Below are 72,089 nucleotides of genomic sequence, written 5' to 3'. Positions count from 1 at the left end.
TGGTCATCCAAGTAACATAAAGTATTTGATAACTTCAATGTTTTTTCCATTTATCATGATGTTATTTATTGGTCCAGTGGTGAGGATTTCTTTACATTGAGGTTCAACCCATACTGAAGGCTGTGGTCTTTGGTTTTCATCAATAAGTATTGTAAGTCCTCTTCACTTTCAGCAGGCAAAGTTGTAGTATCTACATATAGCAAGTTGTTTGGGAGTCTTCCTCCAATCCTGATGTCAGTTTATTCTTCATATAATCCAACTTCTTGGATTATTTGCTCAGCATATAGATTACATAAGTGTGGTGAAAAAAGTACAGCTCTGGTACACACCTTTCCTGATTTTAAGCCATTTAGAGTTCCTTTGTTCTATTCAAACAACTGCTTCTTGGTCTATGTACAGATTCCTCATGAGCACACTTAAGTGTTCAGGAATACTCATTCTCTACAATGTTGTCCACAGCTTGTCATGATCTACACAGTCAAGAGCCTTTGCATGATCAATTAAACACAGGTAAACATCTTTCTGGTATTCTCTGCTTTCATTCAAGATCCATCTGATGTCAGAAATGGTGTCCGTTTCACTTCCTCATCTGCATCTGGCTTGAATCTCTGGCAATTCCCTGTCAATGTACTGTTGCAGTCACTTTAGAATTATCTTTAACAAAGATAAACTTGCATGTGATATGAGAAATGAATGAATTAATGTGAAGTTGTCAAAGACTTCATTTTGCCTGAATCCACCATCAAAACTCATGAAAGCAGCAGTCAAATCAAACAACATATTGTATTAGGCAAATCTGTTGTACAACGCCTTTTTAAAGCATTAAAAAGTGAAGATGTCAGTTTGAGGACTAAGGTGCACCTCACCCAAGTCATGGTATTTTCAGTAACCTCATATGCATGTGAAAGTTGAATAAGGAACACCAGAGAAGCACTGATGCATTTGAGTTAAGGTGTTGAAGAATATTAAAAGTACCATGAAGTTCCAGAAGGAACAGCAAATCTGTGTTGGAATAAATACAGGTAGAATGCTCCTTAGAAGCCAGGACAGTGAGACTTCATTTCTCATTGTTGTTGTTAAATGCCATCACGTCAGTTCCGACTCTGTACAGGGTTTGCAAGGAGTAACTGGTGAGCTTGAACCACCAACCTTGCAGTTCAATTGACTTTGCAGTCCAGTGCATTAACCCACAGTGCCACAATACTTCAGACATAATATCAGGAAAGACCAGTCCCTGGAGAAGTATATCATCTTTGTTAAAGTGGAGGGTCTGTGAAAAGGAGGGAGACCCCCCCACCCCCACCCCATGAGATGGATTGGTGCAGTGGCAGCAGCAATGGGCTCAAGCGTAGCAACAATTATGATGCTGGCACAGTACTGGGAAGTGTTTCATTGTATTGTGCATGTGCATACGGTCACTGTGAGTCAGAACTGACTTGAAGGCACCTACAACAACAATCATTTTTGTCATTGTCACACACACCGTTTTAGCCACATTGCCTTTACTTTTTAGACTTCATTAAATTTCTTGTTATCCTGTATGTGCTTATCTTTCTCTCTAGAATTCCACTTTTCTAGCATCACTTCTGCTAGGCTCTTAATGTATATTTTCATGCTAGAGATAATAATGGAGTTCTGGTATGGCACTGCAGGATAATGCAGTGGACCTCAAGGTCGCTTTGAATCACAAGGTCGGCGGTTCAAACTCACCAGTTGCTCCTTGGAAACCCTCTATATACAGGGTCGCTATTTGTTGGAATCTACTCAATGGTACCTTTAAGAACAAAATAGATAGTAATATGGAATCAGTATTCTCATAGGGAGTTCTGGTATGGCACTGTAGGATAAAGAAGTGGTATTGGAACGGACTCAATAGCATTCAACAGCAACAAGTACATAATAACAGCTTACCCAACAATCTATAAATTGTCAGAAGAGATAAAATCGACAAAATATTGACATAGCTTCTTGAGGGAAAAGCACACTACTACTGAAGAAATGACAACTACATAGCTAACATATAAAATCCTTATGATAAAATGAAAAAAAACAGGCATCATTATTGTATCTTTTTTTTTACACTTATAATGTAGTAAAGGAGTCCTGGTGTTAATGCACAAGACTGCAATGCTGTTTGAACTGCACGATGTTAATGCGCCAGATTGCAAAGCCATTTGAACTGCAATGTTGGTGGTTCAAGCTCACCAGCTGCTCCTCAGAAACCCTATACAGTGTCACTATGGGTCGGAATTGACTCAACAACAAATCAACTTAACAACAACGTTAATGTAGTAAAAATTATGCATTTATCTATGTAAGGGATAGAAAGAAATACGGAAAATACACTTGATATGCAATCAAAGATTCTGATTTCCACCCCCTTTCCATTATTGTTACACCATTTGTGTTATAATAGGGAAAATATTTTCTTGGGTTGATCTTATGCATAGAGAAGGACAAGTAAAACTTATTTTTCTACATTCTCTTGGAGACTAGAGATGTTCTCCTACTGAACCTAGGGCCATTAGTGTGTTCTCTCTGTAAGTTGTACCTCTCATCTACTCATTGGGTTAAATTCTCCGGAACCAAAGCATCTTCATTATTTTCAGAGTTTTAAGACAAAGTTTAAACTCTTTGTTCTGGAACTACTGGAACTATGTTAGTGACAATAATTCTACCATCTCTATAATTTTGCCAGTGTTAAAATTCTGAAGAAAAACCTCTGGTTTGAGTTTGTCTTATTTTCTGTTTATTGATCCTGTGTGACTAGCTTTTTCCTCACATAGCTGCTCAGACGTCTGAAAGGAAATGGAGGCTAAAAACTTCTGTTCAAACTTCACCTTCTCTCCAGAAATACATTTCCTCTGTGGGCAGAAACAATGAAAAAGTTCAAGGTTCAGTCCCACATTTACTCATTCAGGTATACTTTTGTAAAGGACAATGCTACTGCTGCATGCTATGGAGTCGGTTCCCACTCACGGTGACCCTGTGTAGGGTGTCGGAGGCTGTAAATCTTCACAGGAGCAGAAAGTCTCACCTTTTTCTCATGAAAGACTTGTGGATTCAAACTGATGACCCTGAAGTTAGCAACCTAATACGTAACCCACTATGTTATCAGGATTGTTGTTGTTACGTGCCTTCAAGTCAGTTCTGATTCATAAGACCCTGTCTAGAGTTTCTGAGGAGCAGCTGGTGGGTTTGAACTACCAACATTGTGGTTTGAAATCCAGTGCTGACCCTACAAGGCCAGGGTGGTTGTTGTTGTTGTTAAGCGCCATCAAGTCGGTTCTGACCCATAGCAACCCTGTATAGGGTTTCCAAGGAGCAGCTGGTGCGCTTGAACCACCAACCTTGCAGTTGAAACAGCATTGCAGTCTGGAGCATTAACCCACAGCATCACACCAGGACTCCACAAGGCCAGGGTTAGGCTTCCAAAATTAAAATATGGTACTAAGTGGCGCTGTAGGATAAGCACTGGACAGCAAGGTTGCTTTGAAACGCAAGGTGGAGTTCAAATTCACCAGTCGCTCCTTGGAAATCCTATACAGGGTCACTATGAGATGGAGCTCTGGTAGTGTAGTGGTTACAAATTGGGCTACTAACCTCAAGGTCAGTTCGAAACTACCAGCTGTTCCATGGGAGAAAGATGAAGCTTTCTGCTACCGTAAAGATTTACAACCTCGGAAACCCTGTACAGGGTCACTATGAGTCAGAACCGACTCCACGGCATATCACCACCACCACCATGAGCCGGAACCAACTCACCAGCACTTAACAACAACAGTGAAAAATGAAACAGTCCTGGTAGCATAATGGGTTACAAGTCAGGCTGCTGACCCACAAGATCAGCAGTTTGAATCTACCAGCTGCTCCATGGGAGCAAAATGAGGATTTATGTTCCAGTAACAGGGTCAATATACGTCTGAATCAACTCCATGGCACATAGCCACCACCAGTAAAAAAATGAAAGCCTTGAATGTTATGCTTTTTTAAGAACATATGGGATCAAATTGACAATAGCAACTTGAACGATTAGATAGAAACCTTAGAGGGGCAATGAGTTTATGCTAAAGGGGGAGGAATGACTCAGAAAAGGAGTGAGAATATTGTACAACTCTAAGAATGCAATCAGTCTCAATGAATTGTACATGTAGAAACTGTTACATGTTTTACAGTATATATTCTCAAAAACCGACTGATTACTACAAGAACAAACAAGTGGCTCGCCCAGGAAACATCAAGGCAAGTGGTCAAGTCCCCTCATGGCAAACCTCCATCTAAGACTAAGATTCAATGGGAATACACGCTTTGATTGGTGACCATGTTTGTCACCGATAAGGGGAAGTGAGGGAAAAGCAACAATGAAGATGCAAGATAGAGGTGGGGTCTTTCAGGCTTTTATTGGGTTTCAGAAGGAAAGGCAAAGGGACTTTCACACAAGTGAATGGGAAGTAGGTTTACAACATACTGTAGACTAGTATATCAAGATATTGAGAAGTTATTTAAGATACTGTCCAACTGGATGAGTATCACGAGATATTGGGAGGTGATTAAAGATATTGTCCATTGCTTGGTCTCGGGAAAGTTGTCTACAGCTGCTGAGCAGTTTATTAGTGGGGCCAGCTGTTCTCTATTCCTGAAAAACAAGCTCAGGAAACAGGCTGGGGGTCTTACAGGAACCTAAACACTGCAGTCTTTTAAACTGCAGAAAATTCTCCCAATAATACACTTGTCTTAATCTTCTTAGAGGGTCTTCATAAAAATGTCCAAGTAAAACAGTAGCTTCTGAGGGGATCTGCTGGGCCAGTTAAATTCATGACAGAAACTTGAATTATGGAGACTCTTTTAGGATCTTAAAGGGTAATCTTGATAGATTTTCTTAGGAGTATAAGACAATTACAGGGCTTATTATGAAGAAGTTTAAAGAAAATTGAAAACAGCTTTGGTGAAAAGGGTCAAGCAAGTTGTGCCAGTGAGTATTTTCCATCACAACACTACACCTGCTCATTCTTTAAGAGTAGCAAGGGCTGTTCTATGAGAATTTCATGGGAAACCTTACCCCATCCATCCTACAGCCCTGTTCTTGACCCTTCAGACTTGTTTGTTCTCAAAACTCAGAGAACATTTCAAAGAAAATGATTTATGTTCTTCCAGGAGTCCTGGTGTGATGCTGCAGCATAAGGCACTTGCTGTGAGTCTGAACTAACTGCACTAAAACAAGCACGACACACTGTTGTTCGGATGTGGTGCAAATCTCAGAATACACAATTCTTCAGGGAAAGATTGTTGTTGTGAAGTGCTATCAAATCGGTTCTGACCCACAGTGACCCTGTATAGGATTTCCAAGGAACAGCTGGTGAGCTTGAACCACCGACTTTGTAGTTCAAGCCAACTTTTCAGTCCAGTGCATTAATCAAATAGAGCCACACCAGGAATCCAGGGAAAGATTACAGAGATAGAAACACCACCGTCAGAAGTATATAGACTTAAGATAGAGGATATGTCAAGAAATCGCTTCACATTTTGAGATTTTTGTTTAATTAAAGTTTCTGATTTACCCTTACCCTAAGGTTTTTTGTTTTTTTTTTTTTAATTGTGACTTATGTGATAGTTTACATGGGAGAACATTTGCTTTACATTCATCCTATCGTATATCGTTTCCTTGCCATGGTTACAATCCCCTCCATGCATCATCAACCAAACAAAGGGTATACCCTGCAAGCCTGCCCCCCAGTCGTTAGCACATAGCTCCTCTCCCTCTCTGGGTCTAAAGTCCCCAGCTGCTCCATCTCTCCACATAATCGTCTCTGCCTCCATCTTTGACGTCACTGCTTCTCTGCGTAGGGTTCCCCTCTCGACTCTTCTCCCTTGATGGTCCCAGGGACCTCCACTCCTAGACTGCAAAGTTAATCACTCCCCTCCTTTTGCTATAAAATGTCGTTTGGTTCAGGCTCACCATTTGCTCCTTGGAAACTATCCAAGGCGCCACTAAAGCATAACTACCTTTTAACTACCGCGGGCCCGGGTGCCGGAAAAACGGAGGCTGGCGACGGAAAATGATGCAACAAAGGCGCCGGAGTAGTTTTGGGCGTCAGTTCTGAGGTGGGAACTGAGACGCTGGGTAGAGACGGGGGTGGGAACAGATGAGGGTGGGGACGACGACGACATTTCCATGGTGACCGCTCCAGGGACTGTTTCTCCAATGGGTCCCAAACACTCAAGACCGTTCCACAGTCGAGATCTGGGAACCTTGGGACGCGCTGGGAATGTTGGGAAAATGGCCGCTTTTTACCCAGAGGCGGGTCTATTCCTCCATATTTTCAGTCGTTCCCACCTAGGGTAACGATAACGTTTGACCGAATCGTCTCAAATTCTACTGATGTTATTTAAGAAAATAATCTGGTACCCTCACCCAACATATTTGTAAGCCCCTTAGACTGTGACCACGAGGAGAGATTCCGCTGTCTGTGGCTTGCCTACCCTATAAAACTGTCTATGGCATGTTTTCCCTGCAGGTATTTTCGCTTTAATAAATCTCGTTGATACTATACTTCATGACTGTCTAGTCTTCTGTAGCCGACCTGGTATCGATGCTTCCACTCTTTAAGCTCATTAACTCTTGCACTTGCTAAATTTTCCATTAAATCTTCCCTAAGCCAAATCACTCCAATGTCACTCATCCCAAGGCTTTTCCCTCTCCTTATTTAATTATTAAGCACCTAGATCATGCAAAGAAGCCTCTCATTCCATGAGAGTTGTTGTTGTTGTTGTCAGGTGCCATCGAGTCGGAACCGACTCATAGCGACTCCATGCACAGCAGAACGAAACAATGTTCGATCCTGGGCCAACCTCACCACCGCTGCCACCCCCGAGTCCATCAATGATGCCACCTGGCCGATCCATCTCGTTGGAGGTCTTCCTCTTTTTCTCTGACCCTCCACCCTACCCAGCATGACATCCTTCTCCAACGATTGTTTCCTCCGGACTACATGTCCAAAGTAGGAGAGACGAAGCTTAGCCATCCTGGCCTCCAAGGAGCACTCTGGCTGCACTTCTTCCAAAACAGATCTATTGGTTCTTTTGGCAGTCCATGGCACCCTCAGTAGTAAAACCTAGTAATCTTCTGTTAGGGTACAGCCTGTAGCACAAACACTAAACAGTTTACAGCAAGGTCTTCGCTCAGATCCCCCAGGCACTCTTCGGAAACCCTATAAATAGTTGCTATGAGTCAGAACCTACTGGATGGCACTAACAGCACGATCTTAATTATATGCAAAGGAGTCTTGGTGTGGCGCTAGAGGATAAGCAGTGGATAGAAAGGTTGGCTTGAGTGGCAAAGTTGGCAGCTCAAACTCACCAGCCGCTTCTCGGAAACCCTCTACATTGTCGCTCTGAGTAGGAACCCAATCTGGGGGTGGGGTGGGTTAATGTGGATGTCTGAACTTTCTGCTCCATTTTTCTTTAAACCTAAAGTGGCTCTAAAACAAATTAAGTTTATTTAATTTTTTACAAACCACTGTTGCAAAGCTCATTCTTCAGAATACCTGGCAAATCCACTTTCTTGGGCCATTCACACCAACCGCTCAGCTTTTGTTGTTAAGTGCCGTGAAGTCCATTCCAATTCATAGCGACTCTGTACAGTTGCACACTAAAAACAAACAAACAACCAAATCCACTGCAGTGAAGTTGATTTAGACTCATATCGACAATTTGTTGTAAAACCACCCAATTGAATTTCCAGGTGTTAAATCTTTACAGACCCATACTGCCGTCTGAATACGCAAGTGGTCCAACCTCTCAATTCGATGCCCAGCATTTAAACACTGAACCACCATTTAGTTTGTCGTGCTGTGGTTGGCTTGTGAGTTGCTGTGATTCTGGAAGCTATGCCACCAGTGTAAGGCCCCAACTGATTTTGCCTAACTACTTGACTAAACTCTAGTCAGGCTCAGAAAAGCATTTTAAATAGACAAGGCCTCAGTTTTTAGTTCCCTCTAGAGACGAGGTCAGTCTCCATTCTGTACATTAGCCTGAACACGTCCTCCTGTTCCAGGAATGTGCTAAATCAGCTCATGTTGCCTTAGAATATCCTTTCACCCCTAGCAACAGTGAGCCATAGATAAGTAATAGACAGAACAACCCAAGGCCAGATGCCAGATGTTTTCCTTTGCCCTAGCCTAAGAACAAAAACCACCAGTACTGACCAACTAAACTGTAACAGCTCATACTTTGCCAATTGTTAACCAATCAAAAACTGTATCTATGGTACTGCACAATTATGCCCCGAAAGCCTTATAAAAACTAGCTTGTACTGAAAAGGGGGGTCGCCTTTGTCTCCTGTTTTTAGGAGTGGAGGTGGACCCCAGCGCGTTGGCAAATAAACCTCTTGCTGTTGCATCGAATTCGAGTCCTGATAATCTTTTTGGGGTCTCCTACTAGATTAGGCCACTAGGGAGCCTAACACCGGTATTTTAAATACCAGCAGGGTCACCCATGGTGAACAGGTTTCAGATGAGCTTCCAGACGAAGACAGACTAGGAAGAAGGAGTGAAGAACAACTTCCGAATATTTAGTCACTGAAAACCTTATGAATAGCAAAGAAACACTGTCAGTTATAGTGCCGGAAAATGAGCCCCTCAGGATGGAAGGCACTCAAAATGCAACTGGGGAAGAGCTACCTCCTCAGAGTTGACCGTGATAAGTCTGTGGGGTAAAGCCCTCAGAACCGTCATTTGCTGATGGGGCACAACTCAAAATGAAGAGAAACAGCTGTAAACCCATTAATAACTAGAACATGGAATGTACAAAGAATGAATCTGGTAAAATTGGAAATTGTAAAAAATGAAATGGAATGCATAAACACCATTATCTTAGGCATTAGTGAGTTGAAATGGACTGGTATTGGCCATTTTTAATCTAACAACCACATGGTTTACTATGCTGGGAATGACAAATTGAAGTTGCATTCATTGTCAAAAAGAGCATATCCAGATCAGTCTTCATGACTGTACAACACTGTCTGTGATAGGATAATATCCATGCTCCTACAGGGAAGCCCAGTTAATACCACTATTATTCAAATTTACGAATCAACCACTAACGCCAATGAGGATAAAACAGAAGAATTCTACCAACTACTTCAATCTGAAATTGATCAAACATGCAATCAAGATGTATTGATCATTACTGGTGATTGGAATACAAAGGTAGGGAACAAAGAGGAAGGATCAGTAGTTGGAAAATATGGCCTTGGTGACAGAAATTATGTTGGAGTACGCATGATAGATTTCTGCAAAGCCAATGATTTCTTCATTTCAAATACCTTCTTTAGCCAGCGTAAGAGACAACTAACACATGGACCTCACCAGATGAAATCAAATTGACTACATCTGCAGAAAGAGATGATGGAAATGCTCCATATCATCAGTCAGAACAAGGCCAGGGGTAGACTGTGGAACACACGATCAATTACTCATACGCAAATTCAAATTCAAGCTGAAGAAAATGAAAACAAGTCCACGAGAGCCAAAATATGACCTTGAATATATCCCGCCTGAATGTAGAGATCATCTGAAGAACAGATTTGATACATTAAACACTGAAGACCGAAGACCAGAAGAGTTGTGGGATGACATCAAGAACATCATACATGAAGAAAGCAAAAAGTCATTGAGAAGACAAGAAAGGAGGAAAAGGTCAAAATGGATGTTAGAAGAGACACTGAAATTTGCTCTCCAGCATAGAGATGCTAAAGCAAATGGAAGAAATGAGGAGGTATAAGAGCTGAACAGAAAATTTCAAAGGTCAGCTTGAGAAGATAAAGCCAAATATTACAACAAAATGTGCAAAGATCTGGAATCAGAAAACCAGAAAGGAAGAACACACTCAGCATTTCTCAAGCTGGGGGAACTGAAGAAAAAATTCAAGCCTTGACTTTCATTATTGAAGGATTCTCTGGTAAAATTACTGAATGATGCAGAAAGCATCAAGAGAAGATGGAAGGAATACACAGTCACTGTACCAAAAGGAAATGTTTGATGTTCAACCATTTCAAGAGGTAGCATATGATCAGGCACCAATGGGAAGTCCAAAGTGCATTGAAGGAATTGGCAAAGAACAAGGCACCAGGAATTGATGGAATAAAAATTGAAATCTTTCAAGAAAGTGAGGTGGCACAGGAGCCACTTAAAAATCTATGCCAGGAAATTTAGAAGATAACTGTCTGGCCAACTGATTGGAAGAGATCCGTATTTGTGCCCATTCCAAAGAGAGGTGACCCAATGGAATGCAGAAATCATCGGAAGATATCTTTGATAGCCCATGAGAGTAAAGTTTTACTAAAAATAATACAGAAACGGCTACAAGCATACATTGACAGAGAACTTCCAGAAGTCCAAGCGGGATTCAAAAGAGGCTGTGGAACGAGGAATATCATTGCTGATGTCCAATGGATCTTGGCTGAAAGCAGAGAATATCAGAAAGATGTTTACCTTTAATGACTACGTAAAGGCTTTCGATAGTGTGCATCATGACAAGCTATGGACAACATTGTGAAGTATAAGTATTCCTGAACACTTAATTGTGCTCATGAGGAATCTGTACCTGAACCAAGAGGCAGTTGTTCTAACAGAACATGGGAACACTGAATGGTTTAAAATTAAGAAAGGTGTGTGATAGGGTTGTATTCTTTCACCATACTTATTCAACCTGTATGCTGAGCAAATAATATGAGAAGCTGGGTTCTATGAAGAAAAATGTGTCATAAGGATTGGAGGAAGACTCATTAACAACCTGAGATATACAGATGATACAACCTTGCTTGCTGAAAGTGAAGAAGACAAAGTATTTACTGATGAAGATCAAAGAGCACAGCCTTCAACATGGATTGCATCTCAAAGTAAAGAAAAAAATCCTCACCACTGGACCAATAAACAACATTTTTATCAACGAAAACAGATTGAAGTTGTCAAGGGTTTCATTCTTCTTGGATCAACTCTTAACACTCATGGAAGCAGCAGTCAAGAAATCAAGGAAGTATTGCATTAGGCAAATCTGCTGCACAAGACCTTTTTAAAGTGTTGAAGAGCAAAGATGTCAACTTGAAGACTAAGGTGCGCCTGACTCAAGCCATGGTATTTTCAATAACCTCATGTGCATGCGAAAGTTGGACAGTGAATAAGGAAGACTAGAAGTATCGATGCTTTTGAGTGATGGTGTTGGAGAATATTCAAAGTGCCATGGCTGCCAAAAGGACCAACAAATCTGTATTGGAAGAAGTGCAGCCAGAGTGCTCCTTGGCGACCAGGATGGCCAAACTTATCTCTCATACTTAGGACATATTGTCAGGAGGAACCAGTCGCTGGAGAAGGATATCATGTTTGGTAAGGTGGAGGGTCAGAGAAAATGAGGAAGACCCCCAGCGAGATGGATTGGCAAATTGGCAGCATCAATGGGCTCAAGTGTAGCAACAGTAGTGAGGTTAGCCCAGGATCGGGCAGTGTTTCCTTCTGCTGTGCATAAGGTCGCTATAAGTCGGTACCGACTCGATGGCTCCTAACAACAACACCATTTAAACTTTTGCAAAGACCTCCAGAAAAGCGAGTCGGAGCACCACCAGGAGCGCACGGGCTCTCCGGCTCAAGCGCATAGCTTCGCCTTTGGGTCTGTGACTGACTATCGGTATCAACTCTGCCCTTCGAGCATATGTAGTCAGGTCCGGGCAATAACTAATCTTGCATAGTGAACCAGGAGTGATTAGAACCCTGAGTGAAGTGGTGGGAATGTTAGCAAGCGGTACACTGAGCAACAAGTCGAAGCGTGCGTTTCACTTTAATCCTTCCGGCTTTCCCACACGCCGCATGCTCGGGTTCCGCTCCGGGCGGAGGTCCCACCTAGGGTGTGTTCCGGCGCAAAACTAGAGGCGGCGTGCTGGGGCCAGGAGCCTCTAAGGCGTGGTTGTTCTGAAGCACCCGGTTCTTTCGGAGAAGACGGGTGAGGGGGCCACTGGTGGTGAGGGATAGAGGTTTCTCTGGGAGACGCCTCCCTAGCTGGGCTAGGGCACAGCGTCTTAGGGCAGCGCCTAACTCCTGCCTGGCGAGCGGCCTCAGCTAGTCCCTCCCTTGACAGCCCTGGGTGTTCCCGGGGTGTGCCCCTGGCAGATGGAAAAGAAGGGGACTGCGTTCCACTCTCCTCCATCTGGGCGAGAAAGAGCTTCTGTACCCTTGCTTATGATGGGTGCTTCCTGGTGCCTACCGTGAGCCGGGCACTGACCCAAGAGTTTCTACCTGCATTTAACTCATTTAATCCTCACAACAATCCCATGTAATGTAGGATAATTATCCTCACGCTGAAGAAATTGAACCACACAGAGGTGAAGTAACATGCTTGAGGTTAGAGAGCCTTTATGTAAATGGTGATAGGGAATAGGCACTTAATGTAAATACTGTGTTATTTATTGGTGGATGTATTAACAAATTACATGTATTTTTGTGAATGAATCTGTTATTTTGAACTAATTTTCGTGAGCATTGTTACCTGAAGATCGCCTTTTGGTAGAGCTAAAACTACATTATTTCTGTTGTATAGTCTTGGTTTGGCTCTGTAGGATACACACTGGACTGCTAACTGCAAGGTTGGCGTTTCAAACCCATCAGCCACTCCTTGGAAACCCTATACATTGTTGTTATCAATTGAAACTAATTCTGTGGCACTTAAAAACAACATATTTGAACTAAGGATGCCTGGGTGGTCCTGCTGGTATTTTAAATACTAGTAGCATAGTTTCCAGCAGCATAGCAACACACAAGCCATTACATTATGAGAAACTGACAGACGGGTGGTAAGCCTTAAATGTAAACCATTACAATTTTCAAATTAACTAGTTTGAAGTTAAATTAACAACAATATAAACTCCGTAGTTTGTATATGAAACTGGTTTTTTTAACCATCTTTTAACCTGTTGTTGTCATCAAGTGCCTTCGAGTCGAATAGCGACCCTATATAGGCTTTCCAAAGGAGCTCTGGTAGCGTAGTAGTTACGAATAGGACTGCTAACCTCTGGGCTGCTAACCTCAGTGCCAGCAGTTCTAAACTACCAGCTGTTCCCCCGGAGAAAATGAGTCTTTCTGCTCCCGTAAAGATTTACAGCCTTGGAAACCCTGTACAGGGTCGCTGTGAATCGGAACCGACTCCACGGCACATAACAACAACAACACAGGGTTTCCAAGGAGCAGCTGGTGAGCTTGAACCGCCGACCTTGCAGTTCAAACTGCTTTGCAGTCTGGCGCATTAACCCACAGCGCCATTCCAGGACTCCTTTAACTTCTTGTTGTTGTTAAGTGCCGTCGAGTCTGTTCCCACCCATAGCGACCCTGTATAGGGTTTCCGAGGAGTGACTGGTGAGCTTGAACTGCCGACTTTGCAGTTCAAACGGCTTTACAGTCTGGCACATTAACCCACAGCGCCACACCTTTAACCTGTAGTAGTCACAAAATTTTGTGAAAAAATACAAGTACTAGTATTTTACAAAAAAAACCCCAAAACCTTGCCATCAAGTCAGTTCCAACTCATGGTGACCTCATGTGTTACAGAATAGAACCGCTCCATAGGGTTTTCATGGTTTTAATCTTTTTTACAAAGTGAGGTCAAATTTTCAGAAGGTAAGTGACCTGTTTAGGGATGCAAAGCCGTATGGTGGTGGAGCAATGCTAGTTGTCTTCTGCCTTTGACCCTCAGGAGACAGTCAGGGGAGTAGAGTCTGCTGTCATATTCCCTATACCACAGGTGAGAAATTTGATGAATAGATTGACTTTTACACCTCAGATCACTGAAGGAGTTTAGGGGGATTTGTCCCAGAACCATCCTTTTTGACTTTCATCATCAAAGAACTAGAAACTTAACCCCAGACATAATTGTCCATTGTTCTAGGTCTATGGGAGGGGGTGGGACTACTTTGGGACAATTGTCTTACTTTTTAATCCCTGCATTTATCTGGCCAAAAGTGAACATTACTAGACTGTTCCGTAGTTTGTATATGAAATTCTGTGTGCCAGAAAGATAAGACAGTCTCTTTTCTTTCCCCAGCTCTGTCTTTGACCAAGAAGATTGCCAAGGGGAGGCAGAAGAGGGAAGGGTCACTGTTTATTTCAGTATAAGATATATATCACATGTGAGTTTAGGGTTCTTCCCTCTTTTCTGAAAGTTTGTGTCATCTTACCAGACAGTCAGTTTATATTTTTTTCATAGAACTTCCCTTTGATGAGTCTACCCAATTTTTTTCAGTTTTATTTGCCCTGCTCTTACCACCTTCTTCAACTCTCCCTCATTCTATTTCCTATCAGGTGATCGAAGAAAACAGCCATAGTCACCTCTTTCTTGAATAGTTTCATTTGAAACATGGATGTTCATCACGTGTCTCTGGGGATTTGAAAATTAATAGGTTCATTCCAGTCTTATCCCTTTACTTTAACCAGATGGGTATGTGCCTTAGTTTGTTGTTGTTATTGTTAGGTGCCCTGAAGTTGGTTCTGACTCACAAGGACCCTATACACAACAGAACAAAACATGCCAGGTTCTGTGCCATCCTCACAATTGTTATGTTTGAGCCCATTGTTGCTGCCACTGTGTCAATCCATCTTGTTGAGGGTCTTCATTTTTTCACTGACCTCTACTTTACCAAGTATGATATCCTCCAGTGACTGGTCCTTCCTAAAAATCCAAAGTAAGAGAGATGAAGACTTGCCATACTGGCTTCTTGGCTGTACTTCTTCCAAGACAGATTTGTTCTTCTGGCAGTCCATGATATACTATATTCTTCACCAACATTGATTCTTCTACAGTTTTCCTTATTCATTGTCCAACTTTCACATGCAAATGAGGTGGCTGAAAATACCATGGCTTGGGTAAGGTGCATCTTATTCCTAAAAGTGGCATCTATATCTTTAATACTTTAAAGATATTTTGCAGCAGATAAGCTTAATGCAGTACATCTTTTGATTTCTTGACTGCTGCTTTCATGAGTGTTGATTGTAGATCTAAGCAAAATGAAGTTTTCATAACTTCAATCTTTTCTCCACTTACCATGATGTTATTTATTGTGAGGAATTTTGTTTCCTTTACATTGAAGTGCAATCCATACTGAAGGCAGTAGTCTTTGATCTTCATCAGTAAGTACTTCAAGTAGTTTGCTTCCAGCAAGCAAGGCTGTGTCATCTGCATATCACAGATTGTTAAGGAATCTTCCTTCAATCCTAATACCACGTTCTTCTTTATATGATCCAACTTCTCAGATTATTTGCTCAGCATACAGACTGAAAAAAGTATGGTGAAAGGATACAACCCTGGCACATCTTTCCTGATTTTGAACTATTCAATATCCCTTTGTTCTACCTTTTCTTGGTGTATGCACCAGTTCCTCATGACCATAATTAAGTGTTCTGGAATTCCCATTTTTCTCCAAGTTATCCATAGTCCATATAGTCGAATGCCTTTGCATAGTCAATAAAGCACAAGTAAACATCTTTGTGGATTCTTGGCTTTCAGCCAAGATCCACTGTATGTTGATATCCCTCATTCTTTATCCTCTTCTGAATCTGGTTTGAATTCCTGGCGACTCCCTAAGGAACTCTGGTAGCGTTGTGGTTACAAATTGGGCTGTGAACCTTAAGGTCAGCTGCTCCGCGGGAGAAAGATCAGGCTTTCTACTCCCGTAAAGATTTACACCCTCGGAAACCCTGTACAGGGTTGCTATGGGTCAAAACCGACTCAACGGCACTTAACAACAACCCTATGTATTACTGCAACCATTTTTGAGTTAGCTTCAGAAAAACTATACTTGCATGTGATATTAATGATAATGTTCGATGATTTTCTCATTTTGTTGGGTCAGTTTTCTTTGGAATAAATACAAATAGGCCAGGTAGCTGTCTTCCATATTTCCTGACATAGAGAAGTAAACACTTCTAGCACTGCATCAGTTCCTGGAGCCTGGTTCTTTGCCAATGCCTTTAGTTCAGCTTGGATTTCCTCCTTAAATACCATGAGTTCTTGATTATATGCTACCTCTTGAAATGGTTAAACATCAACCTTTTTTTTTTTGGTATAGTGACTTTTTATATTCCTTCCAACTTCTTTTGATACTTCTTGCATCATTTAACATTTTGCTCATAGAAGTCTTCAGTACTGCAAGTCGAGGCTTGGATTTTTTTCTTTAATTCTTTTAACTTGAGAAATGCTAAGCGTGTTCATCCCTTTTGTTTTGTTTTGTTTTGTTTTTTTGACTCTAGGTCTGTGCACATTTCATTGAAATACTTTATTTTGTCTTGAGCTGCCCTTTGAAATTTTCTGTTGAGCTTTTTTATGTCATCATTTCTTCCAGTCACTTTAACTTCTCATAGGGTCGCTATGAATTGAAACCAACTTGACAGCACTTCAACAACAACAACAATGTTCAAGAGCAGGTTTCAGAGTCTCTTCTGACATCCATTTTGGTTTTCTCTTCCTTTTCTGTCTTTTCAATGACCTTTTGCTTTCTTCATGCATGATGTTCTTTATGTCATCCCACAACTCTTCTGGTCTTTGGTCATTAGTGTTTAATGCACAAAACTCTTCTTGATATGGTCTCTAAATTCAGGTGGGATATACTTAAAGTCATATCTTGACTCTCATGGACTTGTTTAATTTTCTTCAGCTTCAGCCTGAACTTGCATAAGAGCAATTGATGATCTGTTTCACAATTGCCCCTGATCTTGTTTGGCTAATGATAATGAGCTTCTCCATAATGTCTTCCCACAGATGTAGCCAATTTGATTCCTGTGTATTCCATCTGGTGAAATCCACATGTATAGTCACTGTTTATGTGGAACAAAAGTATTTGCAATGAACAAGTTAATTGGTTTTGCAAAATTCTATCGGGTGCTCTCAATCATCATTTCTAACACCAAGGTCATATTTTCCAACTACTGACCCTTCCTCTTTGTTACCAACTTTTGCATTTCAATCAGCAGTAATTATCAATGCATCTTGATTGCATGTTTAATAAATTTCTGACTGAAGACGTTGGTAGAATTCTTAGTTTCATCATCTTTGGCTTTAGTGGTTGGTGCAGAAATGTGAAGAAAAGTGATATTAACTGGTCTTTTAGATGTATGGTTATTTTCCTATCACAGACAGCATTGCACTTCAAGATAGATATTGAAATGGTCTTTTGATGATGAATGCAACACCATTCCACTTCAATTTGTTGTTCCCAGCATAGTAAACCATATGATTGCCAGATTCAGAATGGCCAATACCAGTCCATTTGAGCTCACTAATGCCTAGGATATAGATCTTTATGCATTCCAGCTCATTTTTTATGTCTTATAATTTTTCTATATCATATTTCATACAATCCATGTTCCAATTAATAGATATCTGCTGTTTCTTCTTATTTTGAGTTGTGCCCTCTCAGCAAATGAAGGTTCTGTAAGCTCTGCTTCATATACAGCATTAAGGTCAACTATACTTTGAGGCGGAACTAATGTGCTGGACTGCAAAGTCAGCTTAAACCACAAGGTTGGCTGTTCAAGCTCACCAGCCGTTTCTTGGAAAACCTATACAGGGTTGCTATGGGTTGAAACCAACCCGACAGCATTTAACAACAACAACATACTTTGAGGAGGCAGCTCTTCCCCAGTCAGAGTTTGAGTATCTTCCAACCTGAAGAGCTCTTCTTCTGGCACTATATCAATGTTCTACTGCTATTTATAATGTTTTTAATGGTTAGCCCTTTAGACACCGTCTGCTTTTTCTTCTTGTTGTCTGTCTTGGAGTCCTGGTGTCATAGGATAAGCACTCAACCACAAATTCAGTTTGAACTGCAAAGTTAGAGGTTCGAACTCACCAGCGGCTCACTGGAGAGTTCTTATACAGGGTTGCTATGAGTAGGGAACAACTCGACAGCATTTCCAACAAGTCTGTCTTAGTTTGGAAGCTTTGCTGAAATCTGTCCACCATGGGTGCCCCTGCTATTATTTAAAATACCATTGGCATAGCTTCCAGCATCATAGAGACACACAAGCCATCACAATATGGCAAATGGAAAGATGAGTGATGGCCACAGGGTTTAGGATTTTAAGTTAAACTGACTGGAATCAAATAGCTTTCAACAAAACAATCAAGTCCAATCTCCTCATTTTACAGATGAGACACAAAACCCAAGTTGGTTGTTTTCCCCTGGTTTTTATATAGCCACTAGCAGAACTATGGCCCAAATCCAGAGTTTCAGGTCAATACTTCTATTTTAGGCCTCTATCTGATGGTTCATTGAATTTTGCTAGAAAGTTAGTTTCACTGAGGTGAAAATTCAGTTAATGTGTAAAGAATTTCACCCTTAGGTTATATAGATAAGACTTTCAGTGATTGTTGTTTACTGCAGCCTCCTAGGGCTACCTCCTAGATTTAGTGGAGTTTAGTTTCTCGGCCATTTAGAGGCCACAGGACAATGTGATGCAGGTGCTCTTTCTCTTCCTGTTGAGAGGTAGTCAATTCTGTAGTATAGTGAATTTGAGTCCAAGATTTATCATTTTACCTTGGAACAAATTACTTGATCGCTCTGTTCTTCATTTGTATTACTGAAATAATAGTTGTTAGTACCCCTCTCACCAAGTTGTGAGGAATAAATAAGTTAATATTCATAAAATGGTCAGCACATGCAAACCCAAAGGGCATTTTCCAGAAACCTCACCTCCAAGTTTCCAAGTTAGGTGCCTTCTTCTTAATCTTTTTTTTTTTTTTTTGGTGTGTGGTAGACACTTTCCCCAGTGTAATTTCTAAGTGTCTAGTATCTTGGAATCTTGATGCCCTTGGGAATTTTGGCCCCTCAGGAGAGGAATTCACCTGTCCTATGAGAAACTGAGTTTGTGTTTAGACCCTCGTGCTAGGAAAAAATGTTGGTGGAGAGGCTGGTCTCAGCTTACACAATGTCTAGGCAATTCAGAATGAGTTTTAAAGTATTTTTTGTATAATGCAACTTGTCAAATTGCACAAACTTAAAAATCACAAATTTTTGGACCCCAGCAAATTTACTAGGTCTGAGTAAGGCCCAGATATCTGGAGTGACAAGTTCTATAGGTGATTTGGGGGTAGGGAAATGTAACTTAATTATCTTTTAGAATCAGTTTTAACCATTTTCTTGAATCCTTCCAAACAAAGCCCCTGTGAAAGTCAGCCTTTCCTTTTTCATAATCAAAGCACTGAGACTGAGCTTGGAGTAGCTCTATGTCTCCAGCACCAACAGCATTGTGTTCAATCATTTCCAATCAGTAGGAATCCCAGCACCTGAATTGGACATGATCACTCAGTTGGAATGAGAACAACTGTGAATATTGGATCTTCAGGGAGCTGAAGAAGAGAGGGCCAAAAAATACCTAACTAGGTGAGTTGTGTCATAAAAAGCCGTCCAAATTGATACTTGTGAGACTTGAGTTCTAGTCTCAGCTCTTAAAATTAGGTGGGTGATCTGGGAAAGTCACTCAACTGGTTTTCTGTCTGTCAAGCATGAGAACTGGCCTAGATGAGCTCTAAATTCTGTTAAAGGTCTCATAGTCTATGCTTGTAGACTTATTTAGAAGAATAGCTAAACTAGTTAGAGGAAGGGTGGAGGGGTAGATGATGGTGACAGAGTTGCAATTTGCATTTATGACATTTTATCTTCTCTTAGACATGCCAAGAAAATGGTTACAGTCAAGCTTGATAAAGTCATCTTTACTGTTTTGCTTTACCCGGGGTCTTTTTTACATTTGACAGTCTTTGCTTTTCTAATCCCTTTCCTTTTTCATATCCTGTGACTAATGGCTACAATAACTGATAGTTCATTTTATCTTTTAATGTCTTACTCTCTGCTCATCAGATAGCATATCTGTTCATTTCCATTTGGGGTGGGGGAACTTTTATCCAGTCACTTTTCCTATATTTCGTAATGTCTTTGTGCTCACTCATTGTAAAACTCTGCATTTTAACTCCGCAAGCCTTTTTCACACTTTTTCCACTGTTCCTTTTTATTTTATCCTCAAATAAAAGTTGCTAGTATGCACGAATAGACAATTAATTGTCTTTTATCTGCTAGTTTGCTTCTCTTGTTCTATACAGTGGACACAGGTGACTTTTGTACTTTAAATGTCTTTCAGATAGGGAGATGTGAACTGAAATCAAAGCATCAACACCAATCAAGCTACTTCTGAAGAACTAGAGTTTTCAGGGCCAACAATGGAAAATCTAAGAGGTAATATGAATGAAGACACTTGTAAAAGTGAAGGCCAGTTATCAAGGCATACACAAAGCCCTACACAGAAGAAAATCCTCTTTTGAGAAAACAGAGATAAAAACAATGTCAGTGACCCTTAAGGAAATTTCTCCTGGAGAGAGAGGTCCTGAATCCAATGAATTTAGTCTGAACTCCAACCTTGATACACAACAAAAAATCTCAAAGGGAGACAGATCACCCACATTTAGGAAAAACTCCAAAGATAATTCAGACTTAAAACATCAGAAATTCTGCCCACAAAAGAAACCTTGTAAATTCAATGGATGTAGAAACGCCTTTAGATATGAGTCAGACCTTATTATACACAGTAGAATTCATGATGGGGAAAAGCCTTTTGAATGCAAAGAATGTGGGAAAACCTTTAGTCGAAGTACACACCTTATTGAACATCAAAGAACTCACACTGGAGAGAAACCTTATGAATGCAGTGAATGTGGAAAAGCTTTTAGCCGGAGTACACACCTTAGTCTGCATCAAAGAATCCATACTGGAGAGAAACCTTATAAATGTAGTGAATGTGGAAAAACCTTTAGTCGGAGCACTAACCTTAGTCAACATCACAGAACTCATACTCAAGAAAAACCCTACAAATGTAATGAATGTGGGAAATCCTTCAGTGACCGTTCAACCATAATTCAGCATCAACGAATACACACTGGAGAGAATCCCTATGAATGCAGTGAATGTGGAAAAACTTTCAGTTGGATCTCATCACTTATTGAACATCAGAGAACACACACTGGAGAGAACCCCTATGAATGCAGTAACTGTGGGAAAGTATTCAGTAGAAGCTCATCCCTTACTGAACATCAGAGAATCCACACTGGAGAAAAGCCCCATAAATGCAGAGAGTGTGGCAAGGGTTTCAGTCGGAGCTCATCCCTTATTATTCATCAGAGAACTCATACTGGAGAGAAACCTTACAAATGTAATGACTGTGGGAAAGCCTTCAGCCAGAGTTCCACTCTAATCAGACATCAGCAACTTCACACTAAAGAGTAACACCTGAGCTATTATTAGTGTTAGCACAAGAGCACAGACAAGGGGGCTTCAAAAAATTCATGGAAATAATAGAATTAAAAGATAATGGAATTTTAAAATAAACTTTTTGAAGCCCTTTCATATGCACAGAATTTTCCAGAGATAGAAATATATGTATATATAGTAATGTCTCTCTCACTTACTAGCTTACTATAAATAACCTTCAAACTTTTTCCTTTCCTTCTTTTTTTAAAACTAATAAGTGACTTTAAAAACCTAGCATATTTAGTGTAATATTCTGAAGGGCTCCAGTTGGAGCCCCTATATAAAGTATATACTTGCCTTACAGGTCTCTTGCAGTTCCTCACTTTGTCTCTTCCATGGGTCTTAAGTCCCCAAAAGGAACCTTGGTGGTGCAATGGCTAACTAAGTGCTTGACTGCTAACAGTAATGTCAGCAATTAAAATCCACCAACTTCTCTGTGGAAGAAAGATGTGGCAGTCTACTTCTATAAAAATCACAGCCTTGGAAACTCTGTGAGGCAGTTGTACTGTCCTATAGGGTCCCAAGAGTCAGAATTTACTTGACAGCAGTAGGTTTGGTTTGGGTCCCCAAACAACCATGAACCCTCTATTTCCCATCAGTCTCTTCCTGTAAAAGTAAACCATGTGTATGGATGTATGTGTATTTTCATACTTCCTGGCCCTAGTAGCACAAGAAAGGGAGTTGGCTTCTGAGCAGGACTAAAAGCTTCCCACCGATTTAGCGATAATTATACTGAGGCAAGTTAAATTTCAAAATTTATAAGTACAAATTTTCTCTTCTTTCCTGCCTCACTTTTTTTCTTCTGTAGCATAAGTTCCTTAAAGCACAACCCACACTAGTCCTAATGTTATTTTATCACATTCTTATAAAGAATGACCTAAAAATCTTAGAAATGTTAGTTCCTACATTATCTGCAGGGATGGTGGGGGAGGCTTCCAATTGTTCATCTATTTGTTTTTTTACTTCTTTTTGCAGAATTCATGAATATCATATTCTCTGGCTTTGATCTTTGAAAGACAAACCCAGTGCTTATGTCTTAGTCATTCTACTCTAATAAGCAGAATTGGCACTTTTGGCTGGCTACTTTTCTTCTCTCTCTCTCTCTTTTTTTTTTTTTTTTGATGACTCTTATGACTCAAAACTTGAGCTTCTTCTGGTATCCATATGTTTTTCTCCTTCCCAGCATTCATACTTCTAAAATCACACATGATCAGCTCTGTGATTTGGGGCAAGGGTAAGACTAGAATAACATCATTTTATCAAATTGTGATACTTGAGGTTATTCAAATAGACTGTAAGCTTCTTGAAGGCAGAAGTCTTGTAGCTATTATTAAACATCACAGAATGCTGAGTAGATACTAAATGCCCTGTAATTAGTGTTTACTGATTCCTCTATATCTCCTGAATAAATTTTCTAGACTTTCCTTGAAATGACTTAATAATTGATTCCTTTCTCTTTATTTCTACTGCTTCTGTAAAGTTCTCAGTATTTGGGGTCTAAATTACTAGAGAAGTGCATTGTTGCTGTTCTTGTATACCTGTTTTTATCTAGCTGCCTGACTAAACTACTACTTTATTCAAAAATATTTCACAGTTGCCCAGTGTCCCCAGGAAAAAGGTCAAATTCCTATCTTCAAGGTCTACCACAGTTGGATCTATTTACCTTTATTTTCCATTATGCCTCTAAACAAAGAGATGATGCATGTGGCAGGCGTATCCTTTGTCTCTCTTCTCATACTTGGATTCTTTTCAAACTATTCCATGACACCCTTTTATTTGTCCTCCTTTCTCTTGTATATCTCCAGAAGACGTATTTACCCTTTCTTAAAAGCCATGTTATAGTCCTGTCTCCTTTGTTATACTTTCACTCTCATACATTCTTAGAAACGCTTTGCAGTAATGGTCTGCATTGGTCTACTTCATTTGACACATTTTTATTCTGTTCTTAAGTTTTTTCTGGTGTGTTTTTCCATAAGCTGTTTTGAAGTTAGAAATTGTCTTTAAAATTTTATTGTTGTTAAGTGCTGTTGAGCCTATTCCAACTCATAGTGACCCTGTATAAGGTTCCCAAGGAGCAGCTGGTGAGTTTGAAGTGCTGATCTTGCAGTTCAAACCAACCTTGTAGTCCAGTGCTTACCCTATAACACCACACCAGGACTCTTTAGTATCTTATAAACCCCAGGTAATAAATATATAGTGCAACACAGACTTGAACTCCAGTTTTAATTCATACCAGGAGGGTTTAATTTAACAGAGCTATATCTTCAGTCTTTTGAATGGTGAGAAGACCTCATAAATATTTTAGGTCCTTTTGTCTTACCTTGAATTATGTACATTACTTGCTCTTGGGTTGACTTTCCTTTAGAGTTCATGGGATGTTGGCCTCTTGGCTTTCCACTTCCTGAGGTTATAAGGATGAAGTGAGTTTATTTGTATAAAGTGATAAAAACAGTGCATGGCATAAAGTGCTCAATAAATGCTAGTCATTGTGATTCCACTGTTTCACATATATCTGTAGCTTTTTACTTTCTTGTCTGCATAGTCTCTAACTCCATTACCAATAACTACTGGAAAACTATGGACTCCTGGTGTGGTGCTATAGGATCAGAACTGGACTGCAAACCACAGGGTCAGAGGTTCAAACCTACCAGCTGCTCTTCGGAAACCCTATACACGGTTGCTGAGTCAGAACTGACTCAGTGGCATTTAACAACAACAACAACTGGAAAACTAGAAGTATAATCAAATAAATTAGAAGGAATTTTTCTGCCTTAATAACCATCTATTGTGTTTATTACAAGTCAATCATGTGTCAAAATTAATTGAAGACAATTATAAAATACAGTAAGATAGAAAAACAAAAGGATACAAAGCAGCATTATAGAAGGCAGAAAATGCCAAGAAGATAAGATCAAGATAAGCTCTGTTAGCCCACACAATTGTTCTGTTAGAGATGCAAGCTAAACATTCTGGCAACCAAAATGAGAAGACAATTTACTTATGTTATATTTTGGGGTGGGTTGGGGGACTAGTTCATTTCTCAAGGAAAGCAAAAACTAATACTTACATTTAAAATTAGTTTCTCCACTGGCCCTTTCATACAGTAATTATATAATACTTTCCGTAGTGTATTATACAAATTATGTATCAACAACACCAAATAAACAGTTCTCCATGAATAAATATTTAGTTAATATATAGCTCATACAGACATACATAAATAAGGGTTTCTAGGCTGTAATCTTTACAACAGAAAATTTCAAAGGGCAGCTCAAGAAGAAAAAGTCAAGTATTATAATGAAATGTGCAAAGATCTGGAGTTGGAAAATCAAGAGAAGAACATGCTCAGCATTTCTCAAGCTGAAAGAACGAAAGAAAAAAAAAATCAAGCCTCGACTTGAAATATTGAAGGATTCTATGGGAAAAATACTGAATGATACAGAAAGAAAGAAAAAAAAAGATGGATGGTATATACAGAGTCACTGTACCAAAAAGAAATGGTTAATGTTCAACCATTTCAAGGGGTGGCATGTGATCAAGAACTGATAGTACGAAGGAAGAAGTCCAAACTGTACTGAAGACACTAGCAAAAAACAAGGCTCCAGGAATTGACGGAATACAAAATTGAAGTATTTCAGCAAACTGAAGCAGCACTGGTGGCACTCACTTATCTATGCCAAGGAATCTGGAGTAAATTTGGAAGATAGCTCTCTGGACAACTGACTAGGAGAGATTGTGCTCATTCCAAAGAAAGATGACCCAATGAAATGTGGAAATCATCAAACAATATTATTAATATCACATGCAAGTAAAATTTTACTGAAGATAATTCAAAAATGGTTATGGCAGTATATTGACAGGGAACTACCAGACACTCAAACAGGATTCAGAAGAGGATGTGGAACTAGGGATATCATTCTTGATGCCAGACAGATCTTGACTGAAAGCAGAGAAAAGCAGAATGATGTTTACTTGTGCTTTATTGATTATGCAAAGGCTTTCGTCTGTGTGGATCATGACAAGCTATGGATAACATTTTGACGAATGAATATTCCAGAACACTTAACTTGATTTTAGTCATGAGGAACCTGTACATAGACCAAGAGACAGTCATTCAAAACGAACAAGGACACATTGAAAGGGTTGTATAAGGAAAGGTGTGCATAAGGGTTGTATTTTTTCACCATATTTATTCAACCTTTATACTGAGCAAATAATCTGAAAAACTGGATTATATGAAGAAGAACATGCATCAGAATTAGAGGAATATTCATTAACAACCTGTGATATGCATATGATACAACCTTGCTTGTTGAAAGCAAAGAGGACTTAAAATATATACTGATGAAGATCAAAGACCACAGCCTCAGTATGGGGTGCACCTTAATGTAAAGAAAACAAAAATGGAGAAAATAATGAAGTTTTCAAAAATTTCATTTTGCTGTGATCAAGCATCAACACTCATGGAAGCAGCAGTCAAGAAATCAAATTACATACTGCATTAGACAAATCTGCTGCACAACACCTCGTTAAAGTGTTAAAGAGCATAGGTCAGTTTGAGGACAAAGGTGTGCCTGATCCAAGCCAAGGTATTTTCAGTAGCTTCATATGCATGTGAAAATTGAACAACGAATAAGGAAGACTGTAGAAAAATTGATGCATTTGAATTATGGTATTGAAGAATATTAAAAGTCCCATGGTCTGTCAGAAGAACAAACAAATAGTGTATTGGAAAAAGAATAGCCAAAATGCTCCTTAGAAGCCAGGTTTGTGAAATTTTTCTCATACTTTGGTCATGTTACCAGGAAGGACCCTAGAGAAGGACTTGGTAAAGTGGAGGGTCAGCTAAAAAGAGGAAGACCCCCATTCAGATGGATTGGCACAGTGGCAGCAGCAATGGGCTCAAGTGTGGCAACAATTGTGAGGATGGGCAGGACTGAGCAGTGTTTCATTCATTCTGTTGTGTATAGGGTCATTATAGACTAATAACACCACCACCTAGCAACAATAACAAATCTTTACAAAAGCAGTTAGCAGCTCTTTCTCCTACAGAGCCACTGAATGGGTTTGAACCACCAACCTTTCAGTTGGTGGCTGAGTGCTTAAAATTTGCACCACCAGGGCCCTCAGTTAAAGTTTACAGATGTTAAATTACTTACCCAAGGGCCAGAATCTGTCCCCAGTTCTGATTACAGTATTGGATATCTTTAGCTGAACCCTGGCAGCAGCTAGGAAAGAACTGGGATACAAAAAGGAACTGTTTAAGTAAGGGCATGAAACCTAAACCCTGCCCTCCGAGGGGCTCTATAGGACAGAGTAGAACTGTCCCATAGTGTTTCCAAGGCTGAAAATCTTAATGGAAGCAGACTGCCTATCTTTCTCTTACAGAGAGACTAGAGGGTTCAAATTGCCTGCCTTTTGGTTAACAGCCCAATATTTTAATCACTGAGCCACCAAGCCTTCATTGAAGGAATTAAGATGGGAAAATGTAATCAGTCTGTTACAGTAGATGATGAAGAAACCAGGTTGCTTATGGCAGGGTGTTCAGTGATGTTAAAAGTCAGAAATTTTATTTTATTTATTTAGAATAAATATTTTATTCTACATAAATTTTATTTAGAATAGGATAACCAAGTCTTGAATACTAGACCATGTTTCATTTTCATCATGTCGATTCCAACTCATAAGAATCCTAGACAGGGTTTTGTTGTTGTTACCCTGTATAGGGTTTCCAAGGAGCAGCTGGTGAGCTTGAACCACCAACCTTGCAGTTCAAACAACTTTGCAGCGTGATGCATTAGCCCACAGCGCCACACCAGGACTTATGAGACTAAATCTTTACAACCTCTTCTTTCTCCTGCAGAGCCTCTTGTTAAGGCTGGCTAGTGGTGCAATATAGTTTCAAACACAAACTGCAAAGCTTTTGCCACATTGTTGATAAATGGTCAGAAAATTCAAATGAAAGCTGAATTTATGTCAACACTCAAAATGGAGTTAAAGTGCTCACTGTAACTGCAGCCTTCAACAAACCAAATGCTTAGAACTTAAACTCTAATACAACTGCATGGAAAAGATCAGCATAAAGCCAATCTCCTAAATGTGTGGATGGAGTCAGGCCTCCGTCCTCATCTATTACCATGGTCACCCAGAGCTGGGTCAGAGCTCACAAGTAATCACCCAAAGGAGTCCTGGTGTGGTGCTGTAGGATAAGCACTGGACTGCTAACCACAAGATTGGCAGTTCAGACCTACTAGCCACTCCTTGGAAACGCTATACAGGGTTGCAGTGAGTCAAAACTGACCAAACGGCATTTAACAACAATCACCCAGAGGATGACCAGACTTCACATATTAGGACACTATCTTTCAGACTCCCAAATAAGCAGATATATGCCAGCCTCTGCTGACTCTGCCCCTGTGAGTTGGTTAGTTCACTGGAACAACTCACAGAATTCAAGGAGAGAATACCATAATTATGGCAACAGATTACAACCATAAAGGACACAAAGAGATACACAGAGTAAGATCTGGGAGGGGTCAAGTGCAGAGTTCCATGTCCCCAAAAGAAACTCCTTATTCTCTCCTGGAATCTTGGTGTGGTGCTGTAGCTTAATGCAATGGACTGCAAAATTAGTTTGAGCAGCAAGGTTGGCGGTTCAAGTTCACCAACTGCTCCTTGGAAACCCTGTACAGGGTCGCTATGGGTCAGAACCGACTGAACGGCACTTAACAGCTCTCTCCTGCTCATGGTCACCAATGAGGAAGCTCATCTGAGCCTTGGGGCTCAGGGCTTTTAACTAGCCTTATGTGGCCATAGTAGATTACATCATGCGTGAGAATTGTTATCAAGCTCACAGATGGTCCCTCTTGGTCTGAGCAACCCCCAACTCGTTAGCTTCAGGTATGGTTCAGCTCTCAGGAACTCAGAAGGAATGTCAAATTGCAGCGATTCCATATCTTGCAGTACTGTTTTGTAGGCAAAAGAGGGACTCTTCCTGGATTCCATTTGCTCTCTTGCTATTCCAGAGAGAATTTTCCAAATGACAAGTCCTTTTCTCCTCCAACCTTGCCTTTTCAGGATTCTGTCATTTCTTAGGATGGGTGTACAGAGGAGGAAATAGCCTCCAGGAAAATGAATAAATCCAGATCTCATGAGTCAGGATTTAATTAAATTATCCTGAACCTCTCATATCAGTTTCCTGAATGAATATTATTTATGTCCTTCATTTTGAAGTTTCAAGTCAGTTTCTAGGATTTGATGCCTATTCTCCATAACTGAAGGCCTATCCTAGAGAATATGTTTTTTGATTTTACTTGCTAATATTTTGTTGAGTATTTATTATTGATTAGGGATATTAGTTTGAAGTTTTCTTGTGGTTTCTGTGTCTGACTTTGGTATCAAGGTAATGCTCACTTCATAGAACAAATTAGGTAGTATTCCCTTCTCTTCTATTTTTCTGGAAAAAGTTTAAGTAAGATTGGAGTATTGCTATAAATATTTGGTAGAACTCCTTAGTGAATTAATCTAGTCCAGGATTTTTCTTGACTGGGCAGCTTTGATTACTGATTTAACCTCTCCCATTTGTATGCAGTCTGCTGAAATCATTCATGGCCATTATTTTTTTTCAAGTCCATGTAGGGAGTTTATGTGTTCCAAGGAATTTATCCATTTCTTCTAAATTATCTGATTAGTTGGTCCCAATCAATACACTTTAAATAGCTATTAGGAAATGGTAGAACAAACGTTATTTTTCCAGATTGGCTTTGAGTTAGATGAAGAGTAACCCAGTGCCTTTTAAATTTTGTGGCATGTTTTTTAAAATAGAATTTACATGTACAGTGTCTATTATTTGCACATAAAATCACTTCTAAAGTTGTTGTTGTGTGCTATCTAGTCAGTTCCCAATCATAGTGCTGACCTTGCAGTTAGCAGTCCAATGCTTATCCCACATCATCACACCAGGGCTCATTTTTACAGCTGTTAGCAACTTTTAAATAATATGTAGATAGGATAAACACTGGACTGCTAACCTCAAGGTCGGCGGTTCAAACCAACCAGCCACTTCTAGGAAACCCTATATAGAGTTGCTGTGAGTAGGAACCAACTCAATAGCTTTTAACAACAACAAAACAACTTTAGAAATAGAGCCTTGGCGTGGTGATGTAGGATAAGCACCTTGAACTGTTTATTGTAAGATTGGCAATTCAAATCTACCATCCACTTATGGAAACCCTATACAGGGTTCCTATGAGTTGGAACCTACTGGACACATAACAACAAACAGCTTTAGAAATGTGCCCTGGTGTGACGATGTAGGATAAGCATTAAACAAAGCTGGAGTCCTGGTGTGACACTGTAAGATAAGCACTGGATCGCAAGGTCAGTTTGGACTGCAAGGTCAGCATTTCAAACTCACCAGCCACTCCCCTATACAGGGTCACTATGAGTTGGAACCAACTCGACTGCACTTTAAAACAAAGCTATGCAGTATCTATTGTTGTTGTTGTTATGTGTCATGGAGTCGATTCCAACTCATAGCGACCCTGTACAGGGTTTCTGAGGCTGTAAATTTTTATGGGAGCAGAACGCCTCATCTTTCTCGCATGGAACAGCTGGTAGTTTTGAACTGCTGACTCTGAGGTTCGCAGCCCAAGTTGTAACCACTACACTACCAGAGCTCCTATGCAGTATCTATTGTTGTTGATGTTGTTAAGTGCCGTCGAGTCGTTTCCGACCCATAGCGACCCTGTACAGGGTTTCCGAGGGTGTAAATCTTTATGGGAGTAGAAAGCCTCATCTTTCTCCCGCAGAGCAGCTGGTAGTTTCGAACCACTGACCTTAAGGTTCGCAGCCCGATTCGTAACCACTACGCAGTATCTATTATTTGGGAGTAAATAGTTTCTCCCATACATACTACTTGAGTGTGGTGTTGTTAGGTGTGACTGAGTCAGGTCCAACTCATAACATCCCTGGATAGGGTTTCCTAAGCTGTAAACCTTTACTGAAGAATAACTGGTGGGTTTGAACTGCAGACCTTCTGGTTAACAGTCCAGTGCTTATCATACAGCCCCATCAGCACTCCTCAGTAGAGTAGTCAATGTATTTAATTAAAGAGAAGTACATGTAGTTCTCCACCTATGATAGGGTTCTTTCTGTTCCAAGGACTCCGTCATTAAGTAAGTTCTGATATAAATTGAATACTTCTATGAATTTTTTTCATTATTAATTGCCTTTTTTTATCAGTACTTTTAGAAATCTGATCTTTGAACATCTGCAAGTCAACATCTGAGAATGAGAACATCAGCAAATTATGGCTTCAACATTGTATGTATGACTGGCAATAATAGGTATCAAAAAACCTCACAGATGGTCATAAGTATGGTTATTTGTAACGAATATGTTGTAATTCGAGACTACCTGTATGTACTTAATACTTCATGTTTCTATATTTTAACTTTGTTCACAACTTTAACTAGGTTAAGAATATTAAGTAAATCTATCGGTTTTATATTGCTGTTTTTAGAATTTAAATTATACAGCCAGAGGAAAATAATTATAAAGTAATAGCTAAATTTTGACTGGACGAAGTGTGAGAAGACCTGATTCCAGTGTGGTTCTGCCTTCATATTATTATTTGCAAAATGCAGTTTATTTATAAGCAGCAACATTATTGCTGTGTAGATCAAGGTAAATGGTAATATTCAATGAAAGACATTTGTAAGAGTTATTGGGAATTTTTCTTTCTATACCATGTTCATATGTTTTAATATAAAAATGTTTGTAATTAAAAATTTTTTTAGGCAATAACCAAAACATTCAAAATATGAGTGGGCTTCAAAAAGTTCATGGAAAAATGGAACTAAAAGAAAAAGAAAGTTTCCATGAACCTTTTGAATCTCCTTCTTATTATGTTGAGGATGAACATGCAGGATATTCACCATTTTGTTGAAGAACTCAGCATTAACAATACAGTGGGGAGTCCCTTCTTCCTTCTCTCCACAAGTTGTCTTGACTATACACATAAAAAACTGAATTCCTTCTCTAATTTAAAACAAGTTGTTCATCCTTTCTGTTTGATTAAGATTGTTGTTAAGTGTCATACAGTCAAGTCCAACCCATAGCGTCCCTGTATAGGGTTTCCAATGAGCAGCTGTGAGCTTGAACCACAGACCTTGCAGTTCAAATGACTTTGCAGTCTGATGCATTAGGCCACAGTGCCACACTAGGACTCCTTTACTAAGATTAAGGTCATCTAATGTTGTCCTGGTGTGGCGCTGTGGGCTAATGCGTCAGACTGCAAAGTCAGTTTGAACTGCAAGGTCGGTGGTTCAAGCTCACCAGCTGCTCCTTGGGAACCCTATTCACGGTCGCTATGGGTTGGAATCGACTCGATGGCACTTAATAACAACGTTGTTAGGTGTCATCGAGTCAGTTCCAACTCATATGCACAACAGAATGAAACACTGCCCAATCCTGCAGCCTCCTCACAATGAGTGTTATGTTTGAGGCCACTGCTGCTGCCACTATGCCAATCCATCTTGTTGGGGGCGGGGGGTCTCTCCTCTTTTTCGTTGACCCTCCATTTTACCAAGTATGATATACTTCTCCAGAGACTGATCTCTCCTAATAATATGTCTGAAGTATGAGAGAATAAGTCCTTGATGACCTCAATCTTTTCTCCACTTATCATGATGTTATTTATCAGTCCAGTGGTGAGTATTTTCTTTTCTTTACATTGAGATTCAACCCATACTGAAGGCTATGGTCTTTGATCTTCATCAGTAAGTATTTTCAGTACCTTCACTTTCAGCAAGCAAGGTTATATCATCTGCATATCACAGGTTGTTTATGAGTCTTCCTCCAATCCCAATTCCATGTTTGTTTGTTTTTTTTCATATAGTTCAGTTTCTTGGATTATTTATTCAGCATATAGATTGAATAAGTATGGTGAAAGAATACAACTCTGGCACACAGCTTTCCTCATTTTAGGCTATCAGTGTCCCCTTGTTCTGTTCTACCAACTGCCTCTTGGCCTCTGTGCAGGTTCCTCATCAGCACAATTAAGAGTTCTGGAATACCCATTCTTGGCAATGTTATCCGTAGCTTCTCATGATCCATACAGTGGATCCACACATGATCAAAAGCCTTTGTATAGTCTAATGTTAGTTTTCAAATATTTCCTTTTCTCATCTTGGTAGTGGTTCTTAAGGAGTCCTGGAGGTATAGAGGATTAAGCTTTGGACATCTAAGTACAAGATCAGTGGTTCAAACCCATCATCCACTCTCCAGTAGAAAGATAAGGCTGGCTGCTCCCATGAAGATTTATAGACTCGGAGCAGTCAGTTATTTTCTGTCCTATAGGCTGCTATGGAGTCTTGGTGTGGCGCTGTGGGCTAATGTGTCAAACTGCAAAGTTGTTTGAACTTCAAGGCCGGTGCTTCAAGCTCACCAGCTGCTCCTTGAAACCCTACACATCGTTGCTATGGGTCGGAATGGACTCAACAGCAGTTCACAACAACAATAACATAGGCTGCTATGAGTTGGAATAAGACAGCATTTTGCTTTTGTTTTTGTTATTTTCTTGTTGTTATATATTGGTTCTTAATCTGTTTAGGGTCATATAAAACTTTGCACAAATTACACATACGAGATTGTCCCTTCAACTGCATTGGGTCCTTGAACTCCAGATAAATAACTCTTATTCAATATGTACTTTCATTCTTGCCTAAATGATTTTCCCTTATTTCTAAGTTCATCCATGAACACTATTTCATTTCTTTTATCTTCAGTGTCTTGAATTGCTCTCTTTAATCATGTTTTCAAATACGAGGTGGCTTTAAAAAGTTTATGGAAGAAATGGAATTCAAAGATAATTTTTCCATGTCCTTTTTTAAGTCTCCTTGTATGTAGAGCTTCCTAGGAACTGGAAAATATTTATTCCTCATCATTTGATCTTTCCTGAATCCCATCTTATCCCTCCTGTTCTCACCAAAGGAGAGTGTCAACAAGTAACCTTTAATTTGGCAGAGTACAACCTTTCTCCATCTTTATCTTCATCTCCTCATAACATTTACTATTGCCAACTCCCTCTGTCCTTAGAAACTTTTATAACAAAAAAAGAATTTTTTCTCCTAGCTTATGTAATCTCTAGATTCTTACACAAACTTTCCCCTCACACACACTGCCCCAATTTCTCTTCTCTATTAATGGAAGAACCATTTTCTCAAGCTTGGAACCTGACCATTGTCCTTTACAACTATCTTGTTCACTAATACTCAATTCTATTTTGAAAACTTCTCTCCTTAGATGGGGATATATGAGAAAAAGATGACAAAAATAAACATGTAACCATTCAATAAGTCACAGCAGTGGCAGCAGAAGCAGTGGGAATTGTTAACACTGGCACAAGTTCTTACTGGCTGTGGTGGACTTACTGGCACACAGAAGCAGTTGAGCAACTTTGGGTAGGATACTTTCTGGCAGTATGGGGTACCTTGATGGAGCTAAAAGAGCTATACAACTTGTCCAAGCAAGGCAGAGATATAGAGGGTCCCAGTAGTAGACCCTACGGTGACATCAGACACTGCTGTTAGGAGGGCATCAGCTAAGTGGGCTCTACGTTGGCTATGAGTTGGGTCAATTAGAAGCAGAAAGGCCACAGAGGTTGAAGGCAGAGAAGGGCACATGCATTGCTGAAAGAAGTAATTTCATGGTGTAATTTCTCAGCTGTACCTGCAGGCAGGCAGGTACAGCTAAGAAATGTGGTTGGGCTAGCCTGACCAAGGAACTGAGTGCTGTCTTGGTTAGAAGTTGTTCTGAATGATGAACTATATCCTGTCTTCTGAGTCATATCCTGTTACTTCCCAGTTAATCCTGATATTAAGTTGTAGCTTGTTACTTCCTTAATAAATCCCATAACTATGAGTATGCTCTGTGAGTTCTGTGTGGCTGCTGCAATGAATTATTAAACCCAGTAGAGAAATAAAGAGTGCAATGGAGAGATGGCTGGTGTCAGAAACGGTGAAGAATCTGGAAAGTGAAGGTATGTCTGACCTTCATTTCACAGGAACTGGCTTTGTGGTGATCCTGATACTTACTACTCAGGAATTTAGACAAGTTCAGATACTAGATTACAGTCTTTATATGCTCAATCATGGACATTGAACTACTCAAATAAATTATACATGAATATATTAAAATTTTATAAGCAGCAGAGGATCCCTCATGTGGCTGTGAAAGCTAAAAACAAGATGTAATCAAAGAAAGCATGGGTGCTCCCAGATCTCACAGGACAAATGTTTAAAATAATAAGTAACCTAAACCTTAGATATAACAACTAGCCAGTTTAAGTATATGTGTAATGAATTCTCTTAGATTCGCTCTACATTCCAGACAAGATAGTGTTGGCAGGCACTGATCCCACAGACCTGTGTCATTTGTCTTCTTATCCAAACACAAACCTGAGGAAGAAAGGATTTCATGAGATATTTTGATGAATAGCCAAACAACTCATTGAAACCCACTGATTTCCCTGTTCCCATGGACTATAAATAGCTCATCTCAGGTGCAAAACCTAATCAATCTCATGGTGTATTATTCAATTTGTGATTTGTATGACTGGCTAATAAATCTCTAGCATTGTTTTTACCTTTTTTGACTCTTAGAAATTATTCAACATTCCCCTCATAAAGAAGTGGATGGCTTCATTGATTATTTCTGAAATCTTATTCAATGGATATTAGATCTTGAAGGTAAACTGATTTCCTCTGCTGTTTTTCTGGGCTAATGATAACTTTTAAGAAAATCATTATAACTTTGTTTTCTCTCCTTTAGATTTTAATTTTGCTCTACTCTTTCAGGATAAGTATTTAAGAACTAATGTCACTGTTAACTATGTGTAACCTAATGTTTCTATTAACTGTACATTAAGAAAATCAGATTAAGTTAGACATTACTTAAAATAATTTCCTTTCAAACTCCCCCTCCAAACAGAAGTAAAGAGGGGAAAAGATAAATACAAGAAAGTACATGGCTAAGGAACATGTCAAGTGATCGAGGATAAAATCTAATTTCAACCATGGTGTATAATTAGGTTAACATGTCTGAGCAAGAACAGAAAGTGTAGATCCACCTGCTTTGGAAAATAAGAATGTGTTCTGGGGATGTTTTTGAGCTACTTAAAAAGGAGATAGAGAAATCAGGATCTTATTAACTTTTGGAGCTTCACTGCCTATCCCTTCTCCAGGACTGTATTATCTGGAACATATCCAAGCAAGTAGAAGGCAGGCACCAAAGTTAAGAACTTTATATATATATATATATATATCACATATTCTTGATGATCTGGGTTTGATTGTACAGCATCTAAGAAAACAGAACATTAACAGGACAAAGTAGGGCCTTTAAGGGTGAACTACAAGTGTCTTCATAACTCACATTCTATTCCTTCACATAGGAAAATATCAGGGTCACACAAGAATCTCCCATTCCAAATATAGACTCTGGTGTTTTCCATTTTGACATCTCCTTTGAAACGTGAGGACTCTTTAATTGGGTATCAAAACTTCATTTCCTTGTACTGTGGAGGTGGTGCTCAGATTCCAAACAAGTTTATACTATAACTGGTGATCCATTCATGTCAACTGAAAGTTTTCACCTGTGTACAATGGGTTAACTATAATTCTCATATAAGAGCCTGGAGGAATCATTAGGAGATATCAAGATGATATTCCTTTATATATATTTCAAATTACAACTGAAAATGTTTCTCAGATTTAAATGCTATTCTGAATTGTGTTTTTTTTGTTCTTCACTATCTAGCATCTTCAATTAAAGAGGCAACAAAGTTCTCATGTGGCTCACTGGCAATTATATAAGTAAAAAAGATGGCATTGATTTTTCTCCTTTACATTAGTCTACAACACTTTCTTCCCCCAAACCTCTTCTGTTTGTGGAAAAAGACTAGAAGAACTCCTTATACAAAGTAATCAATTTCTGTGCTACCCTGTTCTCAAGTTTAGGCAGAAAAATTGTCAACTGCTGAATTGATAATTATTTATCTGGAGAAAATTCAAGGAGTTTACCTATCTGTTCTGTAGGACATGGCACTGTAGGATCAACACTGGACTGTTAATCATAAGGTTGGTTGTTCAAACCCACCAGTCAGTCCTTGGAAACCCTACACAGGGTCACTGTGAGTCAGAACTGGTTTGACTGCACTTAATAACAACACCTATCTCTTCTATTTACTGATGAAGACCAAAAACTACAGCCTTCAATATACGTTGTACCTCAATGTAAACAAAACAAAAATCCTCATCACTGGACAAATAAATAACATCATGATAAATGGAGAAAAGATTGAAGTTGTCAAAGACTTCATTTTGCTTGTATCCACTATCAACACACATGGAAGCAGCAGTCAAGAAATTAAATGATGCATTAGGCAAATCTGCTGCACAAGACCTCTTTGAAGTTCTCAAGAACAAAAATATGTTTGAGGACTAAGATACGCCTGACCCAATTCATGGTATTTTCAATAGCCTCATATGCATGCAAATGAATAAAGAAGAATGTAGAAGAATTGATGCACTTGAGTTATGGTGTTGGAGAAGAATATTAAAAGCACCAAGGACTGCCAGAAGAACAAACACATCTGTGTCTGAAGAAGTACAGACAGAATGCTTCTTAGAAACGAGGAGACTGAGACTTCAACTCTCATACTTCAGACATATTGTTAGGCGGGACCAATCCCTGGAGAAGGACATTATGGTTGGTGAAGTGGAGGGTCAGAAAAAAAGTCCAACGAGATGAACTGGCAAAGTGGCAGCAGCAATAGGCTCAAGTGTAACAACGATTGTGAGGATGGCACATTATGTGTAATTGGTGAGGCTCTGAAGAGTAGCTACAATAAGATACTAATGAAAAGAGTAAGTACTGAAGTCTAAGCCAATTGTTCTCACCTGGGTCTCATCCCAAGCCAGTTAAATTACAGTCTTTGGGAGACAGATGTTGGAACTAGAAGTCTAGAAAGTCCCTTAGGTGATTCCAATATGCAACAGAAACAGGGGCACTGAAAAGACTTGTGGCCCAAATGAGGGGGTCAACCCTCCTCCAGGGAACAAAGGCAATATCAGCAAACAGGAATGGTTGAATTGGTTACAACAATCCTAACTACTAAGAATGGGGGAAAAAATACAACAATGCCTTTCCACAATTTCTATGATCCTTCTATGATTTTCTTTCACCTAAAAATTCCAAGCTTTCCTCCAGTATGGCAGGCAGATCTGGGGCATTCCTACTCCCCTGTCCACCTGTATATAATAACTGCCTTGCTCTTTGCTGAGTTCTGTCACTGAGTATAGGCTGTGTCTGAGACAGGTGACTGAAAACCCCATTGCAGCTATATACCTTGCAGAAGCTGATCTGTGTAGTTATGATGATAAACTCCTTATTATGGAGTGAATTGTGTTGCCCAAAAAGACATATGGTAATACTAACTGCTGAGCCTGTAAATATAACCCTATTTGGAAATAGCGATTTTATTTTGCTATGTTACTGAGGTCATAACCAAGTAGGGTGGGTCCTAAACCTAGTCGCTTCTAGGTGGTATTTTATTTAAAAAAAAAAAAAGCAGAATAGACACAAGGAGAACAGACCATGTAAAGATCTGTCTACAAGCCAAAAAACCAAAAAGCAAACCCACTGTCATCTAGTTGATTTCAACACTAGCCACCCTGCATAGGGTTTTCAAGACTGGAAATCTTTATGGGAGGAGGCAGCTTCATCTGCAGTCCAGCGCTTATCCTACAGATCCACCAGCCACAGAAAATACTATTAATGTCTAGAAACTGAAGAGGCACAGAAAGTTGTTCCCCTAGAGCAGGGGTGTTGTTGTTAAGTGCCGTTGAGTTGGCTCCGACTCATAGCAACCTGTATAGGGATTTTGAGGACTTGCCAGTGAGGTTGAACTGCCAACCTTGTGGTTCAAACAGACCTTGCAGTCCAGTGTGTTAACTCACAGTGCCATACCAGGACTCCAGAGCAGGGGTACAGGGGTGCAGAATCTTTTTTCTGCCAAAATTTGTAACATCATTCACAGGCCATACAAAATTATCGATTTAAAAATTAGTCTGCTGTATTTGGTCAAACATTTAATTAACTCATCCCTAATGATGGCTGGAGTCCTGGTGTGGCACTGTGAGTTATTGTGCCAGACTGCAAAGTCATTTGAACTGCACGGTTGGCAGTTCAAGCTCACCAGCTGCTCCTCGGAAACCCTATAGAGGGTTGTTATGGGTTGGAACTGACTTGACGGCACTTAACAACAACAATATGATGGCTGAAACTGTGGTTGCATTGGCAGAGCCAAATCAAATGATTTTGAGGGCCTTATAAGGCATGTCACTATGGGTCGTAATTGACTTGACAGCACTTAACAACAACAATAATAAGGCACGTGGGCCAGATGTTCCCTACCCCGGCCCGAGAGAGAGAAAGAAAAAGAGAGAGCACCTAGCCCTGCCAACATCCTGAGTTCAGACTTTTGGCCTCCAAAATTGAGACAGGACATTCTTGATTTTTAAAGCCACTCACTTGTGGCATTTGTGTTATGAAGAGTACTAGTAAACTAAAGCACTCCTAGATGTTAAGACACACTAGAAGCAAAAATTACAGGAAATTTTAGGGCACATATTAAGTTAAGCTATTATATGCATTATTAATTTGAGGGTATTTTATAACTCTTTTTTATTAGGAACAGTTACCTACATAACTTAAGTATATTAGAACAGGAGCATAATAGACCCCCAGTCTAGTTACCGAAGCACAGATAGGTGCCTTGTACTGGCAAACATGCATAAACACACATATTCTAGAGAATGACATAGTAAAATTTGAATGTATAAGAATCCTATATTATAAATATGCAAAACTCCAAAGTACCTTTGAAATCATCTACTCTAAATCCCTCATTTCAGAGATAAGGAAACTGAAGCTTAAAATGGTTGCACTTCCCAATGTCACATAGTTGGATTATTTTAATCCATTATACTTGCCATTCCATAATGTAACTGTGCAAACTTAAAATATTTAAGTGGTTTTTCAGTTCATTTTGGTCCTTCTGCACTTAACAAAGAGACCAACTAGATTGAATGTATCCCCCTAAACTTCCGATGTTCCTGTAATAGTCATATGCCAGGATGAAGTCTCTGATGTTTGCTGAGAGCAGACTGATATCTAAACGCTTTTCCACAATCATCACATCCAAAAGGCTTCTCTCCTGAATGAATTCTCAGATGCTGAGTTAGGTATGTGCTCTGGCTGAAAGTTTTCCTGCATTCATTACAGTTATAAGGTTTCTCTCCAGTATGAGTATTCTGATGTTCAGTGAGATGAGTAATCCGACTAAATGCTTTGTCACATTTATTGCACTTATAGGGCTTCTCTCCAGTGTGAATTTGTTGATGCTGAGTCAGATGTGAGCTTTGGCTAAAAGCCTTATCACATGTATTACGCTGATAGGGTTTTTCTTCTGTGTGAGTTTTTTGATGTTGAGCAAGAGATGAGCAATGACGAAAGGCTTTTCCACACTCAGTACATTCATACGGCTTTGCTCCTGTATGAATTCTCTTATGCTGTGTAAGGTGTATGTTCTGGTTGAAGGCTCTCCCACATTCATTACATTTGTAAGGTCTTTCTCCAGTATGTATTTTCCTGTGTTGAATAAGGGATGAGCCATAACTGAAGGTTTTCCCACATTCATGACACTGATAGGGTTTCTCTCCAGTATGAATTCTCTCATGTTTAGCAAGAGATGAACTCCGAATAAAGGCTTTTCCACATACCTTACATTCATAGGCTTTCTCTTGGGTATGAGTTTTCTGGTGTTGATTTAGGTTTGAGAGATAACTGAAAGCCTTTCCACATTCATTGCACTCAAAGGGCTTTTCTCTGGTGTGAATTCTCCGATGTTGAGTAAGGGATGAGCAGTAACTGAAGGCCTTCCCACATTCATTGCATTTGTAAGGTTTTTCTCCAGTATGAATTTTCAGATGCTGAGCAAGGGATGACCAGTAACTAAAGGACTTTCCACATTCAGCACAATCATAGGGTTTCTCCCCAGTATGTGTTTTCTGGTGTTGGGTGAGGTTTGAGTGCTGGCTGAAGGCTTTCCCACATTCATTGCATTCATAGGGTTTTTCACCAGTATGAATCATATGATGTCGGATAAATGTTGAGGGTCCATTGAAGGCCTTCCCACATTCATTACATTTATAAGTTTTCTCTCCAGTGTGGATTTTTTGATGCTGAGTGAGGTGTGTGCTCCTGGTGAAAGTTTTATCACATTCATCACATTTAAAAGGCTTTTCTCCTGTATGAATTTTCTGATGTTCCATAAAGTGGCCTCTCTGGCTAAATGCTTTTCCACAATCATTACAAGTATATGGTTTCTCACCAGTATGAATTCTCTGGTGCTGGACAAGATGGGTCCTCTGACTAAATGATTTTCCACATTCATCACATTTATAGGGCTTTTCTCCAGTGTGAATTCTTTGATGCTGAGTAAGAGATGGTGCCTCAATGAAGCCTTTTCCACATTGATCACACTTATATGGTTTCTCTCCAGTATGAATTCTTTGATGGTTTATAAGGTTTTCACTTCGGCTGAAGGCCTTTTCACATTCATTACATTTGTAGGGTTTTTCTCCAGTATGTGTTCTCTGATGGCGAATTAGAGCGGAGCAATAATTAAAAGCTTTCCCACATTCATTACACTTACAAGATTGCTCTCTTTTAATTGAGTTTAAATTCTGTTTCACACCGGTTTTCTGTTCCTTACATTTAGGAGAGGTGTCTTCTGAAGATCTTTCTTGATGTGTTACAAAGTTTGAACTCATATTGGTGCTTTTCTTATAGTCATTATTTATAGACACTGTCTTTTCAGTGGTTTTTATCTCTTTTGGCAGTGTCTGTTGGTTTGTCTGCAGCCTATCTAGACTGCCTTCAGATTTACAAGTTCCTAAGAAGTTAGAAATCCCATGATCATCCCTTTTGAGTTTTTCCAGTATTGCTGATGGAGATGGTTTTTCTTCAGAAATGTCTAGCTCTGAGACTGACACATTATTTTCAGGCCTTGTCTTCCAGTCTGAAAGAAAAAGAAAAAAACCAGTATTATCCAAATAGAGAGAGAGAGAGAAAACTAAACTAAACTAAAAAACTGCTATTCTGGGAATAATCTAATAAGACTAAAAATAGAGCCCTCAAGAAATTCTGGGGTTTTTCAATTATAGTCTTATGATTTAGAAGGAAGTTAAGGTAAGGAAATAAAACATAAAATAGCAAGAGACTATCTAGTTCAATTCCACAGACAATCTCCGAGAACTAGTAAAAGAACTCCATTTAAGATACAAGCTACTTTCAAAAGTGGCCATAGAATCGGCCAAGAAGAGATGCAGATGAACTGAATCTAAAGAAGGCATACTGAAGTGGGATTCACTGGTAGTGAAGACTAAAACAAAAGCCCAAGAACCACAATTTAAACACAGGACAAACTGGAAAGATCTGGCTAATTCCTGAGATTTTTAAGCATAAAATAATGAAAGAATATAATAGAAATGGGAAATTTGTAAACAATAGAAGAAATAATTTAAGAGGAATAAGATAGGAAGTTCAAGTCTAGCTAGTCTTTTGAGAATAAGGAGAAGAAATGAAGGACTGGTCTAGAGTAGGTTTTGCTAGAGTGGAAGATACCAAAATTAGGAGATTATTCAAAATGCCCAAATGTAAGATAAGAAATATTAGCTCAACTCAAAAGAGGGAACAAATCCTTATAGGAAGAATCATTCCCACCCCCTCCACACACAGAGTAGACAGGGATGGGCAACTTGGACATTGGCTACCCAAAATGGGGGGCAGGGGGCTACAAAGGCAAGAAGTGACTGGCTTACAAGCTTTCAAGAGGGAACCTAGATCCAGAGGGCCTGGAGGAAAGTAGAATCTCCAGTGAGTAGTATTCAATCTGTCTAGGCGGGGCTGATGCAATGAAATGCAGACGGGTCTCTTGTGATACAATAGTGAATAATTGTTATCAGGACTGATTGTGAGTGTTGGAAATGTAAAGGTAGACATTTTATAGCAAGGAGGGGAATGATTAACTTTTCCGTCTAGGAGTGGAGGTCCCTAGGACCATCAAGGGAGAAGAGCAGAGAGCGGGACCCTACCCAGAGAAGCAGTGATGCCTGAAATGGATGGAGATGATGACGTGGAGCGATGGAGCAGCTGGAGACTTTAGATCCAGAGAGGGAGAGCAACTGTGTGCTGAAGATCTGGGGGGTACGGGGGGAGGGATGCATGGAGGGGATTGTAACCATGGCAATGAGATGATATACAATAGAATGAATGTAAAATTAATGTTCTCCCATGTAAACTATCACATAGTTCACAATAAAACATTTAAGAAAAAATAAAAAAGAAATATTAGCTCAAAACAGTAAGAAAAAGGATAGCTTAAAGCAAAGGAACATGTGTAAGAAAACAGAGGTAGAGGGAAAATCTTTGAGGCTATTTACAGCAATGAGATGAATAAAATATACTAATGAAAAAAACAAAAACAAAACAGTGTATCAGAAAATAAACAAAAGATCAGAAGAGTCAACAATAAAAGGAAAGCACATAACACAAATAGATTTTGCCCCAAACCAAAGAAATGTCAACTAAAAGAAGCAAGGTATACAATCCTGGCAAACTCAGTAAAGAATAAATACTGCAGTTAAAATAGCATTTCCTTGGTTCCACTGATACAGAAGAGTATACCAAACCCTAGAGAACCCTGAGTCTCCCCCATGCAGCCAGCCTAGTAACTATTATTTCATGCGTGGGGCAGAGACTCAAAGATACCTACAATTCCTCCTACACCAGGTATCATATTGTGCAAGGTGTACATAAACATATGCAGCTTCATAACAGCAAAAAATTTCCAGCAGAGACAAGAAGATCAACGTAATGTGACTTTTAGAAATAACCAAAAAGATCTATATAAGAAATGTGTATGCTTTCACCAACAGGAATGACACTAAGAAAAATAAGTTTCTACCATAAGAAGTAACTCCTGGAGATACCTTACAGAGAAGGAGATAGAGATCAAAGAGTCTGATGTTCTCAAAGGAGATAAGTGTGCAAGCGGTTCATCTTCCACTTTGTTTATTGCCTTGAGTTTCAGTTCAAGGCATTAAAAATATACAACAGATTGTGACTGATGTAATTCACCCTGTTGTATCCTCCACGTAATTGCCAGTAGAATTTCCGGAATATCAGCAGTGAAGCAAATAATGAAAGTCTGGAGAAGGCTTCAGAAAGCCAGACTAAGCAGAACCATGCCTACAGCAGAACGCAATTCCTACCTCTTGAGATGCAAAGTCTATAGGCACTGACCATATTATTCATACATACCTGTGTAAGGAGAAGTAATCAAGGGTGCTAATGACCAGGTTGTAGGAGAATAAGGTAAACAAAATAGACCAATGTAACAAAATATTTATCAGGGTTTATGGATCACAATTTTGCAGAGACTATACCACCAAGGCAGTGGTTGTTGTTAAGTGCCGTCAAGTTGCTTCAACCAACCCTGTACAGGGTTTCCAAGGAGCAGCTGATGGGTAAGAGAGAATAAAGAGGATGATAAGGAAAATGCTGAAGACAAGGCCTAGCGTGACTGGCCACCTCAGTGTAGGTACTGCCAGGCTTTAATTATCCATAAGTTGTTAAGTGCCATGGAGATGGTTTCAACTCATAGTGACAGATGGTTCCAACTCATAGTAACTCTGTATAGTGTTTCTGAGGAGCAGCTGGTGAGTTTGAACCACCTACTTTACGATTCAAACAGACTTTATGGTCTAGTGCATTATCCTGCAGTGCCATACCAGGACCATATGTTGTTGTTCAGTGCCATGGAGATGGTTCCAACTCATAGTAACCCTGTATAGGGGTTCTGAGGAGTGGCTGGTAAGTTTAAACTACTGGCTTGGTGGTTCAAGCCAAACTTGCAGTCGAGTGCTTATCCTACAGTGTCACACCAGGACTCCAGGACCATATATTGTTGTCATTGTTAAGGGACATTGAGTCGATTCTGACCCATAACAGCCCTTCATAGGATGCCCAAGGGGTGACTGGTGAACTTCAACCACCGACCTTGTGGTTTAAACTGGCTTTTCAGTCCAGTGCATTAGCCCACAGCACCACAACAGGGCTCCCAGTACCATATAGATACCTACAGAACTGTAAACTATTGTTACCTACACAAAAGCTATCAATCCACTAACTAAGAGTAAATCTGCTCAGAATGTGCTCAAGAGGAAAGAACCAAGGGCTGGTTTCCTAAGGCTACCATCATCATTTTTAGTTATACAAAGACAATAATATTAACAATACAAGAATATACAAAAGAATAGAGTTAAATACCAAATATGCTTTCCTTTTGCCCACTGACTATATAATTGAAACTATTCAAATTATCTATTCAACATAGGGCTTTCATTATTTTTACCTAAATAAAGTTTTTGGTAAGGACTAAACATTTTGTAAAAACCTGGGTTTTCTCTATGCACATTGAAATGTTTTTAAATTGTTTTCTATCTTGTCAAGTTAGGATTTTTTTAAAACTTATCATTTGCAATACAAATTGACAACTTGATTTTTCTAGAATTCAACAAACTGTAAACACCAGTTAATAAAACTCTTATTACAAAAGCAATAGTTATTGTTGTTGTTATTGTTCAGTGCTGTCAAGTTGGTTCCGACTCATAACGACCCTGAATCGGATTTCCAAGGAGTGTCTGGTAGGTTTGAACCACCAACATTGTGGTTAGCAGTCCAGTACTTATCCTACAGCACCACACCAAGACTCCACAAAAGTAATTAGAGTCTCCAAATTGTATTCCATGTAACCATCTTCTAGGGGAAATTTTTAAAGATATGGTATGAAAAAAAAAAAAGGATAAACGAGTCATGGTCAAAGAATTAGAAAAAAAGAGATGCTGCATTCTACGCGATCCTCTTAGAAACTGCCTAGAAATAATCAAATTCAGCATTTCCCAAATTTGACCCTGGCACACTTCTCCACACCCCATATCAGCTCCATAAAAAGAGTCCCCCTCTTCCCTTATCAATACCCAAGGTGGTGTAGTAGTTAAGTGCTCAGGTGCTAATGAAAAGGTCTAAACCTGCCAGCCTCTCTGTGGGAGAAAGTCTGCTTTCATAAAGATTTACAGTCTTGAAAACACACCATGGGGCAGATCTACAGTGTCTTCATGAATCAGAATCGACTCCATGAGCACAGGTTTCTCCCCCTATTAACTCTGGACAGGTATCCCTCAGACAGCAACTGGTGGTGGTGGTGGTGGTGGTGTGCTGTGGAGTCAATTCCGACTCATAGCGACCCTGTTTAGGGTTTGCGAGGCTGTAAATCTTTACAGGAACAGAAAGCCTCATCTTTCTCCCACGGAACAGCTGGTGGTTTCGAACTGCTGACCTTGAAGTTAGCAGCCTGATTCATAACCACTACACTACCAGCCAGCACTCCTTGACAGCAACTAGATTGTGCAATTTTCCAAGGTCACATCCTTAATGAGGTCTGTCCATACAGTTTGGGGTCTTATGGTTTAGACTAAAGTTATTCATAACTTTCGAGGATAGTCTGATGAGATGATAGGCTCAGAATCTACACACTGAGATTAATAAAGGAATAGGTAATAAAGAAACAAGGCTGCAGGTATGCAACTCACTTTTGTTGAGTTTGGTTGGGAAAGCAGGGAAAGACTGGATGGTGGCTATAAAGATGAACTGTGTTGCGCAAACACTATATTAGGAAATGTAAGTTAGCTAGGGAGCTCTAGTAGTGTAGTGGTTATGAGTCGGGCTGCTAATCTCAAGGTCAGCAGTTAGAAACTACCAGTTGTTCCACCGTAGAAAGATGAGGCTTTCTGCTCCTATGAAGATTTGCAGCCTCGAAAACCCTATTTAGAGTCACTACGAGTTGGAACCAACTCATATAACCACCACCGCCAGGGATATAGCCTGCAGATCCCAAAGAAATAGCTGAAAGGGCAGAAGGTGAGGCAATAATTATGAGATCAAGGTCCCCAAAGAAGTGGAAGAAATGGAATCCAGAGTGCAGGCTGAGAGGTTGGCTTTAGGAAAAAAGAGAAAGGACATTTCCTTGGATGTTGTTTGTTGTTAAGTGCCGTCGAGGAGGTTATGACTCATAGCAACCCTGTATAGGGTTTCCAAGGAGTGGCTGGTGAGTCCGAACCACTGACCTTGTGGTTCAAACTGACCTGTGGTCCAGTGCATTATCTTGCAGTACCATACCAAGACTTCTTAAAGGTGGGAATATAAAATAGAATATATATTTGGATAATTTGTGATATGACAAAAGATAAGAGATTCTAGAATGAATGATTCCCCACTTCCCCATAGGAGATACTTTAAACACACTTTGAAGCAAATACATCTACATTTCAGACAAGAATTCCTCTCTTATGAGATTGGTGGTTAGTGTTAAAGACACTCATTTGTTGGGTTTCCATGACTTACCTCCAAAAGGAACACCTGGTTCCACCATCCATGGCTCTGTCCCTTGCTCTAACTGGGAAATCACATCAGGTTTAGAAACTTGAAGTCCTGCTCATGAGAAGAAAAAAAAAAAAAAACTTGTCTGTAATAATGGAAAAGTATCATATCAGAATTAAGTCTTACCACTTTGTTTTTAGAGGAGAGGAGAAGTGGGACAAACCTGACAAGAGTGGATACCTTATCAGGCTTGTCATTGTTGTTCAGTGCCATCGAGTCGGTTCCAACTCATAATGACCCTGTATATGGTTTCTGAGGAGCAGTTGGTGAGCTTGAATCACTGACCTTGCAGTACAGCACATTAACCCATGCACTTAAATGTTACTAATTCCCAGAAAACTGATCTGAGAAAAATTATTAGTTTGTTTGCTTCTCTACTTGTTAATAGAATAGAAACCTTTTCAGACCTTTTGGAACTTAGGAATCTCTGGTTCCTACCCAGCCACCAAAACAAAACTCATTTAAGCACAAGAGCGAACCCAACTTACTTCCAGATATTAACTTAAAAGTCGTTTTTACCTATAGAGACCAGGTGTGTATAATTTTCCAGTGTTACGTCTCTGAACAGATCTCTCTGCACAGGATCCAGTTGTTTCCATTCTTCCCAGGTAAAATCCACAATCACATCCTTGAAAGTCACTGATTCCTGAAATATCAAAATATATCTCTGTTTAGTCATAAAGCATTTACCTGGAAATGACAGAAAATTAGCAATACTGATAGAAGTAAGGACAGGCTATGTGTTTGTTGTTAAGTGCTGTTGAGTTGGTTCTGACTCATAATGACCCTATATAAGGTTTCCAAGGAGCACCTGGTGAGTATGAACTGCAGACCTTGTGGTTCACACTGATCTTGTGGTTCAGTGCTTTGTCCTACAGTGCCACACCAGAACTCCATAAAAGTAAAAAGGACAGAGCATAGGCTATCAGGAAAGTGATTCTGACATTTTCTCCTCTATAATATGAATATAAAAACAGTAATCCATTTTGTTATTGTAAGAATCAAATAAGAGCTGTTCAATGTGAAAATCTTCATTTAGGTTGCAGTCATGTGGGCTACTGTTATTAATCATCATCATCATCTCTGTTTCAAGATATATCAACTAAAACAATGAGACAGTCATAAAGTCAGAAATAGAAATACCCTATGACCCAGCAATCCCTCTACTTGGTATATATCCACAAGAAATATGAGCCAGGTCATGAGCAGATATGTGCACACCAAAGCCTGTCACACCACTATTCACAATAGCAAAAAAAACTTGGAGACAGACTAAGTGCCCATCAATGGAAGAATGGACAAACAAACTTTGGTACATATACACAAAGGAATACTATGCAACCTTGAAGAACAATGACAAATCTGCAAAGCACCTCACAACATAGATGAACCTTGAGGGCATTATGTTGAGTGAAATTAGTCAAGTACAAAGGGCGAATATTGTATGAGACCATTATTGTAAAAGCTTACTAAAAGGTTCCATACTAAAAGAAACATTCTTTGATAATTACCAGGGGCAGGAAGGAGGGGAGAGTAATCCACTGTCTAGAAGATAAATACATTAGCTTGGGTGACAAGGAGGGCAATATACAAGAAGGAAGATTAATACTAAAATCTCAGAAATGGACAACACATTGAAAGAGCAAAGGAGTAGATGTAAAGCAATGGAAACCAAATTAGTGAGGTTGAAGAGAAATCTCTCAATACTAGAATGCTAGAAAAACAATCAGAAAAAAAAAAGACTTTAAAAACCTGAAGAAATCCTAAAAAATTTTGGAGACAACATGAAGGGAAGAATTTATAGGTGACTGAAATTCCAGAACAAGAATAGACAAGCACAGAGAAAATTGTTGAAGAGTTACTGGAAAAAAATTTCCTAGCATCATGAAAGATGAGAAAGATGCAAGATGCCGAACAAACCCCAAACAGATAGTTCCCAAAAGAATGCATCAAAAGAATGGAGGAGTGGAAGGAATACAGAGTCACTGTACCAAAAATAACTGATCAAGACTCAACCATTTCAGTAGGCAGTATATGATCACTATCTGATGATACTGATAGAAGAAGGCCAAGCTGCACTGAAGGCATTCGCAAAAGACAAGGTTCCAGGAACTGATAAAAAACCAACTGAAATGTTTCAACAAGTTGGTGCAGTGCTGGAGGTGGTCACTCATCTGTGTCAAGGAATTTGGAAGACAGCTACATGGCCAACCAATTGTATAAGATTCATATATGTGCTCATACAATGAAACGTGGAAATCATTGAATAATTATCATTAAATCCCAGTGCCAGTAAAATTTTGTTGAAGACATATTTTAAAATTATTATAGCAGTATAATAATACGGAGCTGCCCGAAATTCAAACCAGATTCGGAAGATGATGTGGAACAAGGGGTATCACTGCTGACATAAGATGGATTTTGGCTGAAAGTAGAGAATATCAGAAAGATGTTTACTTGTATTTTACTGACTATGCAAAGATATTTGACTGTGAGGATCATAACAAACTGTGGATAACATTGTGAAAAATGGGTAATCCAGAACACTTAAATTGTGTTCATGAGGAACCTGTATATATAGAACAACAGGCAGTCGTTCTGCTGTTGGCAGAACAGGGATACTGAATGGCTTAAAATCAGGAATCCTTTCACCATACTTATTCAATCTCTATGCTGAGCAAAAGTAATCTGAGAAGCTAAATTACATAAAGAAGAATGTGAAATCAGGATTGGAGGAAGACTATTAACAAGATGCAGATGGCACAATCTTGCTTGCTGAAAGTGAAGATAACTTGAAATACTGATGAAGATCAAAGACTACAGCCTTCAGTATGGATTACACCTCAATGTAAAGAAAACAGATTCTCACATCTGGACCAATAACTAACATCATGATAAGCAGAGAGAAGACGGAAGTTGTCAAAGGCTTCATTTTCCTTGACTCTACAATCAGTACTCATGGATGTTAACAGTCAAGAAATCAAATGATATGAAGTGAGGGGTTAGGCACAAGAACATTCAAACTTGCAGATAGTACCCATTGACCTATTCTCGATGACTTGATAATCAGAACTCGACTAGAGGAAAATAAAAAACAAAACAAAACAATTTTTGATAAAGGAAACAAGGGTAAATTGCTACAATTTGATGAACTTAACCTATACTCATATAGGTAGTAACTCTAAATACCAACAGAGAGTGAAGTAGTCTTCACATCAAGTATCAATGCTATCCCCTTTGTACACAGGGTAGATAGGGATGGGCAACTTAGATATTGGCTACCTAAAATAAGGGGGCGATGGAGGCATGAAGTGACTGGCTTACAAGGTTTTAAGAGGGAGTTTAGATTAAGAAGAATGTGTGGGGGAATAAAAAGTCTCCACTGAATAGTTTTCATCTTGTCTAGCTGGGTCTGGTTAAAAGAGATGGGGATAAGATTCTTCTGATTCAATAGTGAGTAATAGTTATCATGACTAATTGCAACAGTCACAATTGTAAAGGTAGAAGTTTTGTATTAAAAACAGGGGAGCAGTTATCTTACAGTCCAGAAACAGAGGACCCTAGGACCATCAAGAGAGAAGAGCACAAGCAGAATGCGAGACCTTATCCAGAGAAGCAGCAACATCAGATATGGCGGCAGAGACAGGGACACGGAGAGAGGGAATAGCTGAGGACTCTAGATTCATGGGAAGTGAGGGACTGAGGTGGCCAGGAGGCAGACTTGTAGAATGTGCCCTTTGGTGGTATAAATTATGATCTATGCCTAAGTGTCAAAAAAAAAAAAAAGAGCTAAAGTGAATAGAGAGAAATACTGTTATCTGATGGTACATGAAGGGAATTATAATCATTGTAATGAAACAAGGTATATGATTTGTTGAATGTAAAACTGAGGATCTGCCCTGTAAACTTTCATTCAATTCAAAATAAAAACTTTAAAAAAACAAAGAAATCAAATGACGTATTGTATCAGGCAAATCTGCTGCTAAAGACCCCTTTGAAATATTAAAGAGCAAATAAGCCTTGTTGTTTTCAATTGCCTCTATTCATGTGAATGTTGAACAATGACTAAGGAAGGAAGACTATAGAAGAGCTAAGGAGCTCTGGTAGTGTAGTGGTTATGAGTCGGACTGCTAACCTCAAGGTCAGCAGTTTGAAACTACCAGCTGGTTCACAGGAGAAAGATGAGGCTTTCTGCTTCCATAATGATTTACAGTCTCGGAGATACTATACAGCGTTGTTATGAGTCAGAACCGACTCCACAGCACACCACCACCACACAGAAGAAATTGATGTTCGCAAAGAATATTGGAAGTAGCATGGACTTCCAGAAGAGAAAACAAATCTGTCTTGGAAGAAGTACAGCCAGAATACTCCTTGGAAGCCAGGATGGTGTCTCTAGTACTTTGGACATGTTTTTAGGAGGGTCTAGTCCATAGAGAAGGACATTATGCTTGGTAAAGTTGAGGGTCAGTGAAAAAGAGGAAGACTCCCATTAAAATGGATTTACACAGTGACAGTAACAATAGGCTCAAACATAAAATTGTGAGGATGGTGCAGGACCAGGCATTGTTTCCTTCTGTTGTGCACAGAGTTGCTATGAGTCATAACTGACTAGACAGTACGCAAAACAACAACAACATGGACAAAAAAACTGAATGATGCAGGTAAAATCAAAAGAAGATTGAAGGAATACAAAGAATCACTGTACCAAAAAGAACTGGTTGAAGTTCAACCACTTCAAGAGGTAGTATATGATCAAGAACCAGCAGTATTGAAGGAAGAAGTCCGAGCTACACTGAAGGCCCTGGTTAACTGATTGGAAGAGATCCATATTTGTGCTCATTCCAAAGAAGGGTGAACCAATAGAATGTGGAGACTATCAAGCAATATATGAATATCACATGACATTTAAACTTTTGCAAAAGACATTCAAAAATGGTTGCAGCAATACATCAACAGGGAAGTACCAGAAATCTAAGCTAGATCCAGATGAGGATATGGGACGAGGGATAACAATACTGATGTCAGATGGATCTTGACTGAAAGTGGAATATACCAGCAAGATGTTGAGCTGTGTTTTATTAACTATGCAAAGGCTATGTGAATCATAATAAATTATGAATAACATTGAGAAGCATATGAATTCCCGAGCACTTAATTGTGCTAATGTGGAAGTCGTTCAAATAGAACAAAGGGATACTGTGTGGTTTAAAATCAAGAAAGGTGTGCATCATGGTTGTGGCCTTCACCATACCTATTCAATGTGGATGCTCAGCAAATAATCTGAGAAGCTGCATTACATGAAGAAAAATCTGGCATTAGAATTGAAGGGTTCATTAACAACCTGCAATATGGAGGCGATACAACCTTGCTTGCAAAGAAGACTCGAAGAACTTAATGATGATGATCAAACACCACAGCCTTTAGTATGGATTATAACTCAACATGAAGGGAAAAAAACCCTCGCAATTGGATAAATAAGCAACATCATGATAAAATCAGAAAATATTGAAGCTGCCAAGGATTTCATTTTACCTGGGTCCACAATCAATGCACACAGAATTGCTGTCGTTAAGTGCCGTCGAGTTGGTTCCGACTCATAGCGACCCTGTATAGAGTTTCTGAGGAGTAGCTGGTGAGCTTGAACCACTGACCTTGTGGTTCCAAAGCGACCTTCCAAAGTCCAGCACATTAACACACAGTGCCACACCAGGACTAGCACTCAGGAAATCAAACAAATTGTACAAATCTCCTACAAAATATGTCTTTAAAGTATTAGAAGGCAAAGATGCTACTTTGAGAACTAAGATGTACCTGACCCAAGTTAATAGTATTCTCAGTCACGTCAAATGCCTGTGAAAACTGGATAATGAATAAGGAAAACTGAAGAAATATTGATGTCTTTGAATTATGGCACTGGCAAAAAACACTGTACATAATATGGACTGCCAGAAGTACAAATAAATCTGTTTTGGAATAAGTACAACCAGAAGGCTCCTTAGAAGCAAGGATAGTAAGACTTTGTCTCACATACTTTGGACATATTATCAAGAAGGACCACTAGTTCCTGCAGAATGACATCTTGCTTGGTGAAGTACAGGGTGAGTGAAAAAGAAGAAGACCTTCAACAAGATGGACTGACACAGTGCCTGCAACAACGGGCTCAAACACAGAAATGATTGTGAGGATGGTGTAGGACTAGGCAGAGGGTCCAATTCATTCTATTGTATAGAGGGTCATTGTGCGTTGAAACTGACTCAATGGCACCTAACAACAATATCTGGAAGTAGATTACCAGGCCTTTCTTCCTAATTTGTCTTAGTCTGGAAGCTCTACTGAATCCTTTCCATCTAGGTTGTCCTACTGGCATTTCAAATACTGATGGCATAGTCCAGCATCACAACAACACACAAGCCACTGTAGTATGACAAGCTGACAGACATGTAATAGCACTTGAAGATTGTTGTTGTTGTGATGTGTTGTGGAGTTGGTTCCGATGCATAGCGACCCTGTACAGGGTTTCTGAGGCTGTAAATCTTTACGGGAGCAGAAAACCTCTTCTTTCTCCCGTGGAACAGACAGTGATAAATCAAATATGGATATTAAAATCGTAAACCAGTAACTAAAATAACCAAGTCATTACTAATAAACCAACAAAAGAGATAAGAGGGAATTTTAAATATTCACCTCAATATAAGAGTAGAAATTAGAAAAAAGGGAACAAAGACAATACAAATAGAAAATAGCAGGATGACTGATTTAAACTGAGACATATTAAAACCATGTTAAATTTTATTGGTCAAAGAGCCTAAGGAGTCCAGGTACCATTGTGTGTTATGAGTTGGTATGCTAACTGCAGGGTCCACAGTTTGAATCTACCAGTCATTCCTCAGGAGAAAGATGAGGCTTTCTGCTCCTGTAAAGATTTCCAGCCTTGGAAACCCTATGCAGGGTCACTATGAGTCAGAATTGACTTGATGGCACACCACCACCATCTCCACCACCAAACACCCCAGTTAAAGGTAGAGATTATCAGATTAGGCTTCTTAAAAAGGCAAAACCAAACTACATGTTGCCTATAAATTACTTTAAATCTAAAATCACAATTAAGTTGACATAAAAAAAGATGGGGAAAGATATACATTCTAACACTAATCAAAGATCAAAGTACACTACAGAGCAAACAATATCAGCCTAAATATAAAAGATCATTTTTCAATAATAAAGTGGTTAATTTATTAGAACGTAATAATCCTACATGTTTATAACAGAGCTACAAAACAAACAAGAACCAACAGAATAATGGAGCTTCAAAAGAAGCAAGAACCAATAAAACTGTAAACTGAAATGAATAAATCCATAATTACAGTTCAAGATTTTAATATTCCTCTTGTAAATATTTAGCAGCCCTGGTGGTGCGGAGGGTCAAGTAATAGCCTGCTAACCAAAGGGTTCATACCAAGCAGCTACTCCAGGGAAGAAAGATGAGGGGGTCTGATTCCGTCAAAGTTTATAGTCTCAGGAATCCTGTGGAGCAATTCTACTCTGTCCTATAGGGTTTCTGAGTTGAAGTGACTCAAAGTGGGTTTTCTTATAATAATTGATAAAAACAAGTAGACAGAAAATTAATAAACAGACTTGAACAACACTAACAGCCAACTTGACCTAATGGACACCTGTGATAGACAGAAGGGACGCCCAATAATGTTCATGTCCTATTCTTTAAACCTGCGAATATGCTCCTTAACAACAAAACCAAAACCAAACCACTACCATCAAGTCAATTCTGGCTCTTATAGTTAGGGTTTTCAAGACTGTAAATCTTTACAGGGCAGACAGGCTCATGTTTCTCCTGAGAAGCAGCTTGTGGGTTTCAAGCACTGACCTTGTGGTTGGCAGCCAAATGCTTAATCCACTATATCACCAGTGTACGGTACCTAACTTAAGACACAGTTGTTATAACAAATCATACTTAGGCAGTTCTTTTTTGTGTTGTTGCACCTCTTATTGTTAGTAAGGAGCACACGGTGGCTCCCATATGATAAGCATGGGTTGCTATGAGTCAGAACCAACTCCACGGCACTTAACAATAACAACAATATTGTGTGTAATATGCACTACAATACAATGTTGCAAAACATAATTTACTGATGCTATCATTCTCATTTCTTCATGCTTTCTTTTTCAATAACTTCATATGCATGTGAAAGCTGGAAAACGAATAAGGAAGACCGTAGAAGAATTGATGCTTTTGAGTTATGGTGTTGGAGGAGAATATTGAAAGTGCCATGGCTGCCAAAAGAACCAATAGATCCATTTTGGAAGAACAGCCAAAGTGCTCCTTGGAGGCCAAGATGGCCAAACTTCGTCTCTCATACTTTGGACATATTGTCAGGAGGGACCAGTCACTGGAGAAGGATATCATGTTTGTAAGGCGGAGTGTCAGAGAAAAAGAGGAAGATCCCCAACGAGATGGATTGGCCAAGTGGCAGCATTGATGGACTCAAGCATTGCAACAGTAGTGAAGTTGGCCCAGGATTGGGCAGTGATTCATTCTGCTGTGCATAAGGTCACTACAAGTTGGTATCGACTAACATGGCACCTTACAACAACAACAACAACAGTATCATTCTCATGCCACCCACCAAAGACAAATAAAGATTTGATTTACAAAGATATTGTAAAAGATGCCTGTACTCATTTCACCTTTCTTATATTTACCTGTTGTCTTGTTTAGCGGCAAATTTAGTCAATTCAAGTAAAGAATTCAGTTTTGTAATCTCTTTTGTTCTCCCATTACTGGGGCATGGCAAGTACCAAACAAGTGGTGAAATGTACTTCTTAGTTAAAGGCAGAATTAGAAAGGAGCTCAAATTAATTGCCAATATTTATTTTTAGACAAAATACTTCAAGGCAATTGAAGAATATACAACTCAACTCTGAAGAATAAAATGGCATTTCAAGAAATGACAACTTACCTGAAAAATGGCTGATGGGAGTAGAGGGGTTAGTCCTTCCTTATCTGTGTGTCTGCCTTGGAGAAGGGCAGATTCTGGAACGGACAGATCTAGAGGAAGAAGAAGCCACATGAACCTGGCTGACTTAGATGCTCCTAGCAATCTGTAAAATCTACTTAATTTTCTATTTGAAAATAACACAAACTATGCCATTTCTTTAACATTAAGTGAGGGAAAAGATCTCTGTCACATATAAAAAATGAAGAAATAAGCAGATTATTTCCCAAGAATCTTCATGGTGTTGGTGGTGATTAGTTATGTGCTGTAGAGTCAGTTCTGACCCATAAAGACCCTGAATAAGGTTTCTGAGGCTGAAAAATCCTTATTGGAGCAGAAAGCCTCATCTTTCTCCCATGGAACGGCTGGGAGTTTCGAACTGCTGACTTTGAGGTTAGCAGCCCGACTCATAACCACTACACTACCAGAGCTCACTGAGTCTTCATAGGCTCTATGAAAATGTGTTATGCAAGCAATTTAAATAAATATCACATTGATAAATACTAGGCACCCACCAGAATGGATAAAACTAAACTATCACGGTCAATACTAACTGCTGGCAAGAATGCAGAGGAATTGGAACTTTTGGATAGGCACACCTAGTTTCATTGCTCTTCGCTTTATTACGTACGCTCTGCAGATCAGGTATTTTTTGTGTGTGCTATTTACAAATTGAAGGTTTTACTGTGTTGAGCAAATCTAAAGTCTCCATTCTTCTAAGAGCACTGCTCATTTCATGTCACATTTTGCTAATTCTCACAATATTTCAAACTTTTTCACAATGCTATTATACACTATTTTGTTGTTAAGTGCTGTCAAGTCATGGAGACACTTTACAGGGTTTCCGAGAAGTGGCAGGTGTGTTTGAACTACCAACCTTATGGGTTAGCAGTACAACGATTAGCCAGCCTATTGCACACCAGGACTCCTAGTAGACCATAGCATAGTAAAAAACATAACTTTTATATTCACTGAGAAACCAGAAAATTCATGTACTTGTTTTATTGCAACATTAGCTTTAATGTGGTGGTCTAAAACAGAATCCACAATACCGCCAAGGCAGGCCTGTATATTGCTGTGGAGGTATAAATATATCAACCACTTAGGAAAACTGTGTGGAAGTATATATATCAAGCTAAACATATGCCTACCCTCTGACTCAGCAATTCTACTTCTGTGCATATACCCTCCGGAGCAGTCAATTACTTGATATGGCTCTTCTAGCTATATGCTGTTGCTGTTAAGTGCTGTGGAGTTGGTTCTGACTCATAGCAACCCTGCACAGGGTTTCTGAGGAGCAGCTGGTGGGTTTGAACTGACAGTTTCGTGGTTAGCAGCCCAGTGCTTATCCTACAGCACCACACCAAGAACTCAAGTGCCTGGGTTGTTGCTGTTGTTAAATGCCGTACAGTCAGTTCTGATTCATAGTGACCCTGTATAGGGTTTCCAAGAAGCGGCTGGTGAGCTTGAACCTCTGACCTTGCAGTTCAGCACATTAACCCACAGTGCCACAGGACTATGCAAATGTGAGGTGTTTGTGGACCATTAAGAGGATTGGATCACTTGTTAATATAAATAAGATACATGGCACCACTGTGGGGTGGGGTCATGCAAATAGTGTATGGAACTCTTAACGTCAGGATTGGTCAGTTTTGCCATCCCATTAGATTTCAAATGAGCCATATTAGAAACAGAGGTAGAGATCTCTCTACCATTAAGTAAGAAATAGGAGTGGAACATGTCCTTTGGACTTGAGAGCCCTATGCCAAATCTCATTGATCCAGGAGATGAAGAACTACGACACCAGAGAGGTGGCAGAAAAGTGGCAGCAACAGAACCAAGAGCATGAGACAGAGTGGTGAGCGTTCTGGTCCACAGAGGAAGAAAGTTAAGTGCCTTCTGACAGGAGATTTTCTTGCAGGGTGGGTATCTCCCAGGTATTTGTCTAGGGACTAGGTTTGCTGACCCACAGAGCTAGAGTTGAGCTCCTTCAGGCTTACTGGTGGAATAGAGTACCTTTTGGATATTTATCAGCAGAGCTAAGAGAACTTTGTTAACATTTATCCAAGCAGGGCAAAGGCCAAGGGGTTGCGTGGCTGAGAGACTGAGGGCCAGAGAGATACTGGCTGATAAGAGGCTGTCCTGATGGAAGAACTGTACTTCTGATTCTAAACTGTAACCTGTTACCTTTTCTAAACCTCATATTTGTGAGTATGATCTATAAGTTCTATTTAGCCATTGCAACAGATTATTAAGCCAGTAAAGAGGTAGAGAATGCCATGGGAGGGACAGCTAGTGTCAGAATTGGTAAAGAAGGTTGGAGGGTGAAGACACAGACCTTTGCCTAATCGGAAGCTACCTTAGTGTGTTGCTGACTTTGAATCTCATTCTCCCTTGTGAAGTTAGAGTTCAGACACTGCCCCTGTGTCACTTTTATACATCCATAGAAATGAGTGCTTAAATCCTCCAAAAGACTTGTACAAGAATGGTCATAACAAAACTGTCAGTACTATTCCAATACTGGAAACAACCTAAATGACCTTCAAAAGGAGACTGGATAAAGAAATTGGTATATTTTATATATGGAATACTACTCCACAATAAAAAGAAAAAGCTATTCATATACATACCAATATGGATTCATCTCATAAACATAATATTGAACAAAATAAGGCAGACACAAAAGAATATATATGACTCTATTTATATGAAATTCAAAAACAGACCAAATCAATCTATGATGATGTGTGGTGCAATGAATTACTTTACATGGCCTTTTTAGCCCGTCTTTGTAACTCCCACCAAATGACTGGGTGTAACTATGCAAATCAAGTGCTTGTGGCCCATCAAGAGGATTGGATAGCTTGTTAATAATGTAAACAAGGTGCATGGTACCTGTGTGGGGGTGAGACCCGCAAATAAGGTTTATAGAACCTTAATGAGGGGAATTGATCAGTTTTGTCATTCAACTGAGTTTAAAATGAGCCATCCCAGAGGCTGTGGGGAAGGGTGGGGAATCTCATTATCATCAAGAAGCCAGGAGCCAAGGATCCCTTCACTGAAAACAAGACCTAAGAGACTGAGAGAGCTATAATACTGGAGCCCAGAAATAGCAGTACAAAACTTAACAACAAACAAAAGAAAACTATATTTTGCTCTTTAGTTGGTCTAGTCATAGGGTACTGGTTGACTGGAAAGCCCAATTCTCAGATCAATTTCCCTGGTAATTAACAGCATAGAATTATGCAAGTCTTTTGTCCTCTCCAAGCTTCAATTCCCTCATCTTTAAAAAAACAAAACAAAAAAAACGTGGAGACAAATATTGGTAAATACAACTTTTAAAACTCTTCTGAGGAGATACTGACGGGAAAACTAAACTAGGTGTACAAATTTCTACAAACAAGTTGCTGTTCTGCCTCATAGAGAGCCTGTATAGGATTTCCAAGGAAAGGCTGGTGAGATTGAATCACTAACTTTGCTTTAGAATGACCTTGCAGTCCAGTGCTTATCCTACAGCCCCACAGCAGGACTTCACAAAGCAGGCAGGAGGAATTTATGGAAGCAGACTGTCACATACTTTTCCCCCAGGACATCTGGTAGGTTGAAATCACTGACCTTTCAGTTGCTAGTTGAACACTTAATCACTGTGCCACCAAGGCTCCTTGAAATTAGATATAAAACTAAAAAATTCAACCCACTAAAAGGTTCTGACTCACAGCATCCCTACATATGGTTTCCAAGACTATAAATCTTTCTTTTTCTCCCACAGAGTGGTTGGTGGATTTGAACTGCTGACCTTGTGGTTAGTAGTCCAGTGATTATATCATCACCAAGACTCCTCTGAATGAGAAAGCAGGAGCTGTGAAATAGAAGAAATATGATGTGGTAAGAGCTGCTTGGTAAAAATCAAAGGGGAGAGAAAAGGCCAAGAATGCTTGTTGTTATGTGCTATCGAGTCGATTCCAGCTCATAGTGACCCTGTATAAGGTTTCCAGGGAGCAGCTGGTGAATTTGAGCCACCCACCTTGCAGTTCAAACTGACCTTGTGGTCCAGTGCTTATCCTACAGCGCCACACCAGGACTCCTATGAACACAGAAATTCATATACCACTGAATGAGGTCGGGGCAATAAACCAAGTAAACTTACACCTGAACAAACAAAAGAAAACACAATTTTTAAAGTATTACTAAGGTTTATTGAGATGGAAATTGTAACTGGACTAAGGCCATTAAAATATATACCAGTTGTCATCAAGTGAACTCCAACTCATGGTGATCCCAGGTGTGGCAGAGTAGAACTGTGCTCTATAAGATTTTCAGTAGCTACATTTTTGGCAGTAGATCACCAGACCTTTCTTACAAGGCACTTCTGGGTTGACTCAAACCTCCAACCTTTTGGTTAGTAGTTGAGTACTTTAGCCTTTTGCACCACCCCAGGACTCTATTAAACTATAGAACTTAACAAACAAAAAAGCAAAAATTCCTTGGGGAACTTAAACAATAATAAGAAAAGCTGAATAAATAGAACTAGATAACAACTAGGTCACCTCAGGTGTTCTGGGTTGGATCATTAATGGGCAGTCTCTTTAGGATACTACCATTATGATGGGTCTACCATCACAACCACCAGTCTCTGTAGAACCAGTTCTGATTCATGGCAACACTACATGCGCATTATATGATTTTATTCCCAAAATTTCTATTCCAGAGGGATTTCAATGGCCTGGTATGGGTTTCATAACCAAGTCCTGCCTAAGAGAAGGCTGGGTATAAATTTCTTACAATAATCTCACAGAAACAGGTGGACTAACTGTAATTATTAGAGTGAAACTTGATGCAAATAATAGACAAACCAAAAAAAAAGGAGAAAAAAAAAAAAAAAACACAAAAAAAACAGCCCAACACTTGTTAAAATAGCATGTGGACACCAAACCTCATCTAACTTCACAAAAGGAGAAACAGAAAGAGAAAAAAAGATCCGCATCGGCCCAAAGCTGATTCCTTTTAGGTGGAAGCTGGACATATCTCCTATTTCTAACCTTTTTACCAGTTCTGATACCAGCAGTTCCTCCCAAGGTACTCTACTTCTCTGCTGAGCTCTATAATTTGTTGCAATAGCCACACAAGAACTCACGTGTCATACTCACAATTGTAGGGTTTGTTAGGGAAGAAAAAGGTTACAATTTGAGATCAAGATCAGGAGATGGGCATCAGGAAACATGTAGGCAAAGTCTCCCTTCTTCAGTACAGAAGAGCTCTCTCAGCAACTCTTGGCTGTGCAGGGCTCCTCGTGGCCCCCTGAGGACAGAATCCTCTCAGGCTCCTCAAGATAGGCTCCGCTAGGTCCCTTAAGACAGGCCTCCTCTATCAGATCTCAGCCCTCAGTCTGGCAAGGTAAGTGTTACAAGGCTTTTTTAGCTCTGCTGATAAATACCCAGAAGCATCCAGTCCACAAAGCCTGCTGCCTGAAGATGCTCTCTTACTCTGTGGGGTAGGAGTGCCATCTGGTGCTGGTTTCTTGGTTCTGCTGCTGCTGCTTCTCACCATCTTATACCATCTCCAGTATTAAAACTCTCGCTGGGATTCCAGGCCCAAACACACTCTGCTCCTGGCTTCTTTATGTTAACGAGCTTCCTCCTCCTCCCAGCCTCTGGGATGGCTCATTTTAAGCCTGCCTAGCTGGCAAAACTAACCAATTTCCTCATTAGGGTTCCAAACCCTTATTTGCATGGGTCCATAAGGAGCTCTGGTAGCAAAGTGGTTATGAATCAGGCTGCCAACCTCAAGGTCAACAGTTTGAAACAACAAGCAATTCCGTGGGAGAAAGATGAGGCATTCTCCTCCTGTAAAGATTTACAGCCTCGGAAACCCTGTGCAGGGTCACTATGAGTCAGAAGCGACTCCACGGTACTTAAAAACAACAACAATCCCTGTAAACAACAACAACAACAACAACAAAGGATATTATGCTAACAGGTTAACCCATACCTAAAGACTGTAAAGGCAATGCCAATGCAGAGGGAGGACACAGGGCTCTGTCTATACCCTGACTTGTTCAATGACATACAGGAAGAAATAGAAGGAATATTAATCAAATCTGCTAATGACATAAAGTTGGAAAGAAGAATTAAAGCACTAAATAACTAAATTAGGATGCAAAATTCTTACAGGCTGAAACACTTGGTCACAAAATTGAACAAGCATAAATGTGAAGTACTTATATTAAGGATAAAAATAAAACCATTACACAAGAATGGTATAAATCTAGTTTGGTGGTGGAGTTGTGCCATGGAGTTGGTTCTGACTCACAGTGACCCTGCATAGGGTTTCTGAGGCTGTAAATCTTTACAGGAGCAAAAAGCCTCATCTTTCTCTCATAGAATGGCTGGTAGTTTTGAACTGCTGACTGAGGTTAGCGGTCTGTCTCGTAACCATTATGCTACCAGAGCTCCTTAAATTTAGTTTACTGAAGTCTATATAAAAAGGATTTCATATAGTTTATAATACATTGTCACTGTGTTTTTAGAAACATGTACAATCTGACATTAAACAACAGAAGTGTAATCCCAACAGAAAAAAGTAGTACATTGTACTTTTGGGGATTTTTTCAAAGTATATCTAAAGAACCTAGTATATTTTAGACATTGCATTTTAAAAAGAATGCTGATGAGCAGGAAAGTTGTCAGAGAAGTCTAGATATCATATCAAATGAAGATGTATCAAAGAAAAAGAGGCTATTTTGCTTAGGAAAGAAATGAATTTGTGAGAAAGAACTTTAATTCAACTATGCCAAAGGCAGCTATGTGAGAAAAAGAGCAGAGGTCACTTTTGCTTTGGAGACAGAACTAAGATCAACAAAGAAGTTAAGAGAGGCAGGCAAGCACTTATCCAAATATGTTGTTGTTGTTGTTAGGTTCCGACTCATAGCGAGGTTCGCAGCCCTATGCATAACCACTACGCTACCAGAGCTCCAAATATAAGATATTGAAAAAGAAAGACAGCCAGGGAATAATAATAATCCCAAACCCACTGCTGACTAGTTTAGTTCAATGTCACATTCTTCAGGCAAAGGTGTGTGAAGAATACATCTGCCAAGGATATTTTTTAAATGGAGGGATAGCTACTAAGATTTTCTCTGAATGTAAGATCACCACTCTAATATTTCATAAACTGAAGCTATGTGGGGTTCACAGACATTTGGTATCATTGTTCCTTTTAATAAACTCTTCCTCCAAGTCTCTTTAAATAAGTGTCTCTCCCTATAATGTAATTCTGTTTCCTTTCTTTATTCTCTAAGCATATTGAATTCTCTTAGGTATTTCACCTCCCTCCCCCATGACCGCTCTCTTGACTCCATCACCTCCTTCCCCCACCCCCCCTCAGTCACTCCCACTACCTTCCATCTCAGGAGCTCATCTGTTCCTCTGGAACATAGGCAAGAGTTTCCCAGACAATGTCCCTCCAGCTGAGATCTTGGTCTGGGGCTCAGATGTTCACCTCTCCCTGCAAGGAGCCTTACATACGCTGAGGCTGGCTGCCCTAAAAAAAGAGTGGAATCAGCAACATCCGTCACACGATCATACTCAGAGTCTTGTAGAATGGCCAAGGGGTCCCTTACAAGAGAAGTGACCCGAAAGTACACCAAACAAGCATGTGGAGCTCCCATTGAACAAAAGTAGAGTAGACTTAAAAAAAAAAAAAAAGTAGAGTGGAGGTCAAGTAAGCAGGGTTAGCCAAGATCCCAAAAAAACACTGGTCTTCATTCTAGAGTCTGGCCAGGTCCAGCCTGGTCCCTTCGTGCACAACAGGGGACTCAAATCTCTGCGGGTTCGAATATAGGAAGACACACCTGTTGCGAGGAGGAAAAGCTGGAAGAAGGAGCAGAAGGGCGTGGCCTGGCTCCTGTCCTCACTCAAGAACCGAACAAAAGAACAAAGTCCTCCAAGGCATTAGGGCGGGCCCAGCAAAAGCTGAAGGAGGAGCGGGGCGTCCCAGTCTAGGGCCCTCTAGCCCTTTTTCTCTCTAGGGCCGCTAAACACTAAGCCCGAAGGGTGACGTTAGGCACCCAGAAGGCCAACGGTTGCCATGGTGATACCTGTTCTGCCCTTCCCCTTCATCCCCTCCGTCCTTATTCCCTGCAAGCTCGACCCGCGCACTCCGATCCAGAGTCCGGAAGCACTAGGGTGGTGCAAAGTGAGACCAGATACTGGACCTCCTAAATGCCCGCCTCTTTTCTTGCCTACAGTCGGCTTCAATGGCCACTTCCGGTCGGGCCGAGCGCTTCCCACCCCAACACGCAGGTTCCTTAGCGCGCAGGTTCCTTAGACAGTGCTCGCCGGGTACGCAGAACTACTATTCCCGGCATCCTTTACGATGACGTTCCTAGTTTCTATTACCCAGAGGATTTAGCCGGCCTGCGCGTTGGTGATGCTCGAGGTCCGGCTCTGACTTGCCAATTTCTAGGGGTGGTGCGGTAGGATCCGCGCTGCTCTAGGTTAGCAGTTAAAACCCACCAGCAGCTTATCGCAAACCCTAAATAGGTTCGCTATGAGTCGGAGCCAACTCCCGATGATACTCAATAACAACTTGTGTGGCACTGTAGGATAACTGCTAACCACAAGGTCGGCGGTTCAAACCTACCAGCCACTCCTTGGAAACTCTCTACTGGGTCGCTATGAGTCAGAACTGACTCGATAGATAGCACTTAACAACAGCAACTTGTGTGGCGCAGTAGGATTAGCACTCAAACGGCGAACCTCAAAGTAGGTGGTTCGAACCCACCAGCTGCTGCTTGGAAACTCCACAGGGTCGCTGAGTCTAATGTGGGTATACAGTTAGTGTGGTAACCCTGAAACTTCTCTGACCCGGTCTGAATGTATTTGTTAAATACATGCAATGTAAAGATGGGCTCCTAGTGTGGCACTATAGGATCAACACGGGACTGTGAACCACAAGGTTGGCTGTTTAAACCCACCAGCTGCTCCTGGCTAGATGGCACTTAACTAGAACAACATGCACTCACTTCTAGTAGCCTGCTGTACCGGTCCGCTCTACTCATGACAGGCGAAAGAATGTCTAATCTGTCAAGATCAAGAAAAATAAGGACAACGTGAAGTTTAAGATTCCGTGCAGCAGATACGGCTACACCTTGGTCATCACCACCTTGGTCATCACTGACAAGGAAAAGGCCGAGAAGCTGAAGCAGTCCCTGCACCCAGGTTTGGCAGTGAAGGAGCTGAAATGAACTGCAGAAAAATAATGTTTAAATCTCAAAGAAAAAAAAATTGTTGTGACCCATTAAATTGTTCTCATGATTTAGTTGGTAGCCCAACCCACATTTTTAAACTCTGAAAGAAACCAAAGTTGGTGACTGCAGAGTTTTCCCCTACAGTTGTGCATTATATATGCCTACATCAGTGGATGGAAGGCCAGACTGTTAGAGTATACTCTGTAGAAAATCAAACAGAAGTTTATAAGTGTTTATATTTTGAAGGTGCAGTCCATGCACTTTGTTGTACTTCCATGCATCCCCAACATTTGGCTAAAGAAGGTTAAGGTCAAGTTGTCACTCAGCCTATGTGATGGTGGCTGTGTGCCATGGAGTCGGTTCCGACTCATAGTGACCCTGTACAGGGTTTCTGAGGCTATAAATCTTTACGGGAGCAGAACGCCTCATCTTTCTCCCGCGGAACAGCTGGTAGTTTTGAACTGCTGACCTTGCAGTTCGCAGCCTGATTCGTAACCACTACGCTCAGCTTATACACAGCACTTTAGTATATGAAAAATAAAGCTATAATCAAGGGACAAAGAACAACATCTAGAGGTGTCAAGAGGCAGATTTCTGAAAATAATGTAACTACAAAAAAAAATTCAGGAAACAATTTGGCATTCTTAATAGATTGCAGGAAGACATGGCCTGCATGGAACAGGAACAGAACACTGTGAGACAGAAGACTGAAATTAAAATAAAAATTTAAAAAGATGAAAGGGTAGATGAATGAGACTGAAAATATAGCAAACATTTTAAGTGAAGCAGCATAAAGTCATTCTTTATGTTGAATTGATGAACAAATTGATGCTGCAGAAAATTGAAACATATAGAGGATATTCTTTTAAAGATGATTCAAAAGGAAAAGATGGAAAAAAGACAGAGTAAGAGAAAGTGATAGATGTGAAGGACAGAGGATGGAAAGTCAACATGTGGATAATTGGCAATCACTAAGGACCAACTGCCATGAGCAAGAGTCAACTGACTGGCACTTAAAAACAAGTAGAGACCAGATTCAATTAGCTATCATGTAACACTTTCTCTGTGTCAAGCAGTGTTTTCAATGCTTTACATATATTGAGTTATCCAGTTCTGAAAGCTTTATGTAGTTACTTCTGCAGTATTATTCTTACTTTACCAAAAAAAAAAAGCAAATTGAGGTACAGATAGATTGAGTCATTTGTGCAATTATAGGAATCTATGCACCCAATCCCTGGAGAAGGACATCATACTTGGTAAAGTGGAGGGTCAGCAGAAAAAGTGGTAGACCCTTAACTAGATATATTGACACTGTGGCAGCAACAGTGGGCTCAAACCTAAGAATTGAGAGGATGGCTCAAGACTGGGCAGTGTTGTTCTGTAGTACATAGGATTTCATTGAGTCTGGACCTAGTAACATTCATTCAAAGTGCCCAGGAAAATACCTTGTCTTGCAGCCTTAGAGTATAAAATGAAACGTACATGAGAAAACAAAGCATAAAGCCTTGGTAACTTTAGTGACAATGAACCTCTGCCTGGCCAAAAATCAAACTAGGATCTTCCTTATGGATGGAGCCAGATGAGGGGAGAGGTGGAGAGGAACTCAGGAACCACCTATAAAATTCGTCCTTAACCTAACAAAAGTGTGGAAGCGCATTGTGAATTGCAAATTGCTTGCAAACACCCTGGGGCTGATAGTGTAGGCCTAGGTGCTAGAGCTAGAGGATGCCAGGAGGCTTTTCCCAAGTTGTTTTCCTCGTACTTCACCAGGGAAACCCAAGAACCTTAATGCCTGGAATTTGGAAAACAAAAGTGGCTTATATCAGGTCTAGAATGAGGATGTGAAGGGTCTGAGAATACAGAGACCTTAAATTGTCAGGAAACGCCCAGGAACTCTTCCAGGGCTGTCAGTTTCCACCCTGACTGAGAGAGCCTGATCTTTACCAAACACTCACTTCACCTGAGGTTTTTAAAAATCTAACTTGTAGAGTACTTTTTTTTTAATTAAATGTTTTTATTTTGGATTGAGTGAAAGTTTACAGGGCACATCATCAGCTTCACATTCAACCATTCATATAGCTTGTTTCATTACATTGATTATTATCCCCTCCATATATCATCAGTTAACAGTGTTTCTCTCTATCCTCTTTAGCTTTTTTTTTTTTTTTTGGATGGGGTGGGGGACTTGCCTTTTTGGAATTTACAGTCTCGGCTTTTAGGGAAGGTTTTTACATTTGTCTGTGGATATCCAGGTCTCATGTATGAGATTACTAACAAGCATTACTGAATAATCAGATGAGGGACAGTTTGCTATGTCTACTAGGTAGCTAAAGTCTGATCCTCAGAGCCTATGGTTTGGACGGTCAACAACGCTTGGGCCCACAGGGGCTTGGCCTCCTGACCGGGTCTGCACGGTCTGCATCCGAATCCTCCTTATTTATTGTTTGTTTAAGGGACGCTGCCTGTCTTAGGCGGTCAGTGCGAATTCCTCAGTCTTACCAGTCATTGAAACTCACTGCAGCATGGCAATGGCTCTGTCTTAAGTTGCCGAGGTTCCACGTCCAGCATAAACAGCCGCCATCCGAGGAAGGCAGGGAGGGAGGAGATCGGCTGGGGACCCCATACGCAAGACATTGCCAACCCACCACCTGCTCTAAGGTGACCAAGCAGAATCACTATGCTGAGGTTCAATCAAGTTCTTAGGGGATCTTACTCTCTAGCAGGGGTAGCAAATTAGTAGCCACTCAGTGTTCACTTTGAGAATTACTTATATCATAAATTTGAGCATGTAGCTGATGAATATCCACAGACAAGTGTATATTGTTCCACAACCTCCTAAAATGCTGTTGGATTAAGTTCCAATCAATTTCTGGGTTACTGAAAGATAACACAAATCTATTTATACCATGAGCAACCTTAGCTGAGAGTGTAATCTGGATATATTGAGTCTTATTTTAGAGTACGTTTTCTTGATCACAAAGCAGTTTTTACCCTTATTAAAAACAAAATGACATGATGTCAGATGAAATTTCCTTTTATGGAGTTTAAAAGCAGTTGAACCCCGTGTAGTCGTGGCCGAGTGGTTAAGGCGATGGACTAGAAATCCATTGGGGTTTCCCCGCGCAGGTTCGAATCCTGCCGACTACGGGTGTTTTTCTCCTCGTGTTTAACATAAATTGGAATAGAATCAATGCGACACAAACCATCAGAAACGGCTGACGAGAACCTTGGTTGGGCTCCCAACGCACATTCATCCACGAAAGGAAAAAAAACTAGAAGTACACTGAATAGATTCCTAGCCAATTATTTTCCCTTAGTGAAATGCATGTCTCTGTTCCGCATTTGCATTCCCTGCCTGCGAAATCGCTTGAAGTCTCTCAGTCAATGAGCTCCCCTTTCAGAGTCTAAGAACTGAGAAACTGTAGTTATGGATACAGTATGGGAATCAGTGCATCACAATGAAAGCGAGGACATTTTTTTTTTTTTTAATTACGGTCTCATAAAGCGCCATCGCCGGCCTTCCCACCGCGTTGGCCTGTCCAGAGGGCTTAGAATGGACTCAGGACTATAGGTTCTGATATTCTCAGCTCAGACGCAGAGTCACAGTGCTGTGTTGTTGTTGTTAGGTGCCACCGAGTCGGTACTGACTCACAGCAGCCTTATGCACAGCAGAATGAAACACTGCCCGATCCTGGGTCAACCTCACTACTGTTGCCACGCTTGAGTCCATCAGTGATGCCACTTGGCCAATCCATCTCGTTGGGGTCTTCCTCTTTTTCCCTGACCTTCCACCGTACCAAACATGATATCCTTCTCCAGCGACTGGTCCCTCCTGACAATATGTCCCAAGTATAAGAGGAGAAGTTTGGCCATCTTGGTCTCCAAGGAGCACTCTGGCTGCACTTCTGCCAAAACGGTTCTTTCGGCAGCCCGTGGCACTTTTCAATATTCTCCACTAGCACCATAACTCAAAAGCATCAATTCTTCTACGGTCTTCCTTATTCACTGTCCAGTTTTCGCATGCATATGAGGTTATTGAAAATACTATGACTTGGGTCAGGTGCCCCTTAGTCCTCAAGCTGACATCTTTGCTCTTCAACACTTTAAAAAAGTCTTGTGCAGCCGATTTGCTGCCTTGTCGCATAACTTTCTTAATGCAATACTTCGTTTGATATCTTGACTGCTGCTTCCAGTGAGTGTTGCTAGTTGATCCAAGAAGAATGAAGTCCTTGACAACTTCAATCTTTTCTCCATTGATAAGAATGTTGTTTATTGGTCCAGTGGTGAGGATTTTTGTTTTTTTTACTTTGAGATGTAATCCATACGGAAGGCTGTGCTCTTTGATCTTCATTAGTAAATGTTTTAAGTCCTCTTCACTTTCAGCAAGCAACCTGCATATCGCAGGTTGTTAATGAGTCTTCCTCCAATCCTGATGCCACGTTTTTCTTCATAGAACCCAGCTTTTCAAATTATTTGCTCAGCATACAGGTTGAATAAGTGTGATGAAAGAATACAACCTTGTAGCACAACTTTCTTAATTTTAAAACATTTAGTGTTCCCATGTTCTGTCTGAACAACTGCCCCTTGGTCCAGGTACAGATTCCTCATGAGCGCAATTAAGTGTTCAGGAATACTCATACTTCGCAATGTTGTCCATAGCTTGCTTGTCATGATGCACACAATCGAAAGCCTTTGTGTAGTCAATAAAGCACAGGTAAACATCTTTCTGGTATTCTCTGCTTTCAGCCAAGATCCCTCGGACATCAGCATTGATATCCCTCATTCCACGACCTCTTCTGAATGTGGCTTGAACCTCTGGAAGTTCTTTGTCAATGTATGCTTGCAGCCGTTTCTGTATTACCTTTAGTAAAACTTTACTTGCATGGGATAGCAAAGCTATTGTCCGATGATTTCCGCATTCCGTTGGGTCACCTCTCTGGAATGCGCACAAATATGCATCTCTTCCAATCAGTCAGCCAGATAGTTGTCTTCCAAATTTCTTGGCAGAGATGACTGAGTGCCTTCTGTGCCACCTCACTTTCTTGAAAGATTTCGGTTTTTATTCCATCAAATCCTGGTGCCTTGTTCTTTGCCAATACACTGTTGTGTGTTGACACAAAAAGCATCCACCTACAGATTGACGAAAGGACAATAGTGAATAACTTTAGGTCATTTCCTTGGAGCACTGCTCCCGTAGCTTCCTCGTTAGTATAGTGGTGAGTATCCCCGCCTGTCACGCGGGAGACCGGGGTTCGATTCCCCGACGGGGAGGTTAGTAAAAGGTTTTTTTTTTTTTTTCCAGGAAATTAAAATTCTGCTGGTTATTCACTTTATTCTTCTGATCAAATATTAGAGTTTTTATTCTTTCAAGTACATTTCTTTTAGAGCGACAAAGTGCCTAACAAAACAATGATCAGTAGAAACTGGGGAAATCTGTACTAACAAAGAGAAAAAAGCAACTATACAGTGGGAAAACCTGAGGGATACCATTTTAGCCAAGCAGTTGAAACATCACTTGTTTGCTATTGTTGTTAAGTGCTGTCATAGCAACCTTGTGTAGAGTTTTTGAGGAACAGCTGGTGAATTTGAACCTAACCTTGCACTTTAAATCAACGTTGGGGTCCAGTACTTATCCTACAGTCACACCAGAACTCCAATGTCACTAGTAGTGGGGCAAATAAATGTTAGGTCCCTTGTGATGTAAGGGACTGAAAGGAGCACAAGTGTTTTATTTCTGTGATATTCCTGACAAAATGCATAATTGGAATCTAATCAGAGGCAATAACAAACTCAAACTGAGAAACATTAAAAAAAAAACAAAAAACTGGCTTATACTTCTAAAAAATAACAATGTTACATGACATACAAAAAAAGACTACATGTTCCAGTTTAAAGAAGTTCAGAGAGATATGACAACTGAATGCAACGTCAAAAGGTGATGCTGAATCAACTGGATATATTACCAAAATTTAATCCAGTTTAAACATCTAAATATGCAAGATAAAACAATAAAAGGAGAGTTTCTTTGTGAACTTTGGGTTGACAAAGATTTTCTTTTCAATAACACACACACAGTAGCCATAAAATATGGGTAAAAAAATTGTTAAATTGAACTTCTTTATACTTAAGGATTTTAGTATATCAGGGATTGGTTTCAGAGAAAAGGCAAGTCACTGAGTGGGAGAAGATAGTTGTAATACAAATGTCTGACAAAGGACCCATGTTTAGAATATATAAAGAACTCCTTAAAACATAAGAAAATGACAATTTGGAGTGGTGAGCACTGAGTAGAGGGTCCAGGGACAATGGCTGTTAAACTACTCACAATGGACTCCTCTCAAGGACAGCACCAGATTCCTCTCAGTGTGATACTGACTCATTATTTTCAATCTTCTGAGAAAGCCCTCCATTTTGACAGAAGAAGTTAAAACTACATTCATCTAACTTTCTGGCTGTTAGAATTCTTGGTATGATTTAACTTTTTCCTCAGAATTTTGGAAGGCAGAAATCAGGTACCCTTAGGTTGTCCTGTTTTTTTGATGACAAGCATTATTATGGACACACTGGAATTATCTGCAGAGGAATACAAGGTGAGAGCCATCAAATGTTTTGCTAATTCACATCTAGAAGACCCCCTGTGCTCCAGAACAGTGTTTTTCAAAATGTGGTCCCCAGAGCAGTGATATTAGCAGTAACTGGCTACTAGCAAGAAATATAAATTCTCTCCACATGACCTGGCTTCAATAACTGGATGAACAGAACTCAACCCTAGAAAGAAAGAAGAGGAAAAAGGAAAAAAAAAAAAGAAAGAAAGAAAAAGAAAGTGTCATCTGATACAACTTGATGAACTGGACCTATACCTACAACTGCAGTA

General features: G+C 39.9%; 2 protein-coding genes and 2 non-coding genes across 4 annotated transcripts; 3 read left to right on the top strand and 1 right to left on the bottom strand.

Moving 5' to 3' along the window:
* Window positions 1–20,244: 20,244 nt before the first annotated feature.
* ZNF391 (zinc finger protein 391) lies at window positions 20,245–21,304 on the top strand. The gene is given in 2 exon segments (XM_006878216.1): window positions 20,245–20,331; window positions 20,333–21,304. Coding segments are annotated over 2 exon segments (1,059 nt in total).
* Window positions 21,305–39,516: 18,212 nt separating this feature from the next.
* Window positions 39,517–64,055, bottom strand: ZNF184 (zinc finger protein 184). Its single transcript, XM_006872875.1, has 5 exons — window positions 64,034–64,055; window positions 55,933–56,021; window positions 47,474–47,600; window positions 46,919–47,005; window positions 39,517–41,474 (listed from the first exon to the last, which is right to left on the bottom strand). Exons 1-5 carry the CDS (start codon window positions 64,053–64,055, stop codon window positions 39,517–39,519), a joined length of 2,283 nt encoding a protein of 760 aa, XP_006872937.1.
* Window positions 64,056–68,280: 4,225 nt separating this feature from the next.
* Window positions 68,281–68,362, top strand: TRNAS-AGA. The gene has a single exon. It is a non-coding gene; the product is annotated as a tRNA-Ser (tRNA).
* Window positions 68,363–70,414: 2,052 nt separating this feature from the next.
* On the top strand, window positions 70,415–70,486 carry TRNAD-GUC. The gene has a single exon. It is a non-coding gene; the product is annotated as a tRNA-Asp (tRNA).
* Window positions 70,487–72,089: the final 1,603 nt, after the last annotated feature.

This window comes from Chrysochloris asiatica, unplaced genomic scaffold, assembly GCF_000296735.1.
Source record: "Chrysochloris asiatica unplaced genomic scaffold, ChrAsi1.0 scaffold00213, whole genome shotgun sequence".
Classification (NCBI taxonomy): Eukaryota; Metazoa; Chordata; class Mammalia; order Afrosoricida; family Chrysochloridae; genus Chrysochloris; species Chrysochloris asiatica.
This window is presented reverse-complemented; position numbering and strand designations above follow the sequence as displayed.

Bases quoted from the DNA above. Each gene is read 5' to 3' on its own strand.
- ZNF184 (XM_006872875.1), bottom strand. From the start codon at position 64,055: ATGGCAACCGTTGGCCTTCTGG. The intron at 56,022-64,033 runs GTGCCTAACGTC...TTCTTCCTCTAG, and splicing joins GGCAACCGTTGGCCTTCTGG to ATCTGTCCGTTCCAGAATCT. The intron at 47,006-47,473 runs GTAAAAACGACT...TCTCATGAGCAG, and splicing joins TACACACCTGGTCTCTATAG to GACTTCAAGTTTCTAAACCT.